This window comes from Vipera ursinii (assembly GCF_947247035.1).
Source record: "Vipera ursinii genome assembly, chromosome: 1".
In the NCBI taxonomy this organism is placed as follows: domain Eukaryota; kingdom Metazoa; phylum Chordata; class Lepidosauria; order Squamata; family Viperidae; genus Vipera; species Vipera ursinii.
In genome coordinates, this window is record NC_139512.1 from 188299693 (window position 1) to 188371781 (window position 72089).

The 72089-nt window shown below is 40.3% G+C and overlaps 1 protein-coding gene across 1 annotated transcript; it reads right to left on the reverse strand.

The window, feature by feature from the left end:
• Positions 1-25306: 25306 nt before the first annotated feature.
• Positions 25307-49612, reverse strand: COPS8 (COP9 signalosome subunit 8). The gene is made up of 8 exons (XM_083362614.1): positions 49419-49612; positions 47498-47568; positions 46287-46335; positions 43537-43669; positions 42044-42151; positions 41069-41131; positions 28273-28314; positions 25307-27440 (listed from the first exon to the last, which is right to left on the reverse strand). The coding sequence occupies exons 1-8, from the start codon at positions 49500-49502 to the stop codon at positions 27361-27363; spliced, it is 630 nt and encodes a 209-aa protein (XP_083218740.1). The 5' UTR covers positions 49503-49612; the 3' UTR covers positions 25307-27360.
• Between the last annotated feature and the right edge of the window lie 22477 nt (positions 49613-72089).

Consider the following 72089-nt stretch of genomic DNA (forward strand, 5'->3'; position numbering starts at 1 on the left):
GATGGAATTTTACAAAACAAAAGAGTATGATTTAATCCAAGTGGGGAAAAAATTACAAAAAATACTAGATTTGGAAAAGACAACTTATATATCAACACTACAAAACAAACTTGAGGTCAAGAAAAAAGACTGGATAAAACGTACTACAGAGATATCAGGGAAAACACTGGAACTGGAGAGACAAAAAGTGACAAGAGAAGCAGAGAGGAAAAAAAAGGGAAAAGATTCCCAATAAAAATGAGTGGGCAAATGCCCCTAAGAAAGATACTGATTTCCTTTTTATATCTACACCAATATTTATGAACATTTGGAAAAACCTTTTGATTCAGCAAAATGCATTGATTAAGAAAGATACTGGACAAAGCAAAAAGACTAAGGTGGAAATCAAGAAAATGGATGATGGGACTTTAAAAAGAAACATTTGTTTGAATATGGTTAAAGAAATAGAAAAATTTTGGAATATACAAGAGGAATGAATTCTCTAAATAATATAGTATGCTTTTTCTCTTTTGTGTTCTTTTTCTTGATATGAGAAATATAAGAAAGTTGAAAAAAATTCCTTAAATAAAGGAAATGTTTTAGATACTTAAATGTGACTGAATTTAAGAAAATTATAATGGATAAAGAATGTTTTGAATAAGAGTTAAAGGACTAGATGACTAGATGTATTCAATGGAATGTTTAAAGATTAAAGATTAAGTATATTCTTAATTATGGTTAAAAAGAATAAGAAATTGAGGAAATAAATATATATTAGCCTAGGAGGGATATATATTTTAAGTAGTATGTTAATTTTTAAGTTTCTTTATTCTTGTTCTCCTTTTTTCCCCATTGTTTTATCTATTCCTTCAGAAATGTAAAAGTGTGAGATGGCTTATATGTAAAAAAATAGAGTTAAATTTGTAAATGTAAATGTAATTAATTTTTGAGAAAATCTTCACCAGTAAGAATATCTAGAATTTGGTGGGAGAAATAAACTAAAATAAGGATTGTAACAGGATCTATGATAAGGCAACCAGAATGACTGAATAGAAAAGAAGTATTATACTGATATGATTATTATTTTTAGGAATATTGGGAAATATATATATATATTGTTTTGATAAATAATGATTGAATATATATATATATATATATATATATATATATATATATATATATATATATATATATATATATGTAGATCTAGAGTCTCGGGTTTCTTCCCGCGTTCCTTTCATCTTCAGAAAGTTGTGGCGACGTTTCGACGAAATCCCATCTGTCATCATCAGGCCGGAGTTTTCCTCCTGCTGCTTCCAGGAGCAATGCGAGGTCTGGCTGTTCCTTTCCTTCCAACTGCCGGTGGGGCTGTGTTCTGACTGGGTGGAGGCGTGGCTGCTTTCTGATTGGGTGGGGGTGTCCTCTGACTGGGAGGGGGCATGGTTGTCTTCTGATTGAGTGGAGGCGTGGCTGTCTTCTGATTGGGTGGATGCATGGTTGTCTTCTGATTGGTTGGAGGCGTGGCTGTCTTCTGATTGGGTGGGGTGTGTTCTGAATGGGTGGGGTTTTTTGTTGTATTGTAATATCCTGAGTGTTGTGATTTGGTGTCCTGAGGAGTGGGCTGTGTAGTGGCCTCCAGAGCTTTGGTTTGGCTCCGAGTTCGAGGACCTGCTATGTATCTCTGGTATGGGTCAGTCAGGTTCGTGTGTGCGTTCTTCTGCTTGGGTGATGGCACTTTTGCTTGACTTGTTCTGTCTTCTGTGTGGGAGAGTTTTTGTTCTGGGTGTGGATGAGTCTTGCTGGGGCTGGTGGCATTTGGGGTTGTTTGTTGGTTTTTTAAATCCTTGTTTGCTGAAATTCGTTTCTCTATCAATGCTGGTTTCCAATGCTGGCGGGAGGTGTCGTCTCGCTTGTTCATACTGTCTGGGTGTTTTTCTATTTCAATGGCTTCTCTGATTATTCTGCTATTGAGATGTTCTATTTTGTTTTTGTACCTTCAAAATTGATGTTGTGTCCCGTAGTGTTTATGTGTTGTACTAGTGAAGATGTGTGATCTTTCTTCTGTACTGAGTTCTTATGTTCTTCTACACGTACCTCTATTCTTCTGTTAGTCTGTCCGATGTATGTTGCTGGACAGGAGGCGCATGGGATTTGGTATATGCCCTGGTTTTCCAGTTCTATTTTGTCTTTGGGATTTCTCAGGATGGTTGATATCTTTCTGTCAGTGTTAAATGCGGTTTTGATGTTATGTTTGCGTAGTACTTTACTGATTTTGTCGGTTGTTCCTTTTATGTAGGGCAAGATGGCTCGTCCGTTGTTCTGTTCTTCTTCTTGGATGTTTTTCTGTTTCGGAGTCCCCTGCTGAATCATATTGGTGATTTTGTTTTTTTGGAACTTGTTTGCTGTCAATATGTCTGTCAGGGTGTGTAGTTCTGTTTGTATATGTGTTTCATCTGCAAGGCGTCTGGTTCTTGTTATTAGTGTTTTGGCTACTGAATTTATTTGTGCTGGGTGATGATGTGATTGCGCATTGAGGTAACGGTTGGTGTGTGTTTTCTTTCGGTAGACTGTGTGTCCTAGGGTGCCGTTCTGTTTTTTGTATATAAGTACATCCAGGAAAGGTAACTGGTTGTTTGTTTCAATCTCCATGGTGAATTTTATTTTGGGATGTAGGCTTTTCAGGTGTGTAAGGAAGTTTTCTAGCTCCTTTCTTCCGTGGGGCCAGATCACGAAGGTGTCATCCACATATCTGAGCCACAGTTTTGGTTTGTTTGTAGTCTTTTCCAGAGCGTTAGTTTCAAATTCTTCCATGAAAAGGTTGGCGATAACTGGTGATAGAGGGGATCCCATTGGTGCGCCTTCTATTTGTTTGTATCTCTGGCCTCTGTGTATGAAGTATGTGTTTGATAAGCAGTGTTCTGCTAGTTCTATAATATGGTTTGGTGGTTGGTATTTGCTTCTTATTGTTGATAGACCTTCTTGGACTGGCACCTGGGTGAATAGTGATACCACATCGAAGCTGACTAGCAAGTCTTTTTGGTCTATCTGTAGATTTTTCACTAATTCTATAAAGTGGTATGAGTTTTGGACATATGAAGCTGCCATTTCTGCTTGAGGTTGTAATTGTTTTGCTAGGTATTTAGCTAAGTTTTGTAGTGGTGAGCCTATAGAACTTACTATGGGTCTTAGTGGGATTCCATCTTTGTGTATTTTGGGGAGGCCATATAGTTTTGGGCATCTGGATGACTTCTCCCTAGGAATGATTGTTTGTTGGATTTCTTGGCTTATAGAAGTTGATTTTATCTTTTTCTTGGTGGTCTTTTCTAGATAGGTTGTGGGATCTGTATATATAGGTTTGTATGTAGTTTCTTTGAGTAAGTTGGACAGTTTCTCTTCATAGTCTGATGTGTCCATTACCACTGTAGCATTGCCTTTATCTGCTGGTAGTATGATTATGCTGTTGTCTTTTCTTAGGTTTTGCATTGCTACTTGTTCTTCTTTTGTTAGGTTGCTTTTGGGTGGTTTGCTTGTGCATAGGATGTGGGTGACTTCATGTCTGACTTGGTCTGCTTCATCTGCATTGAGTTTAGTTAAGCTGGTTTCAACTCCACATATGATGGTTTCTGTGGGAATTTTCTTTGGTGCAACAGCGAAGTTGAAACCTTTTGCTAGGACGTTTGTTTCTGCTGTTTCTGCTGTTGTTTCTGCTACGAAAACATATATATATATATATATATATATATATATATATATATATATATATATATATATATATATATATATATATATATATATATATATATATATATATATTCAATCATTATTTATCAAAACAATAAGAATTGTATTAACTCAATGTTTGCAAAAGAGGATATTTTGGGGAAAGAGGAATCAACTAAAATTATTATGTGGAATATGGATTATACAAATTAATTGTTAATGATTGTTTTACAAACGTAACCCAGACAACGCACTGTTCACCAATTATCAAGTGATTTATCTTTTAAAAAAAGAAAAGAAAGAAAGCTGGATCCCCTAAAATGAATTACTGCATGATGTATCCTCTCTACAATATAACCAGTGGTGGGATTCAGCCAGTTCGCATCACTTTGGCAGAACTGGTAGCTAATTTTTTGTTGCCCAGGCCCAGAATGGATTTCCGGAAGTGTCATCCACAGAGAACCAGTTGTTCACATATTTGAATCCCACCACTGAATATAACTGTATGCATATAGCAATATTATGCCAGATGAATAAGAAAACCTCCATCTCTCACTAAATAAAATAATTAAGCCGTAAATAATGCACACAAAGCCAAATTCAGTACTTCCAATAATTAATGCAACTTGAGGGTGAAGGTTTGTTCTCCGAGCTTGTGGGTTGGTTTCCAAACATTTCATTACTAGGCTAGGTAACATCTTCAGCAGCATTTAATAATGCAAATTAACAGAAAATATTTATACAGTACATAAGGGTTGTCATGTAGTGGGTCTGACGTAAGGAAGAGACGCCAGCCAGAGTACAGTTTCAGCTCTTTATTGGGGGGTGTCGTGTACTGGTGAACAAGGGCTACCTGGCCTCCTTATATACCGGCCAGGTAGGTGGCTAGCCAATGGGGTTGGCCCTAGGATTCCCGCCAAAGCTAAGTTTTCCCACCAAACCGCCCAGGCCAATGCCCCCTAGTGGCAGCTGTTATGCAGGTGACCTGCACCTGGATACATAACACCCCTCCCCCTTAGAGAAGAGCCTCCTCACAACTATGCAACATAACACAACTATCTACAATGTGTAACTATATACATATACAGCGAGGTTGATGGACCCATAGTCCGCTAGGTATGCTGGTGTCCTGTGGGGCCTGGTGGATCATCTGAGTGGGGCTTCGCCTTGGGCCTGGTCATCTGGCTCACGGTGCTCCTGAGCTGGGTTGGGTCTGGCTGCCGGATCCCCGCCACCGACAATGCCCTGATGCTGCCGCAGGTCTGGCTGAAGGAGGCCATCCTCCACTTGTTCAGGGTCCATGCGGTTTCCAGTTGGTCTGGTCTCTTCTGGGGTGTGGTTATCAGGTTGAGCGAGGGTGGTGCACTCAGGGGCCCTTCCTCTGAGCTGGTCGATGTGTCGCCTGATGTGCCGATCCCCCTCCACCCCCACGATGTAGGAGAGAGGCCCAGTTTTCTCAACCACTGTCCCCGGAATCCATGGGTGTCCTGCCCCGTAGTTCCTTACTCAAACCAGGTCCCCCACGTTGAGCAGCCTAGGTGCCGAGGGCTTCTTGGTCTCTGCTGCCACTCGGTCGGGGTGCAGCCGGTCAAGCTTGGTGATGAGGCGCCACCCCCATCGTAGTTCTGCTGGGCTCTTCCCTGTGGCCATGCAAGGTGTGGTGTGCTGGGCAAGCAAAAATTTTGCCAGTTGGTGATGCCAGTCCCCGCTGATGATGCGCCAGAGTGCGTCCTTGGTCGTCCTTACCATCCGTTCAGCTTGCCCATTAGTCGACGGGTGGAAGGGTGTGGAGGTGGCATGTCTAATCCAGTTCACCTTCAAAAACGCCTGGAAATCATTAGGCCTGAGGCCTGTTATCAAACACAATTACGTTGGGGAGGCCATGTGTGGCAAAGAGGGCTCTGAGCACCTGGATTGTCCTTGCTGAGGTCATGTTGGGGACAGGGACTACCTCCAACCACTTAGAGTGGCTGTCTACTACTACTAGGAACAGTTGACTCTTTTCATCTCTGGCCTGGATCTCTGGCATGTGTAACAACCCTTGACCCGTTCCTCAATGTCCTTGTCCAGCCCTGGCCACCAGAGGTAACTCCTGGCCAGTGCTTTCATCCTAACCACCCCTGGATGTCCCTCGTGTAGGGACTCCAACACTCTGCCCTGGAACGCTGTGGGAATGATGACCCTGCTTCCCCACAGGAGGCAACCCCGGTGTGTGGAGAGTTCGTGCCGCCTGGTGAAGTACGCCTGGAATTTGGGTCCTGGGGACTTATCCTGCCAGCCTGTGCAAACCCACGAATGTACCCTACTTAGGATGTTGTCAGAGGCTGTTTTGGCTGCAATGTCCCTGGCATGTATTGGGCATTCTGGTTGTTCCTGCAGAGCTAGGACCTGTATTGCTGGAGCCGGGTCTGGTTCTGCGGTGTCTATGGGTAGCCTACTTAGGCCGTCTGCGTGGCCCATCTCCTTTCCTGGCTTGTGCACCAGCTTGCAATTGTAAGCTGCAAGGAAGATGGACCACCAGAGCATTCTGGGTGAGATAGTATTTGGGGGGTCTCCTTGTCCATTGTGAACAGGCCGAGCAGTGGTTTGTGGTCTGTGTAAATTGTGAACTCCCTGCCGTATAGATAATCATGGAACTTTTTTACCCCTGGCACTATTGCCAGGGCTTCTTTATCAATTTGGGCGTAGTTCCTCTCTGCTCCAGACAGCATTCTTGAGTAGTAAGCGATTGGGATTTGGGCCCCATTAGGCTCAAGGTGACTTAGTACGGCGCCCACACCATAAGGGGATGCATCGCACGCAAGGCATATGGGCTTTGATTCTATAAAGTGTGTCACTGTGGACTTGTCAGACAGTAGTGCCTTTAAGGCTCTGAAGCTTTGGTAGTGGACAGGAGTCCAGGCCCATGCTGCCTTCTTGTCCAATAGCCTGTGTAGTGCTTCTGCGATTGCTGCCTCATGGGGAAGGAAGGTGTGGTAGAAATTGAGCAGGCCCAGGAATGTCTGCAGCTCTGCCTTGTTTCTTGGTGTGGGTGCCACTTTGATAGCCCTTACCTTTGCCTCTGTGGGGTGGATTCCCTTGGCATCTATCCTGAACCCCAGGAATTCTGTGGAAGGAACTCCAATGCTGCACTTTTCCCTCTTCAGCTTGAGGCCAGCAACACGCAGCCTGGCTAGAACCTCCCTTAGCCTATCTGCCAGTTCCTCAGCTGATGCTCCTGCAATCAGGACATCATCAAAATAAGGGCAAACTCCTGGAATGCCCTTGAGGGTTTTTTCCATGATTTCCTGGAAAATGCCAGGAGCTACGCTGATTCCAAACTGCAGCCTGTTAACCCTGAAGGCTCCCCTGTGTGTTACTATAGTCTGAGTGTCAGCTGTTGCCCTGGTAACTGTCAGCTGCTGGTACGCCTGCGTGAGATCCAGCTTTGCAATGATGGTGCCGCCTTGGAGGGAAGCGAGAACATGGCTGACTGTGGGGACCGGGTAAGCGTGCGGGTTAAGGGCATGGTTCATTGAGCACTTGTAGTCGGTGCAGATCCTCACCTCACCATTGGATTTAAGTGGGGTGACTATTGGGGTCTCCCACTCCCCCCATAAAAGGGATGCGGTGGCTCAGTAGGTTAGGACGCTGAGCTTGTCGATCAGATGGTCGGCTGTTTGGCGGGTCAAATCCCGAGCGCCGCGTAACAGAGTGAGCGCCTGTTACTTGTCCCAGCTTCTGCCAACCTAGCAGTTCGAAAGCACGTAAAAATGCAAGTAGAAAAATAGGGACCACTATGGTGGGAAGGTAACAGCGTTCCGTGCACCTTTGGCGTCTAGTCATGCTGGCCACATGACCATGGAGACGTCCTCGGACAAGCGCTGGCTCTTCGGCTTTGAAACGGAGATGAGCACCGGCCCCTAGAGTCGGAAACGACTAGCACGCACGTGCGGGGGAACCTTTACCTTTACCTTACTCCCCCCATCTACGGGCTCTAAGATTCCCTGGCCTACCAGCTTGTCCAGCTCACTCTCGATTTTGTGATTGAGCGCAAACGGGACTCGCTGCGGCCTGACTCTAATGGGGGATGCTCGGGTTCAACTTAAATGAAATGGGGGCCCCTGTGTACTTGCCCAGCTTCCCATCGAAGACATCTGCAAACTCCTTGCAGACGGCCTCGATGGATTCTCCCTGGATCTGGTGGATCCCTGTGACTGCGATTCCCTGGGCCTCAAACCAGTCTAGGCTGACTAGACTGGCCCTCCGGCCCTCTACAACTACTACCTCCAGGTGCTCCTCACGACTCTTAAACCCCACGGGAAGGGTGGCCTTACCTTGACTGGCATGTTTTGGAAGTCGGTCAGGGCTAAATTTGAGGGCCGTAATTGAATCCGCTGCTTGCTCCGGCTGTTAATGTATTTAAGGGTCTCGTCAGAAATGACGGAGACCGCCGAGCTAGAGTCAAGCTCCATGTTGCAGGGGATGCCCTGCAAGCGGATTGTCAATTTAATTTTTGGTTTGAGCAGCCGGCGGCTACCAGTGTGGTGGATGCCTAGCCGGCTCTCAAAATATCCAATTCGTAATTGGGTCGGGGCCCCAGTACCTCTCAACAGCAATTCTTCTGGGCGCAACTTGTGGATCTCTTCTCGGGGGTGGCGGCTACGACAGACTGCGGCTATGTGGCCTGTCTTCTTGCAGGCCCAACACGTGGCCAACCGGAACTTGCAGAGGGTGCGCACGTGGTTTCCGCTGCAACCTGCAAACTTCTGTGAGCTGTTGGTCAGCTTGGGCTTGTCCAGGCGTCTGTCTCGTTGGTCAGGGGTCACCTTCTGCCGGAGGAGGTCGATGCTTTGTTCGTCCTACTCGTCCTTGACCATGGTGACCTGCTGGTGAATGCTGCCCATCTGGCTGCCAGTTCTGGCTTCCTGGACGGCCTGGACAGCCCCGCAGGTCGCTTTGTGGGCCAGGATGGTGTCCTAGGCTTCTTGGAGTGAGACCTCAGCCTTCACGAATAGGCGCTCCTGCAGCCTCGTGTCCCGTAGGCCGCAAACCAGCCTGTCGCGTAGCTGTTCCTCCAGATTCGAGAATTTGCAGGGAACGGCAGCTTCCCGCAGGGCGGCGATGTAGTCAGCCCCAGACCTGTTGGTTCGCTGGTTCCTCTTCTCAAACTGCGACCTCCAGGCCAGCGCAGACATGCGGGGCCAGAAGTTTGCATTCAGCTTGGCGACGAGGTCCCGGTAGGAGATGGCTTCGATGGGCTCCGGAGAGAATAGGTTCGCGGCAACCTCGAGTAGTGCAGGGCCACCGATACAGAGCAGGGCCGCCACCTTTGAGCTGTCCTCTGAGATCTGATTAAATCTCATGTACAGTTCGGCGTGCAACAGCTATCGGGCCCATCTTTCCGGGTGATGGGTGTCGAATTCACGGGGTTGTCCTGTTCTTGCCATCGATCCCTGCTGGCCACTGTGGTCTTGAATTGCGGTTGCGGTGGCCAGAGCCGGTCGCAGGTCACTTGTGGTGGCCGGGTCGCGGTGCTGGCGGTCGCGTTGAGGGGGGAGGAAGGATGCCTCTTTCCTCCAGCATGTGGTGCATCCCCCTAGTGACTTCAGCTCTTCTGTCAGCAGAATCCCACCTTCATCGCCACTGTCATGTAGTGGGTCCAACATAAGGAAGAGACGCCAGCCGGAGTACGGTTTTAGCTCTTTATTGGGGGGGTTGCGTACTGACGAACAAGGGCTACCTGGCCTCCTTATATACCGGCTAGGTAGGTGGCTAGCCCATGGGGTTGGCCCTAGGTTTCCCGCCGAAGCTAGGTTTTCCCGCCAAACCATCCAGGCCAACGCCCCCTAGTGGCCACTGTTATGCAGGTGACCTGCACCTGGATACATAACAGGGGTGATTGCTTGATATTGATAGATTGAATTCACTTTTGTTTTCCCTATTTATGTTTGTATTTTGAAGTATTCTGCATTCTTGCATGAAACAAAAGATTTATAGAAGTATTAAAAATACTTCATGCACTCCACCCATCCCCAAAATAATTTTTAGCATTGTACTGATGCTGACTAAGTTCCTCCTCCAAGATCTGTGAGAACAAGCAGTTTTACTTTTTAAGAAAAAATCCATACATTTGATGATCAAGCTGCACATTTAGCAGTTTGTCTTCACAAACTCTGCAGAGACTCTTTACACCACTGATTGCTTCTCAGCTCAAAACTCACAACCAAGTATTTTAAGTTACAGGAAACCAGGTTTTTAGAAAAGGCTTCCTAACAACAAAAACCAATTTTGCTGATTACAGGTGGGATCCCTTTTACATGATATGTTCAAGAAAAAGCTAGATAGTTTTAATTTGCATCCCTTCACTGAGGAAGTGGAGGGATTCAGCAGTACCTGGGGAGAGGGCATGAAAATAAGCAACATTTTAATTACAGCATTGTGCTTGAAGTCTTACCCCTTTGTGCGTGTCTGCAATGTCCACAGATGTACAAAAGTGGTGGGGCTTGTATAGTAATGCTATGACTGCCTGATTCAACCCTCGCCTGCAAATACCATCAACTGGACTGAACAGCCTGAGTGCCCCTTCACACTCTAGGATTCAACATTTTTCCACTTGTGGGAAGAAAGCGGGTAGAAGAAAGAGGCATCTCATACTTTTAGTTAATAGGTGAAAAAGCAGCTTGATGAACATGTCACCTACACACAGACAAACTGTAACTTAGTTCCTGTAACTTAAATATTTACTCTACAGGTAGTCCTTTACTTTTGACCATTTAATTAACAACCATTCACATTTACAACAGCTACAGAACAGGAGCTTTACAGTCTCTAAAGGACTCCCCTACCATTGTAAATGGTCACACAAGCACTATCCTGGTGATTGCATGACCACATGTCATGTGCTTGTCAACCATCATCTGTACGACTGATGTATCCTAGTCACATGTCTATTTGCCAGTTTTCAGCAAAAAGCAGCCATGTGTTCACTTAATGACCAAAAATTGTAAGAAAAACACACTTCTGGCAATGAGGGCAAGTTACAATTGCAATGATTTACCTCTGGATTTCTGGTCCCATTTGTTCAGGACTATTGTCATGCTTCCGATAGATGAAACCCATCAAAAGAACTTCAAGGCAAAATTCTTCCTCAAAGAACATTTTATTCAGGAATCAAAGCATTGACACTACATAGTTGAACCCAAAAACTAAATTCCTTTCCCCTGGATACAAAGTAACAAACTGCAATTCCCACCCCCAATAAGCTGCCATAAATCACATTCTTCAAATAACCTAAAACATGGGCTTTCTCCCCAGCTCCTCAGCCCACCAAAACGTTATCAGCTCGTCCTTGGGTTCCCACAAAGCAACGTTATTATTATGGCTATGTGAGCTCAAGCTTTCATCCCAACCCCCACCCCTTCTGTACCTGATTTCTAAATACCAGAAAAAGCATGTTAAAAGCAAAGAGAAAATGGCTGCAATTTTCAATCAGTTGTCAGAGCGGGAACATCCAATGTTTACAGCATTGACATCCAGTCCTCCTTACAAAAAGGATAAATCCTGCAATTCAAACAAAATCATAGGGGTTGCCCCTTGGTTTATTAGGGTGCTTTTCATAGAATTTACTAATGAGCCTGTCAGCTTTCATATCAGCAGAAGCACTGGGATCAGCGCCGACCTCCAACTGGAGCCTGGCGCTGATCCTGGCGCTTCCGCTGAGCCCTGACAGCCCTGCAGCTCCAGCCATCTCTCGCTCAGGCTTGTGCGGTGCTGCCACCAGTTCAACTTATTCCCCTCCCCCACTACTACTTTTTTAGGAAGGTTGTGTACCACTTGCCAGGTGCCAATGTCCCACAGGTGGTACCCTTACCACTGGTTGAAAAGCCCTGCTCTAGAGTTGCTATCATATCAGTAAATTCTGGTTAAGACCAGTTTTCCACGTAGCAGAGACCTTCCTAGATACAATTCACAAGCTTCAGCTAAACTCATGAGATTAAAATATCTATACAATGTATATTCTTCACAGGCTAGCACTGTCTTCTGTAGTTTCTATAAAAACAATAGACCCTTTTCCCCACAACTTCATGCATCCTCACTAACTTGCACAGCGCCTCTGGCACAGCCTTCCCATCCTGTGCGGCATCACTTGTGCATGCCTGTGCATCATTGTATAGTTCAATAGTCACTTTAACTGCTAGAATCAAACCAGAAACAGGTGATTATTTTGTATTTGTATTATTTTAACTGTCTATTTCTTGCTTTCCCCATTAAAACAACTGTGTTGGTAGCTGTTTTGTTTGGTGTTCTTATGGAGATGAGAGTGGAAATAAAAGTTAATTAAGACACTGTTGATATTATAAGGATAAATTGAAGATTATGCTAAGTCTGTGATTATTAAAGGCTGATATAATTCTTCAACATAAAATAACTTCCTTGGAATCTTCAGCCAAGTTATGATTACAGTTCCAGAAGAAGCAGAGAAAAAACAGGCAGTTCTCCTTATGAAAGCTTCAATATATGAAATATTGGTTTTGCTAGAAAATTATCAGCTAAATATTAAGAAAAGCTATCTGCTTCTCCTTTTTGTGTAGGCAATTAGTTTCAGACATTTATTGTGGCATTCCTGAGAAATGCAAATAGGAATGAAATTTTAAATAAGTCTTTTAAAGAAGTTCCAATTCATAAAATGATTGAATGAGAAGAGAAGTCTTCTATTAAATTTTCCCCAGATTATGCTAAAGAATCACAGCAGCATAGAAATAAGTTTTATCTAGCTAAAATATTGTTCATTTTTAATCAGGTTTCTGTATGTCTTTGGTCTGACATTGTCAAATTGCACTCATTTCATTTCATAATAAGATGTTAAGATGTCTACTTAGGTTCAAGTTGAATGTCTTTTGGAAGAGCATTGCCACTAAGTTTGTTCTGTCTGCTATCCCTAGTTTCTAATGAAACATGTGTGTGTGTGTGTGTGTGTGTGTGTAAAAATATAGATATAGATAGATATGATAGAGATAGAGATATATCATGAATTGCAGTTTTCTTCTCTTTCTCATGATTGTTTTTTAAAAAAAATCCCAAAAGTTTCATTTTAGTTCCATAGTCTTCTCTTACCCCACATTCCACACTAGCTCATGCAACAGTACTATAACAAAGATGAGCATCATGATTAGTTGATTAATCTATTATATATATTCTGCATTATGTCTGAATCTCAGTCATGGTATCAGATTGTATTTTTATCAACTTATTTGGTCTACTTTTCTCAATTTTGGAACAGCATGGAATTTCAGTATTGTCACTTGTATGATCCAAAGGACAACAAAAGAATGCCTTTTATTATTATTTGATATTATCAATATTAATAATGTTGAATGGCAATTTCCTTTGTAAGCTGAAATGTTCCTAATATGAATGTAATTTAGTGAGTATTTAATAGGATTTGGCAAGCTTCAGAAATGATTACTGTTAGGCATATGGTGTTAGCCTACAATGTTGGGTTGAAAATATATTAACCATAATGCTATGTCTTTAAGAAGTTAATTGGCCAATGGGTGTGTAAGTGTTCTCATGGCCATAAGAGGGAGCTAGTAACGTAGCTTCTCTCTCTCTCTGAATTCACTGATCTCTACTATTACTGTTTTTGCTCTGCTGTTGGTTTACTACTGTTGTAAACCTGAACTGTGTATTGACCTCTGGACTGGTAAGAAGACTTTGTATTTTGGATTACTCCTTGGACTGTTGCTATTGTTTATGACTTGGACTGTTTATTTTTGACTGTGCATTTTTGTTTTTACACAACCTTAAAGTAAAATACTTTTTGCTTTTACAACTCAGTGTACTCCTGTGTGTGACTCTTACTGCTCTCAGTACCCTTCCTTGTCTGTGCAACTCTTTGGTAGCACAAGGAGACCTCTGCACAACAAATTCTTCAACACTGGTTATGGGCCCAGGCCTGTACTGAGAGTTAGTACACACAGTATTCCTAGCTGAGTTTGTGTTAGCTATTTGGTGTAAAATGGCACAAGAACTGTTGTCAGGCATCTCCTGGATAACCCGGTTGGATGGGACAAACTATGTTTCCTGGTCCATGAAATGCTGCTTGCTTTTGCGCAAGGAAGGACTATGGACTGTTGTAAATAACCCACCAGATACTACTGCTTGGGATGCAAATAACGAAGAGGATGCAAAGAAGATAGACGACTTTAAACAAAACAATGAGAAAGCTCTTTGCATTATTGGGCTAACACTGAATGACCAGCAGCTTGTCCATATTCGTGGTGAGGAGTCTGCTGCTAGGTGTTGGGGCATTTTGCGAAGACTTTATCTTCGAGACAGTGTGGGTGCACATATACACCTTACATGTAAGCTGTTTAGGGCTCGTCTGCAGAAGAATGGAGATATGCTGACCCATTTAAACTACATGAAGGCAACTTTTCAAGAGTTTCATGAAAAGGAGCTGATTTTTTCAGAGTTGCATCAGGTCTACATTATTCTGTCATCTTTGGATGAGAGTTATGATGACTATGTTTCTTCTTTGGAAGTCCTGACCAGAGAGGAACTGACTTTGACTAACATTACTGGGAGACTGCTGGAAGAGTCCAGAAGAAGGCGTGACAGAGACTAGCTGAGAGAGACACAGCCACAAGAGGAGCAGCCATTCACCACTGCTTACAATGTCAAGAAATGTTATTCTTGTGGGGCTAAAGGGCATATAGGCAAATTCTGTAGAAAGGGTAAAAAACAGAATGTAAATAGCAGTGGGAAGGCTAAGAAGAGCATTGGTTTGGCTATTTCTGGTGAACCAACATCCAGAGATAATGAATTGTGGGTTGTTGATAGTGGGGCTTCCCAATGCATTACTAAAGAGAAAAAGAGGTTTATTAATATGCAAAACAGCAACCAATATGTTTCACTAGCCAACGGTTGGAGGATGAAGGCCTCTGGTGAAGGTAATTCCTATTGTCCATGCATTGATGAACAGTTACCTATGTTATATATACCTAAACTAAGATTCAACCTGTTATCTGTAAGGGAATTGGTTAAAGTTGGGTTTGTGGTAACATTCAGAGGGGAGCAATGCACTATTGAGAGGAATGGAACCTGTGTAACTGCTAATTTGAAAGATGGTTTATTTGTTCTCACAAGTAAACAGGTTAGTACAGTTAAAGCTAACTCGATATGTGAGAACAAGAAGCCACATGATGAATGTATACATTTATTGCATAGGCGGTTAGGGCATGTAAGCTTTAACTCACTACGTAAAACAGTTGAGTTAGTAGAAGGGATTAAACTGAAGCCATGTAGTAAGTATTTGAATTGCAATGCCTGTAATCAGGAAAAGAGTAAGGCAACTCCTGCAAACAGGTTAAACAGTTTCAAAACAACTGTTCCTTTGGAAGTTGTGTTTGCTGATTTAATTGGACCCATGAAACCAAGTTTAGGAGGGTCATGTCATGTTTTAAGTATACTGGACCATTACTCTCGATATGGATTTTGTTATCTGCTTAAGTCAAAGGCAGACACTTTCCAACAATTTGCAAACTGGCTGAAGTTCGTGGAGAGAAAAACAAAGAGAAAGGTTCAGTGCATAATTACTGATAATGGCACTGAATTTACAAACAAGCATTTTGTTGATATGCTAGAATCAGCTGGCATTGAGCATAAACGTTCAGCCCCTTATAGGCCTCAACATAATGCATTTGTTGAGAGACGTGGGCAAACGTTACAAGCCATGATGAGAACCATGTTAAAAGATTCTGGCTTAACAGATAGACTGTGGGGGGAGGCAGCAAAATGTGCAAACCATGTTCTGAATTTAGTTGTTAATACTTCTACTGGTAAAATACCATATACAATATGGCATGGTAGAAGACCAAACCTTGATTACCTGCACACGTTTGGCACCCCAGCTTGGGTCCACATTCCTGCACAACTCAGGAGTAAAGGCCAACATAGGGCTAGGCAATTATACTTCGTAGGTTACGAAGCTAATCACAGATCCTATCGTTTCTGGGAACAAGGTACAACTAATGTATATAACAGTGCAAGTGCAAAATTCCTTGAGCACGTTGGTTGGGATAGGTTAGAGCAAGAAACCGTTAATACTGATCCTCTAGTGTTTGAGGACTCCTCTGATAACGTAACTAGTAATGATAATACATCTCCTGTAAATATAAAAGATGAAGAGGAGATAGGGGAGATAATAGATGAATCGGAGGAAGGAAAGGAGTCAGAAACTCAAAGCCCTGTAATTCCTTGGTGTTCAACGTGCATCAGACGTCCACCTGATCGCTATGAAGCTAGTATAGTATGTCAAGTTAGTTCAGTACCTTCCAACTATGATGAGATCAGGATGTATCCTGAAAAAGAACAGGCATCATGGAAAGCTGCAATGAACAGGGAGTTGAAGTCTTTGCAGGATCTTAAGGTGTATGAGAAAGCAAAACTGCCACCTGGTGAGCAAGCTATAGGTTGCAAATGGATATATAAAATAAAGAAGGGTGTAGATGGGACTGTAACCCATAAGGCACGTTTGGTTGCACAAGGTTTTGCCCAAACTACTGAGGATTATGACGAGGTGTTTGCACCCAGTCTGAGGGCAACTACTTTAAGAGCAGCTTTAGTATGGGCGGCTAAAAATCAATATATGGTTAACCATGTAGATGTTGAAACTGCATATTTACATGCTCCATTGCAACATACTATTTATTTAAGAATACCACCAGGATTGACCAATGATAGAGACCATAATTTTTGGTAATTAAAGAAAAGCCTCTATGGATTGAAACAATCAGGCTATGAGTGGAATAAATGTTTAGTTAATGAGTTAAGTGCATTAGGTTTTGTAGCCAGTAATGCTGATCCTTGTTTGTTTAGAAGAGATCACAACGGAGCATTATCTTTTCTTTTATTATTCACAGATGATATTGCAATCATAACAAAAACTGAGTTAGAAGCACAAACTATCATTTCAAGATTGCAAAATAAATTCACAATTAGGAATCTTGGGAAAATAAGCCACTATTTGGGGTTAGATATTGTGAAAAAATGTGCATAAGATTGTAAGGGTTATATATTATTCTACCCAAAGGGGAGAATGTTAGGCATATGGTGTTAGCCTTCAATGTTGGGTTGAAAATATATTAACCATAATACTATGTCTTTAAGAAAATTGGCCAATGGGTGTGTAAGTGTTCTCATGGCCATAAGAGGGAACTAGTAATGTAGCTTCTCTCTCTCTCTGAATTCACTGATCTCTACTATTACTGTTTTTGCTCTGCTGTTGGTTTACTACTGTTGTAAACCTGAACTGTGTATTGACCTCTGGACTGGTAAGAAGACTTTGTATTTTGGATTACTCCTTGGACTGTTGCTATTGTTTATGACTTGGACTGTTTATTTTTGACTGTGCATTTTTGTTTTTACACCACCTTAAAGTAAAATACTTTTTGCTTTTACAACTCAGTGTGCTCCTGTGTGTGACTCTTACTGCTCTCAGTACCCTTCCTTGTCTGTGCAACTCTTTGGTAGCACAAGGAGACCTCTGTACAACAAATTCCTTAACAATTACAAAAGTGCCTCAACTGAGTATGAGCATAGTCAATATTTCATATATTGAAGCTTCAGTATATTAAGCCCTTTCCTCTTCATTTATTTAACAAAACTTTCAGTACGGCTCTCAAGAGATCCTTGAATATAGATGTAATAATATATATTTAAAATAAATTTAATATTTAATGAAAGATAAAACTCCATTTAATAAAACAGATGGAACATGAAACAATTATTGTTGTTGTTTTCAGAATTTAATTAAATCATTGTCTTTTGTCTAGAATTTTGCTACTGCATTTATTTAAGGTGAAATTATATATCTCTTTCTTTTAAGAGGAAGCAACAACTGAGGTTAATTCCCTATTGCTTTTATCAATACTTTTTGGCTACTTTATATTTTGATTATATTTAAATTTATTTTTATCTTTCATTTACTTTCTAATTGCTTTGTTTGCCTGTTTTTTGCCCAAATTCTGATTCTTTTTCTTTTCATTTAGACTTTCTCTCCGCCCTTCCCCTTTTTATGAAGGAAGCCTTAGATTCTGTTTGTTAATTACATCCTCATTTTCTATGATTTTGTGGCATCTTTCATGATCCAGAAGTTGCTGAATTCTTAGTTATGGTTATTATAACTTTTAAAATTCCCAAGTATTCTAGTAACCCTTTTGCCTTTCCATCACCTCTTAATTCCCAAATTAAGGGGAAATTTACTTTTTTAAAAGTCAATGAAGAAACTTGTTCCCTGCATGTCCTAATTGTTGGTCTCCAGGAAACATCAGGTTGGAAACATGATTTTGCAATCTTCTTATAAAAAGAGTTGATAAATGAGTTGATGACCTCCCAGTGACTGGGATGTAGAAATATATATGAAGTTTACAACTTTGGTGCATCAGGCCCAGGTAAAAATAAAATGATTAGCAATTGTCCAGCCCAGAGTAATTCCTGATATTCATTTTGAAATTAATTATAAAATTAATTCATGAACAAAATTAGTTTTTTTTTTAAAAAAATCATGATTAGATGATCTTAATGTAGAAAGACTACTATGGAAATAGGAGGTTTCCGATGTCCAAGTTCCAGAGTGCAGAGATATTTAATGGAAAGTACCAGTATTTACAATTGCCTTGGAAATGGACTGGCAAGTTGTACCTTTCAATCAAATCCAGGCAACATTTTAAAATAGTTCATGAAGAAAATTTTGAGAAAACTGAATAACATATTTTATAGAGATAGATTTTTTTATTTTTTTATTTTAATCCCATTTATATCCCGCCCTTCTCCGAAGACTCAGGGCGGCTTACAATTTAAGCACAAACCAATGTGCTTAGCAATAGCCTTCATTCTATGTATATGCCTACTTATTAGGGCTTCCCCCCCAAGCGGCATTATTACAAAGTCAGCTTATTGCCCCCAACAATCTGGGTCCTCATAGATGTTATCATATCATATATGGAGTTGCTAGATAATCTTCTAAGAATATATGAAAAATACCATATTCCATATCAGCCCCAACATTTTCTAGTCTGAAGAAATGAATCACAGCAGGAGTCAGCAAAGGAGGGAGGGAAGGCGAGAGGGAGGGAATTTGGTTGGAAAGGCAACTTGGTTGGAAATGCCTCAGTTTGAAGGAGGGCTGTTGGGGCTGGCAAAGCCCAGGATTGCTGCAAGTGGTTACAGCTGATCAGGGTTCTGCAGGGCTAAGGGGGCTGGGCAAAGTCCAGGATTGTTGTGAGCAGATACAGATGACGGGTGCTTCTGCAGGGCTATGGGGGCTGAGCAAAGCCCAGGATCGGTGCGCACTGCTGCAGGGTTGACAGAAGCCTCAGGATCAGTGTTTCTAGTGCACAAACGGGAGGGAGAGAGGAGAGGCTATAAAAGGAGGTTTTGGCAGGAGAGAAAAAAAAGATAACGGGGGAAAGACAAGGGGACCGCAAAAGAGAGAAGTGCAACCTTGAGAGGAATCAGCTGGAGGTACACAGAAGAGAAAAGGAGGGGGGAGAGGAGAGGCTATAAAAGAAGGGAAAAGAGGATATAAAAGGGGATGAAAGGAATAAAAGGGGGGAAAGAGGATATAAAAGGGGGGAGGGAAGAGAGGACATAAAAGGAGAAAAGAGAGGGATGAGAGAAGAGGGATGAGAGATGATATAAAAGGAAGCGTGGATTTGGTTTCTCTATTGACTTTGCTTTCAGAAGGTTGTAAAAGGGGATCACATGATCCTAGGACACTGTGACCATCATAAATATGAATCAGTTGCCAAGCATCCAAATGTAGATTGACCCTGGGGATGCTGCAACGGTCATAAGTGTGAAAAATGGTTATAAGTCACTTTTTTCAGTGCCGTTGTAACTTTGAACAGTCACTAAGTGAACTGTTGTAAGTAGAGGACTACCTGTATTTTCCTTTTTTTTTTGGTCAAGTTTTTGACACCTTACTAGGCGACTGGTGGTACTCGAATATTGCCATGTCCTAAAAGTGGCACAATCTTTGAAAAGGTTGAAAAGCCCTGCTTTAGACTATCCATACCCAATTCCTGCTACCCTTCTTATGTTTTTATTTCCAGGCCCTTATTCATCTTAGTTGCTCTTCTTTGCATTTTTTCCCAAAGTCTTGACTATCAAGCTTGAAGCTCGCTTTGCTGGTGCAACAATTATTTCTTCTTAAGAAGGATTTTCTCGAGTCCCAAGCTCCTGCAGCCTGTCCAGTAGCCTGCAGAAGACTGTGAAGACTTGGGGTAAGATAGCCAGAACGGGTCTGGTGAAAGATGGTGAAGCTACAGGTCAAGTGGACTTCGGAGCTGAAGCAATGGTGACCCACCCAAGGGAGTCACTGGCAACATGAGATGGAGTCATGGTGGTGAGAAGTCAATGCCAGACAGGAAAGGAGCTATGGAGGTTCATGATGCCAAAGGCATGCGAAGCTGAGTTCCCACTAATCTCCCCTTTTTCTGACACCGTCAACATTATTTCTCATCCTTTAAGGGCTGAAGTTTCTTTCATCCACACCTAAACCAGCAGATTAGAATACACCATTATAGTAATTTCAATTTCTTCTAGTTGGACCATAAAAATTTAACTTCCACACGCAACTTTTCTTAATTTTTTCCAGCATTTTTTTTCCTGGTTTCCTAAAATTATTCCCAATTTTACTTTTTTAAAATTATTTCTACCATCTCTTCTTTCAATAACAGGCCAATCCCAATCAATCTCTTTTTTATATTAGCCACATTTAGAAAGGGTGGCATTCTACCATTCTTGTTCTTTCAGTCCTCGTCTTTCAAGACCCTTCTTTATTGTAGCAGTATTCCGGACTCATTTAATTTTTTCACTATCTTTTCAAATTATGGAACTCACAACTGAGTACCATACAGGAAATGCAGCCGAGTTTTCTAGTAAATTCCATCCTGTTCATTTCAGCCCACTGCTCAAGCTTGCATAAAAAAAATTTCATGTTCTTTTTCAGTCACACTTACCAGGTTTGGATCAAGTTCAAACTTATTGACTATCAGGAGACACTTCATCAGCATGCTGATGCCCATGGCATTTCTTAGATCTAGTAAGCAATCAGTAACTTTATCAGTGGAGGACTCAGTTAGTTTGGCATGATTTGTTTATGACAAGCTGACACTGGCTCCTGTTAATTGCAGCCTGACTATATTTGAGGACCTTGCCCATAAAAAGAGCAAGCTAGCAGGTATGTAATTGCTGTGGTCTTCTTCCTTCCCTTTTTCTGTAGATGAACATGGCATCTGATCTCCCCCAGTACCATGGGACATCCCCAGTTTTCAAGGATTACTACAATAATCTCTGCTAATTACTTCAGTTCTGCAATAATCTCTGCTAATTACTTCAGTACTGTGGAATATAATCCAATTGGTCAGAGAAACTTGAATTTAATACAGTTAGTTGAATTTTCTCTTATCACCTCTTCTTCCCTAAACAGCAGCTTCCTCATTCTTCTATGCTATAAGAATACTATGCCCAGCTAAGACTTGATTCTCCTTCTGAGGATAGATACAAAATCATTCGGTTGCTGGAATTGGGTATGTGTAGTTTAACGAAGAGAAGAGTGAGGGGTGACATGATAGCAGTGGTTGTTACAGTGACTCAGCCTGATTATTCAGTTGTAGAATTGATGGAGATAATAACGCAATATGGGAAAGTTTCTGGATTTAAGGTCAACATACAAAAAACTAAAATGTTGTCTAAAAATATGACAGTATCACAAAAGGCTGTTTTAGAAGAGCTAACTGGATTTGAAATAGTTAAAAGGGTTAAATATTTGGGGATATATTTGTCACCCTCAAATGTGAAGTTATATAAAAATAATTATGAAAAGTTATGGGGAAAAGTACAAAAAGAATTATATAGTTGGAAAAAATTACAATTATCCTTATTGGGAAGAATTGCAGCAGTGAAAATGAATGTTTTGCCAAAATTTTTATTTTTATTTCAAATGATACCTATGCTTAAAAAGGATTTAAATTTGGAGGAATGGCAAAAAGGAATTAATAAATTTGTCTGGGCAGGGAAAAAGCCATGAGTTAAATTTAAGATAATGCAAGATATGCGTGAAAGAGGTGGTCTTAAAATGCCTAATTTCAAATTATATTATGAAGCTGCTGCTTTGTCAGCAATAAGTGACTGGTTTAATTTAACACAAGCGAGATTATTAAATCTTGAGGGCCATGATTTGTTATTTGGATGGCATGCATATTTATTGTATGATAAGAAGGTGGATAATGTGTTTAAGATACATATTTTAAGGTTTGCTCTGTTGCGAGTTTGGAAAAGGTACAGACACAAGTTAAATTATAAGATACCTATTTGGGCAATACCTAAACACGCAATAGAAAATATAAATGTGGGATTCATGATGTGACTACATATAAGGAAATTTTAAGTTTGGAAAGGAATGTATGACAATTAAAGTCATATAACATTTTAAAAGAAGAAAAGATAGTACAAACTTGGTTTCAGTATGGGCAATTACAGACTAGGTGGAAAGAGGACCAGAAAACTGGTTTTTTGATGACTGATGAAAACTTGGTAAAGCAAATCAGAGATCAAGGTCAAGCACACATAAAAAGGATATATCTTGCATTGATAGAAATTGATTCAGAGATGGAACTTGTTAAAGATTGTATGATAAAGTGGGCTCAGAATTTTCAAGAAGTTATTACAATGGATACTTGGGAAAAGATTTGGGTGAGAAATGTAAAATTTACACAGGCCCAAAATTTAAGAGAGAACTTTTTCAAAATGTTTTATAGGTGGCATTTAGATCCTAAAAAATTAGCAAGTATGTATCCGAACTGCCAGTCCAAATGTTGGAGGTGTGGTTGTGAGGATGCAACGTATTTTCATATATGGTGGACTTGTAAAAAGGTTAAAGCTTTCTGGATTAAAATTTGGTGGAATATGCAAAAGATGTTCAAGAAAAGGATAAAGTTTTCTCCGCAATTGTTTTTATTGGGTATTATCACAGATACCACCGTTGTAGATATTAAATTGATGTTGAATTTAATTACGGCAGCGAGACTTTTAGTAACGCAATATTGGAAGAAGGAAGAACTGCCGACTATAGAAGAATGGACTTTAAAAGTTTCTAACTTGGCGGAGATGGCAAAGATTTCAGTGTATTTGAAAGATCAATCGCAACAGAGATATACTATGGAGTGGAAGAGATGGATAGATTATATTCAGAATAAATATGGGACTAAAAAGTTTCACTTAGCATTTGAATAAGTAGCGGATTTATATGATGTATAATTAGCTTGTAGTTATTTTATTAAGAGTTAAAGTGCAATAGAATTTAATATCTTGTTGTTTGCATATTTTAGATTATGTTTGTTTGTATTTTTATACCCTGTATTTAGCTCTGGGAAGTCGGGGAGGGGGAGGGGAGGGGAGAGTTGGGGAGGTTTGGGGAGGGGGAGGGGTTTTGTATTCAAAAATGTACTGTAAAACTTTTCAATAAAAAAAAGCAGTGTTCCAATATCTTAGGGGCTGCCACAAAGAAGAGGGAGTCAAGCTATTCTCCAAAGCACCTGAAAGCAGGACAAGAAGCAACAGATGGAAACTAGTCAAGGAGAGAAGCAACCTAGAACTAAGGAGAAACTTCCTGACAGTTAGAACAATTAACCAGTGGAACAACCTGCCTCCAGAAGTGGTGAATGCTCCAATACTGGAGGTTTTTAAGAAGAGACTGGACAGCCACTTGTCTGAAATGGTATAGGGTTTCCTTCCTGAGCAGGGGGTTGGACTAGATGACCTCCAAGGTCCCTTCCAACTTCTTCTTATTATTATCTATGGTCACTTCACCACCTTTTACCAGACTTAAACTTTGTCTTTCTTTTTATTTCTAATATATTCAAAGAACCCCTTTTTGTTGTCTTTGGTATCTCACAAGCCTCAGTTAATTCTGAACTTTCGTTTCTCCCCACTGAAACCTGCTGCATTTTAATTGTGTTTTATGTAAGATTGTAATTCCTATAGTACAGTATATGTTTGGAATTTGCATCAGAGTTTAAAGTAGTTTTCTTAAGCATCCATGATACAATGCCACAAGATTCTGCATTTATGTAGTAAGCATGAGCTTACTCAGTGATGCCCTCGACGTGATGTCCCGTTGCCTGGAAGCAGTCCGGGTCTGGATGGGGAGGAACAGGCTTCGGCACGAACAGACTGAGTGGCTGTTCGTGCCGGCATCCCGGGAAATTCAGATTACTCCATCTCTTGTCATGGGGGTGAGCTATTAACCCCCATAGATAGGGCGCGCAACTTGGGGGTCCTCCTAGACTCACAGCTCTTTAGAAGAGCATATTGGAGCTGTGACTAGGTTCAAGGTCTTGGTTATGATCTTTAAGTCCCTACATGGCATGGGTCCGGGGTACCTCGGGGACCACCTGCTGCCGGCTTCAACTCCCCTCCGCCCTGTGCGTTCCCACAGAGAGGGCCTCCTCAGGGTGCCTCCGGTCAGGGAATGCCGACTGGCGGCCCCCAGGGGGAGAGCCTTCTCTGTGGGTGCCCCGGCTTTGTGGAACCAACTGCCGGTGGAGCTCCGGACGGCATCGGACCTCCGAACTTTCCGTCGTGGTCTGAAGACCCATTTGTTTGAATTGGCCGGTCTGGCCTGATGGGGGAGCTGGGTTTTAAATTGTCATTTTAGATTGCATTATTGTTTTTTTTAATTGGGCACTGATTTAATCTTTGTTTTAACTTTTGTATAGTATTGTATTTTTATTTATATGCCCTGTGAACCGCCCTGAGTCCCCAGGGAGAAGGGCGGTATATAAATTAAATAAAACGTAAACGTAAACGTCCTTTGCCCAGGTTCGCCTGGTGTGCCAATTGCGGCCCTATCTGGACCGGGATGCCTTGCGTACAGTCACTCATGCGCTCGTGACCTCTCGTCTGGACTACTGTAATGCTCTCTACATGGGGCTGCCCTTGAAGACCACTCGGAGGCTCCAACTGGTGCAGAATGCAGCCACGTGAGTTGTGTTGGAAGTCTCCCGATACTCCCATGTTACACCTTTGCTCCGCGAGCTGCATTGGCTGCCGGTTGTCCTCCGGGTGAGATTCAAGGTGTTGGTAATGACTTACAAATCCCTATATGGCATGGGTCCGGATTACCTACGGCAACACCTGCGGCTGGCGTCAACTTCCCTCCGTCCAGTGCGCTCCCACAGAGAGGGCCTCTTCAGGGTGCCTCCGATCAAAGAATGTCGATTGGTGGTCCTTAGGGGGAGGGCGTTCTCTGTGGGTGCGCCAGACCTGTGGAACCGCTTGCCGGTCGAGCTCCGGATGGCCCCCGACCTTCGCTCCTTCCGGCGGGATCTAAAAACTTATTTATTTGAGCAATCCGGCCTGGTTTGATGGGTTAAGGGTTGGGTTTTTAACATGGTTTTAATTACTGTTTATATCGGGCATAATATTTAATTGTTTTTTTAACTTTTGTACTTCGTTTTTAATATTTATTGCCCTGTACACCGCCCTGAGTCCTTTGGAAGAAGGGCGGTATAAAAATTTAATAAATATAAATATAAATAAATATAAATATTCAAATGAAGACATTTCATAACACAATATTGTATCCATATACATAACACTTTCCATTTCCATATACAGGTAGTCCTTGACTTACATTTCATTTAATGAGTTTTCAAAATTAAAACAACACTGAAAAAAGTGGTCATGTGGACAAAATTCTTGGCAGCTGACTCATATTTATGAAGGTTGCAGTGTCCTGGGGCCATGTGATAATCTTTTGCAACCTTCTAATAAAATCAATGGGGAAGACAGTTTCACTTAACAACTGTGTTATTAACTTAACAACTGAAGTAATTCATTTAACAACTGTGTTAACAAAGGTAATAAAATTGGGCAAAACTCATTTAGCAACTGTGTTGCTTATCAACAGAAAGTTTGGGCTCAGTTGTGATTGTAAGTTGAGGACTATCTGTAGAAATCACTACATACAGCTTTTTTTGTATCACTTTTATCCAATCAATATATGAATATCCTCCTTGTACTGTACAATATAAAATAAACATGATCATCCCCTTCCACACCTAACCAATAATAGTTTTTATAACCATTTCCTCCCTGAAGTTATTATGTAAAAATAACAGTATATTTGAGTTAAATTCAAGTTCTTACTATTTATAGTTTTGCCTACTGTTTTTTTTGTTCCTATTGTGCTTCATGTGATTAGCACAAATCCCTACATTCTATTTAACTTAAATCACTTAAATATCTTTTTATTCTCAGGGAACAAATGTTGTCTTATCTTCTGTAACTTACTTTTTCATCACTTCATACTTACATTTTAGTTAGACAAATTTATATTTAACATGGTTATGATCTGACCATTAAAATATCACCTTTAATGTACATAAATTTCACACATGCAAACTCGCACACAAAAACTCAGAGTTAATCTGAGTGCTAAAGTAATGTAAAACCTAAATACATCTCTTGAAGAAAAATTAACCTTAAAATAGGCCAGAATGATGTAAATATATTTTAATAATACCAAAATTAAGCTTCCCTTCTACTCTGAGGTTTTCAAATAAATAGCAAAATCAATGGTTACACTCCTTTAGATACTTTTAAAGTAACTGTGCAGAAACTAGGACCCTTTTGCACTGAAACACATCCAAAACAGTTAAGAACATACAGTAATAATGCACTATGAGAGAAGTGCCACTACAAAGGATAGATATCATTAATTTCTGAACAGAATCATTAAATGATGATGTCTACTGACAGAACAAGGGAGAAAGAAAAACCCACAACTCTAGAAGCATACTATACAAAAATTGAATGACAAAGCAAAATGTGCCATTTCTTCCCACATAAGCAAAATTACAACAGAGAAAAGTTCTAATGAAGTTCAAGAATCATTTCATCTACTGGCTTCAGCAATCAGATGTTGTTTCTTGTGAGCACAAGCAACATCCAGAAGGCAATCTAAACCTTCTGGTTTAAATGCAAGCAAGCTATCTGAGAAATCAGCTGATGCTTTTTAAAGTCTCAAACCAGAATGCTAACAGGACTGTTATACAAGAACTATTAGCCATGCATATATTCTACCAAATACATATTTTGGTATCTCCCAAATTTAATGTGTGCTTATATTCAAGAACAGATCTTTTAAAGTATATCAAAATAATAGCCTTCAAAATCTGCCTTTAGATATTCCAATGTGTAACAAGCCAAAGCAGAAACACATTGTAAATGCACAGCAATATATAATCAAAGAAACTGCAATGTTTTCTGATAGACCTAGTTTTAAGAGCATTACTTGACTGCATTTTGGTCTTCCTTGTCCTTTTCAATGTTTGGTTTTCAGCTAAGCCATGGTAGTGGCTAACTCTTCCTCCAATTTATGACAGTTTACAAATGGGGAGGAGCTACTTCTTCCACAATAAGTTATTTAAGTCTACATACTCAGCTAATTAATTATGAGAATTAATTTGAAAGACTTGCTCCAATAAAATCAATATGGTAAAATGTAAAATTATGTTCCATTGTAGTGCATACACAGCAACACTGAACAAAGTAAACAAAATGCAAATGAATCTCAAAGTAGATAGCATGTCATGAATGAGTAATCAGTTTTCAATTTTCAAGGAAAGCTACATAGTCAGTTAATCGGGCCAACTGTTGTTCATTAGGAATTGGTGGAACTGGAGCAGATTCTACAAAGAAAGCAGAAAACATGATGAGAACTACATTATTATTTCCATCCTACAAAAATAAGCTGTACTTCTGGAGGCTGCAGGTGTATCCTTTGCCTCCTTCTGTTGTTTCTGAATGATCCTGGATAGATCAAAATTTTGTTCATGGGCCACAGTAAATGGGTAATTCACAAATCCTTCAAAGCCCTCATCCACATCATTAGAAAGTCTACATATACTAAGAATTTAGATCTTAGATATTTTATAATTTTTAATGCAACATCCTGAACAGCATCAAGATACTAAGATGCCAATAAAGGAATGTGAGTGTTGCTATTGAAAAGAAAAAGCACCCACTGGCTATGTGTTCAGTAGCACAAAGGAAATAATTATTTCAGCTTCAGAAGCTTCCACTTCTGCATAAAGGAAAAACTGAGTAGGCTTCAAATTCCTACATATAAGCATGTGCCATGTTAGTTTATTTAAACAGACAATAATACAATGCTAGAACATTTTTAGATGGCAAGGATATAAAATATTAATACATTTATTTATAAAACATATACAGCCATTTATCCTATGGACAAGATAATTCTAGGTGGTTCACAGCAGGCAATAAACAATATTCACAAACCCATTTTTTTTTTAAAAAAAATCATACCCCACAGTGCCACAACATCTCATCAACTCCATGAATTGCTGGACTGATTTCATTCTTAGCCCTGTGCTTGTGGGAAAAGCCAGGTCTTGATGACTATAAGTCTAAGATGATATAGGCCCTCTGGATTTTCAAACGGGGAGACTGTTCCAAAGGACTGGGGCATCTACAGAGACAAACCTGATATATACATACCTGATAGTGGCTGAAATCTATTAAATGTAGACTCCCGAGGACCTGAAATATATAACAGCAAAACCTATCTATCAAACAGACACATTGTTAGAGGTTTTAGAAATTTAAAATACAGAACTCCCCCTCCATCCCAAGGCTCCTTTAGTTTGAAAGAAAACATAAAAAGTAACACAAACTGACGCAGAATAAAAAAAAACAGATAAAGACAAAAGAAATAGCAAATATAAGCATGATTACAAAATTATCTCTTATCCTATGATTACAAAAAAGTTCACTTTTTTCTATTATCCAGTATTTTTCTAAACATCAAAAAAAGTCATAAGTGCAGTTTTTTGTTTCATACAAGTCTATAAGGAATTTCCAATCAGTCAAACTGTCTGTCAATCCCACAAGTTTTCAATTATACATTAGTCTTTAAAATCTAAACTCAGTTATTAATTTGTATTCCATTTTTATTGTTTGTTTGCATGTCCATCATTCATAATAGAAAGTCTCTTCATTTTGTTCACAATTATAGCAAAGATTCTAAGTACTCCTATTCATTCTACACAATTTTATCTGGTCACAAAAAGCAATGATGCATCATTTTATCAAAATGATCTTCAGGATTAGAACATAATGTACATTTCAATCCTTTCAACCATGTATTTTCCCACTGATTCATTTGTATATTGTATCCAAATTTTTTAGCTCATTTTACCATGCTTTTTTTCTCTTATTCTTCTGTCTCTGAAATGAAAGAACTAAAATAAACAAAATAGACAGTGGGCAATGTTGTCTTGTTTCTATTTCTCGAGATGGTTTGGTTAAAACTCCATAAACAATTATTTGTGCTATCTGTGAAGTATAAATCAATTTCATCCATTTTCATAAAATTCTCTCCAAAATTCGTATCTTCCAGAACTTAAACAACAAAATCCAGTTTAGGATTTTCAGCGACATCGCTGCAAGATGGGCTCTGGGGAATGATTCTCCTCTCCCCAAGTCCGATTTCTAACAGCTGGGGAGTCCAACAGGACTGAAAGTCACCCCGTAGAGGTGACTGGCCAAAGGGTGAAACTTTGCAGATTGCTGGCCTGCTAGATCCAAAGGAGCCCTCAGGACCAGCAGGAAGAAAGGCTGATGGCACCCATGCGGTCTGCCTTATCAGCTGATCATCGGAGACAAAGAACTGCAAAGCGAAAGCAAACAGCTGATCTGGGTGAGACTACTTCCCCTATCTCTCTGTAAGTGGAAATGCCAGTTTTGTGAAATAGCATTTTAACATCTCAACAGCTTCACAGAACAAAGCCCTTAGCTCCAGGGATGGAGGGATCTCCTTTTTTACCCCTCCCTCCTGAACTATAAGCAGCAGTTTAAGCTTCTGGCAAACTAAAATTGACTTACCAAACCAAGCGAAGCTGTCTGAGGCATAAAAGAAGGATAATTTGGGAAGCTTTTGGTTCTATAGATCCTCTTCATCAAGTTTTTGTTGGAAAGTCATCAGAACTTTTACTTTTTAACTTTCTTAAAATATGGTGGGAACAGACATCTAATGGTGAAACTGAGAATTATATGCAGTTTCCCAATTGGAGGAAAATTTGGTTGTATGCCCACACACTGCTTCTTAGTGTCCTTAGAATTTTGAGTCTTGAAGTTTCCGGTTGGGAAAGACTCTTTTTGGTTTGCCCTGTCTCACAGGATGGATTATAATTATAATTAAAAACTGTGTTTGGAGTCATCAGACTGCCCTGGATTACAAATACAAGTTGATCTGGAATTGTTATAAACTGTCTCTGAAGGAGTAAATACCAAGAAACCCCTTTGAACAGAACTCTGTGGATTATAAATTTTGGCATGTTTTTCCTCTTTTTCTTTTTTTGCTCCTTTATTTTGTTCTGCTCCTCCTCCTTGCCCTGCTGATTTTTTTACCATTTACTATTTTTATGGTTTACCTCTCCTAATTATTAGGAGCTTATTGGATTATAAAATTTGACTTACTTGGTGGATTACAACATATGATTTAAAGATAAAGATGACCCCCTCTCTAAAGTTAGAAAAAAAGGATCTTCTGCTCCCTCTTCGGCTTCTGCAAGTCCAGTCTATCAGAGATCAATTGCTACAATGCTTCAACAAGAGAAGACGGACACCTTCCAGAAAGATATGCAAACAACTCTGCAAGCAATTCAAGAGGCAATTGCTACTCATATGGCAGTCACATCGAAAAACTATGAGGAGTTGAAAAGGACATCTGATAAAATGAACCAAAAAATTAACAATATAGATTCTCAAATTGAAAATTTTAAACAGATGATCATAGACAACCAACAAAGAATTCAAAAAATAGACGATAACTCAACTGAGGTTGACCAAAAATTAGAAGTTTTAAAAGATGAAAACCAGAAATTGATGCAAATAAATGGAGAATTAGAAGATTTGATAGCCATCATACAAATGGAAAAGTCTCATACTTTTTAAGATTTGAAAATATAGTAGAAGATAACGAAGAGATTTACGCTTGATAACCGAACTAATGCAGACGCATTAGGAACTGGGAAATTGCAAATGTAAGGAGAACTAGACCAACTCTATCAAGTCAACTCAAACTATGGTAGAAAAAATAAAGTAACCAGGGAAGTGCATGTTAGATTTCTTAAAAGATCTACAAGAGATGAGATTTTGAGAAAAGTAAGAGATAAACCGTTGAAATACAAACAAAAAGGAATTGTAGTCCTCAAACAAATTCCTAGGAGAATAAGAGAGTCTCGAAGAGAATATCAGTTCCTAACTAGGAAATTAACTGAAAAAGGAGTGAATTTCAGATGGCTGATTCCAGAAAGGATCTTAATTTATTGGGATATGAAAAGATATAGACTGGACACAACACTTAAAGCAATGGAATTCTTCGATAACTACAGAGCATTTCTGGAAAGAGATGATCCTGAACCAAAGAAACAAGAAGAAATGGCAGTAGAAGGAGTGGCCAAACAAAGAGAGGAGGAAGAAATTAAAAATATACATGCAGAAGGAGCAAGACCAAGAGACCAGAGACAGATAAGATCGACTAGAAGATTAAGACCTAGATATAACTGAAAGAGATGGAAGAGAGTGGGATTTTGTCAATGAACATTAATGGACTAAAATACTAAATACATGGACTGAAGCTAATATTATTTTAATACCTAAAGAAGACTCTGATTTGATACCAATAAAAAATTATAGACCAATCTTTGCTTCAATAATGGCAGAAAGACTAAAGAAATTTTTGATTGAATTTATACATACAGATCAAAATGGTTTCTTACCTAAAAGACAGATAAAAATAATCTAAGAATGATTCTTAAATGTGTTAGAGCATTATGAAATTCATTCTGGGGAACAGATGGCTTTAATATTCCTTGATGCACAAAAAGCGTTTGACAACGTAAACTGGCAATTTATGTTCCAGCAGCTTGCAGAAATAGACTTTGGGAAAAACTTTATAAATGCAATCCAAATAATTTATTGTAAGCAGACTGCCAAAATAATTGTAAATGGAGGCTATACTGAAAACTTCAATATTAAAAAGGGCACAAGACAGGGGTGTCCATTATCTCCATTATTATTTATATGAACACTGGAAGTATTGAACAGAAACATTATTTATTTTATTTTATTTAGATTTATATACCGCCCTTTCCCGAAGGACTCAGGGCGGTATACAGAAATTAAAGGACTGGAAATAAAAGATCAAAAATACAAATTACAAGCATTTGCAAATGATTTGGTTTTCATACTGGAAGACCCATTGGAAACAAGCACTAAACTTCTGGAGAAAATAGAAAAATTTGGAGAAGTGGCAGGCCTGACAATAAACAGAGAAAAGACTAAAGTGCTGACAAAGAACTTAACAGAAAAACAAAAAAATCAACTAACAAAAAATAGCAAGATGAGTAACAGTAAAAGAAGATAACTATGTAAGACTGCTAAAACAAATAAAATTGGATTTGGAAAAATGGAAAAACTGTCAATGTTGGGGAGAATAGCAACAGTGAAAATGAATATCTTACCAAAAATACTCTTTTTATTTCAAATGATTCCTGTAAGGCTGGGAAAAGCCTTCTTTGATGAACTGAATATAATATTGAAATTTATCTGGCAAGGGAAAAAATCAAGAATTAAAGTGAAAATGTTACAAGAAGCTAGACAGTGGAGGATTTGGACTCTCGGACTGGAGGTTATACTACCAAGCAACTATTTTAATAACATGGCTTAAAGAATGGATAATGCTTAGAGATAAAAGACTATTGTACCTAGAGAGGCATGATCTACAAATTGGTTGGCATGCTTTTCTGTGGTACAGAAAGAATAAAATACATACGGTAGGTACTTTCAAAACCATTTTATAAGGAATGCACTTCTTTCAGAATGGGAAAAAATAAAAGAAAAAAATTATATTAAAATACCTGAATGTTTTTCAACAATGGAAGCTTTTGCTTACCCAAATTTAATTAACTACGATAAAGTTGTGACTTACAAAGATATTTTGGATAATGAAGGAAAATTGAAAGACAGACAAGACTTACAAGAACAAAGTATGGTGGCCATATTTTCAAATTCAAACGAGATATTAAAATGATGCAAAAATAATGAAATTTTATAAAGGACAGAATTTGATCAGATACTGTTAAAAACAGAGGAAAAGTTGATCAAGAAACTATAGATTTCTGTTAAATTTAAAGATGGAGGAAGAACAAGTAAAAGAAACAATGATAATATGGGCAAAGAATTTTGGATATAATATAGAATTAGAAGTGGCAAAAATTATGAGAAAGAAATATTAAATTAACTAAAGCAGTGCCACATAAATAAAACTTATACAAAATGTTTTACAACACCAGTGAGACTAGCGAAAATGTTTAAAAATATTTCAAACAATTGTTGGAAATGCAAACAAAGGCCAGGCACTTATTACCACATCTGGTGGACATACCCTAAAGCAAAAAGGTTTTGGGCTAAAATATATCTATGGTTGGAGAAGATGACTAAAAAACTAATAGACTTCAAACCAGAATTGTTTCTGTTAGGAATAATAGGAGCCAAGTAGGAGAAAGATTGTAGATATCTAATGCTACATGTATTAACAGCAGCAAGAATTGTATTTGCCCAATATTGGAAAAATGAAAACTTACCAACTGAAGAAGTACTAATTAAGAAAATTCTAGAGTGCGCAGAAATTGATAGATTGACTTTAGAGATTAAAGAGAAAGAAGACTCAGTGTACCGTATTTTCCGGCGTATAAGACGACTTTTGAACCCCTGAAAATCTTCTCAAAAGTTGGGGGGTCGTCTTATACGCCGGGTCGTCTTATACGCCGGAAAAAAAACCCTTCGGATCAGTTGGATGTTTTGTGCAAGTTTGTCATAAAAGCGTGGAATGATATTAATGCAGAAACAATAATCAAGTCTTTCAAGAAGTGTGGCATATCAAATTCATTAGATGGTATAGAGGATGACTGCTTGTGGCAACATGAAGAGGAAGCCGAAGCTGAGACCACACCATCTGATACGGAATTAGATCCATACGATGACTGCCTTACAAGTGTATCACAAGATGTCATTGATGTACTAATGAAATCAGATGATGAAGAGGAGGATTTTGAAGGCTTTTAAAGGGAAACTGTCACGCCAGCAAATCCTGTAAAAATAGCTTGGAGTTACGATGGGCGTTGCTGACTCGCCAGGGACTTGCCCGGCACTTGCTCTCTCTATATTGTTTGTTATCTTCCTCCTATCATCATCAGTTCCAGTTTGGTTGACAGCTTAGAAAAGAAACAGCATGGCAGCTCCCATGGGTTTATTGTCTTTATCCTTCCTTTCAGCTTTAGAGTGAATTAGGAAAAGTTTAATCCACTTGCACTGTTTTATGTTTACATGTTTGATGACAAACAGCCTTATGTTTATAAGTGACAGTTTTCCTACTAAGCACCTGCATGTCATAAGCATTTGATAAAATTACCATATTAAAATCAAATCTGATGTTTTTTAATTTTTATTTGGTGTGCGTTGGAAGAGGGGTAGTCTTATACGGTGAGTATAGCCCAAACCCTATAATTTAACAGGAAAAGTAGGGGGTCGTCTTATACGCCGGGTCGTCTTATACGCCGGAAAATACGGTACTTTAGAACATGGGATAACTTTTACCAATGGCTAGAAAAACGAGTCAGAGAGAAAGGAATGTGATGTGGAATTTTGAATATATATTAGTAAGAAGGCGACTGAGTGATTAATTAACATTTATTTATTTATTTATTTATTTATTTGTTTTTATATACCGCCCTTCTCCCGAGGGACTTGGGGCGGTGTACAGAGTAAGGTAGGAATACAATTAAACAGTAGTAAAAACAAATGAAACCCCAAGAGCTATCAGGCCAGGCCGGACTGCTGGAACAAGTAAGTTTTTAAGTCGCGCCGGAAGGTGCGGAGGTCGGGGGCCATCCAGATTTCAGTAGGCAAGCAGTTCCAGAGGGTTGGCGCACCCACTGAGAATGCCCTCCCCCTGGGGGCCACCAGCCGGCATTCTTTGAGCGGTGGCACCCTGAGGAGGCCCTCTCTGTGGGAGCGCACAGGACGGAGGGGTGTTGACGTTGGCAGAAGGTGCTCCCGTAGGTAATCCGGACCCATGCCATGTAGGGCTTTGTATGTCATCATTAGCACCTTGAATTTCACTCGGAAGGCAACCGGAAGCCAGTGCAGCTCACGGAGGAGAGGTGTGATATGGGAATAACGGGAGGCCCCCAAAAGTGTTCGTGCAGCTGTATTCTGCACCAGTTGAAGCTTCCGAGTGGCTCTCAAGGGCAGCCCCATGTAGAGAGCGTTACAGTAGTCAAGGCGAGAGGTCACAAGTGCATGGGTGACTGTACGTAAGGCATCCAGGTCCAGATAAGGTCGTAGTTGGCGCACCAGTCGAACCCAAGTGAAGGCCCCCCTGGTCACAGCCCCTATGTGCTCTTCCAAGGATAGCTGTGAGTCTAGGAGGACACCCAGGTTGCGGGCCCTATCAACCGGGGGTAATAACTCACCCCTGATGTTAAGGGATGGGATGCTCTGAGTATGTACAGCCATTCAGTCTTGTCTGGGTTGAGTTGAAGCCTGTTCCTCCCCATCCATTCCCGAACTGCTTCCAGGCAACGGGACATCACGTCGAGGGCATCACTGATGTTGTTTGGGGTTGAGATGAAAAGCTGGGTGTCATCAGCATACTGATGGTACCCTACTCCAAAACCACGAATGATCTCACCTAGCGGTTTCATGTAGATGTTGAACAGGAGAGGCGAGAGGACCGACCCCTGAGGGACTCCACAAACGAGAGGCCTCGGAGTCGACCTCTGTCCTCCTGTCAACACCGACTGCGAGCGTCGCAGGAGAAAGGAGAACCACCGCAGAACTGTGCCTCCCACTCCTAATCCCCTGAGGCGCCGCAGCAAGATACCATGGTCGATGGTATCGAAAGCCACCGAAAGGTCTAATAAGACTAGGACAGAGGAATGGCCCCTGTCCCGGGCCCTCCAGAGATCATTCATCAGAGCGACCAATGCCGTCTCCGTGCTGTAGCCCGGCCTGAAGCCCGATTGGCACAGGTCCAGATAATCCGTTTCCTCCAGGATCTGAGGAAGCTGATGCGCCACCACACTCTCAACAACCTTCGCAAGGAAGCAAAGGTTGGAGACTGGACGAAAGTTGTTCAATGAAGCTGGGTCCAAGGTGGGCTTCTTGAGGAGAGGTCTCACCACCGCCTCCTTCAAGGAGGCGGGGAAGTGGCCCTCACTCAGAGAAGCAGAGATGACCGCCTGGAACCAGCCTCGTGTCCCCTCTCGAGCTGCATAAGCCAGCCAGGAAGGGCACGGGTCCAGTAAGCATGTGGAGGAGCTCAACCTCCTCATAATCCTGTCCACTTCCTTTGGAGTCACAGGATCAAATTCCTCCCAGATGACGTCGACAAGACTGCCCATGTCCTGTTCCTCAGACTCTGCCCAGTGTGATTTTGTCCGAGTGATTTTGTCCAACAGATATTGACTGAATTCCTCGGCTTGACCCTGTAAGGGTTCCTCCCTCACCTCTTGGTTCAGAAGGGAGCGAGTCACTCTGAACAGGGCAGCCGGGCGATTATCTGCGGACGCGATGAGGGTGGAGAAGTAATTGGATCTCGCCACCCTTATCGCTGCGAGATAAGACCTGGTGTGGATTCTTAGTAGCAACCGGTTGGATTCGGATCGACTGGATCTCCAACGGCTCTCTAGGCCCCGTCTCCGACGTTTCATCTCCCGGAGCTCCGTGGTGTACCATGGGGCTCGTTGGGATCTGTGACGGGTCAGGGGCCGCAGGGGTACAACTCGGTCAAGTGCCTCTGTGGCTGCCGTTTCCCAGGCTTCCACTAAGGCATCCGCCGAGCTGTGAGCAGGGAGTGCAGGTGGGTTCCCAAGCGCTGCCTGGAACCTATCAGGGTCCATTAGGCGCCTGGGGCGGTACCATCTGGTTGGCTCCGCGCACCCACGGCGGGGGGTGGCAAAGCGGAAGTCTAACCGCAGGAGGTGATGATCGGTCCATGACAGGGGCATAACGGTTGGGGAGCCCCCACCAATATCATCACGCCACCGTCCAGATAAGAACACCAAGTCGGGGGTGTGGCCTCCCTCATGAGTCAGTCCTGAAATTATTTGCGACAGGTCCATGGCCGTCATGGAAGCCATGAACTCCCGAGCTAGCTCGGACGACCCTCCTAGGGACGGTAGGTTGAAGTCGCCCAAAACCATGAGTTTGGGGAATTCAACCACCAAACCCGAGAGGACATCGAGTAGCTTAGGCAGGGCTGCTGCTGCACGATTAGGTGGAAGGTACGCCAGCAGCAGGCCCAGCTGCGCCCCAGGACCGTATCTCAGAAAGAGAGATTCACACCCGACTATCTGAGGGACGGTGGTCTCCCGCGGGCTAAGGGTCTCCCTGATGATTACTGCCACTCCTCCGCCCCTACCATGGGCTCGAGGCTAGTGCAGTACCCGGAAACCAGGCGGGCAGAGGTCAACCAGAGGGACACCACCCTCTGGGCCCAGCCAGGTTTCCGTGATGCAAGCCAGGTCCGCATGCTCACTCTCCACTAGGTCTCGAACAAGAGGAGCCTTATTAGCAACGGACCTGGCATTTAGGTAGACCAGCCTGAGCTCAGGAGGCTGCACATCTTCGCTCCCGGCTCCTTGGGGAAAGTACAGAGGGTCGGAGCGTCTCACCGCTTGTAGAAAGCGGGTTATGATAATTAACTGTATCTATTACTGTTAGTTAAATACATGTACCCAGACAATATGCTGTTTGCTAAATATTGAAAATGTTACCTGGGGAAACCCTATTCCCAATCCCAACCCTAACCCAAGCCCCAATCCTAATACTAACCCTATTTTATCCCTAACCCTATAAAAACTAATAAAATTTATTTAAAAAAACAAAAGAAAATCCAGTTTAAATTGTTAAAAGCCTTTTCTGCATCTAAAAAGATCAATGCAGCTTGTTTTCCATTAGGTAAAGGTAAAGGTTCCCCCACACATGCGTGCTAGTCGTTTCCGACTCTAGGGGCCGGTGCTCATCTCCGTTTCAAAGCCGAAGAGCCAGCGCTTGTCCAAGGACGTCTCCATGGTCATGTGGCCGGCATGACTAGACTCCAACGGCGCACGGAATGCTGTTACCTTCCCACCGTAGTGGTCCCTATTTTTCTACTTGCATTTTTACGTGCTTACATGTATATTTATATTGTGCCAAATATTCCAGAGTATCCAACACAGTTCTAACACTGTCCATAGCTGTCTTTTAAGTAAAAACCTAGAATAGAACATAGAATCATAGGCTGAAAGGGAACTCTTGAGGTCTCTTATCCAACCCCCTGCTGAAGTCAAAAGACCCTATTCCCTCCTGGGCAACTGGTTATCCAGTCTATTCTTTAAAAACCCCAATGATGGAAGACCCACAGCTCCGGGAGGCAAACTATTCCATTGATTCATTTGATCTCCATGAATTAATTCAGAATTATTTTCAGCTTTTCAATTAAAATTGTAAACAATTATTATTATCTAATAATGATATCGGTCTGTGGTTTCTTGCAAATCTTGTGTCTCTTTGAATATTAATATTATGGCAAGAGTCTTCCCAAGTATGTGGCATCTTTCCTCCTTGTAAAATAGAGTTCATTATATTTTGAAGAGGTTGTACATATTCAATCCTCAAAACACTCTAATACAGACTCAATAACCCAACTAGTGAGGTACCTTTCCTAGTTGACTTTTTTAATAGCTTCTGAAACTTCTCATTATAAGCCCATTCATAATTCATTCTTCTGTAATGCTCAGTCATTTTGCTTTCTGAAATATATGTTTTCTCCACTGAAATATGTTCTCTACACAAATTAGAATATTGACAAAATATTTTTTGCATAGCCACATTAACCACTAATACAATATCTCCCTCTTATAATTTTAATATCATTTTCTTTCTCTTTATAGTTTATCAGCCAATCACTTTCCTGGTTTATTCTCAAATTCAAAATTTATTTCTTTCATATACCTCCATTTTATTTCCATTTCTTTCACTGTTAACAGGGATACTTGTTGCTATAGGATCTTAATTTGTTCAGAAATATTTCTATGTGCTGTGGATTTCTTTAAATCTCTTCTTTTTATCTCATCCAAAAAGGGGCGACATGATAGCAGTATCCCAGTGTTTGAGGGGCTACCACAAAGAACAAGGGGTTAAATTATTCTCCAAAGCACCAGAGGGCAGGACAAGAAACAATGGTTGGAAACTGATCAAACAGAGAAGCAACCTGGAATTAAGGAAAAACTTTCTGACAGCGAGGACAATTAACCAGTGCAACAGCTTCCCTTTGGAAATTGTGGGTACTCCATCACTGGAGATTTTTAAGAAGAGACTAGACAGTCACTTGGCTAAAAATGGTATAGGTTCTCCTGCTCGAGCAGGGGGTTTGACTAGGAAACCTCCAAGGTCCCTTCCAGCTGTATTCTGTTCTATTTTGTATTTTCTTTGAAAAAGATCTAATATCTCTACCTTGTAAATTTTAGTAGCCAAATATCTTGAAATCTAAATCATGTCTATTCTTGAGAAGGATTTGTGTCTTTCTGAAAAATAAGTGTACTTGCTGGAATTGCCATTCTTCTGTCTTCATATATCAACCAACCCTAAATTGTCCATCAAACCAGAGAAAACTCTTGGTAATTTGCCTTGAGTAATTTTACTATTTTTCTCAGCAATGCTACCCAATCAGGGGGAGACTACTCCACTCCAATCCTCCAACAAACACTAACTTTCATAAGAAAAGTCTGTTAAGTCTCTCATTAATCTGTTTGTGAAAAGTCACTTAACTCCTCCCCAAAAGCCGTTAAGCAAACTCTACGAGCATGGGATAAAAAAAAGTGAGTCTTGGATTGTTAACAAGTACAGGAAGCAAAAATAGAAATAATAAAGTAGAAATAATAAACTTATAAATTATGAAAATTTGCAGGTTGGACCTTATTGTATGTTCCAGTCTATCCTGGTAGCAGTACTTTTAAATTTATTTATAAACTCTCTGGATGTACAACGAAGTAGTGAAGGTAATAAAATAAAAAATACTAGGATTTTACTAGTCTAAAAAAATGTTTTGCTGGAAGCAAATGTAATTCAAAGTAAGAAAATGCAGAACGATGGTCATAACAAACAGCCGTCATTTTAGACAGTTTGAAGAAAAATTTTCAGCAAAGAAGTAAACCACATTACAGACATCATCATCATGATGTTGGAAGGGACCTTGGAGGTCATCTAGTCTAACCCCCTACTCAGGAAGGAAACCCTATATCATTTCAGACAAATGGCTGTCCAGTCTCTTCTTAAAAACTTTCACTGTGGAGTATTCATAGCTTCTGGAGGCAGGTTGTTCCACTGATTAATTGTTCTAACTGTCAGGAAGTTTCTCTCTTTGGTTAGTTTCCATCCATTGCTTCTTGTCCTGCCTTCGGGCGCTTTGGAGAATAGCTTGACTCCCTCTTCTTTGTGGCAGCCCCTGAGATATTGGAACGCTGCTATCATGTCACTCCTCACCCTTCTCTTCATTAAACTAGACATACCCAATTCCAGCAACTGTTCCTTGTAAGTTTTAGCCTCCAGTCCCCTGATCATCTTTGTTGCTCTTCTCTGTACTCTTTCTAGACGTCTCAATATCTTTTTTACATCATGGTGACCAAAACTGGATGCAGTATTCCAAGTGTGGTCTTACCAAGGCATTATAAAGTGGTATTAACACTTCATGTGATCTTGATTCTATCCCTCTATTAATTATATAAAATATAAATTTAAACTAGCAAAAATAACTTAATTTGACAACTTAAATGGTATTCAAAATTGTAACCACATTTAACTGTAATTATATTTCACTCAATAAAGGTGCATCAGTTAAGGACACTGAAAAATATGTTTAACTGAGTCTCTATTCTCTATCAGACAGAGAAAGGAAGCTGAGGCATTTCCTGTTTATTTCCATTCAAGTTACACATTCTAAAATATCCATTTAATTAAAACACATTGCACCCATTCAAATAGGTCACTAGTTCATTTATTTGACACTTTAGGAGCATCTCCCACTATTTTAAACATTTGAAAGAAATGTTGGCATGTAAATATTAATTACATTTTTTAATTGCGTGCAGCCAAGGCAGGTAAGCAATGTAAGTTATCCTGAAGTGCCACCTCCCTTCCCTTTCCCTCCCACTTCCACAAATCCTCATGGAACTAGAGCTCCACCTACCTGGCTTTTTAGGCATAACCATTCGAGTTGACGAATCTGCTTGCCATCCCTCATCAAGAACTCCTAAAACCATAATATAGTTCTTTAGCTATAATTAGTGTCATATACGCTTGAATATGAAAAATATTGGATGGGATTAATTTCTTGATTTGTTTTTATTTCTTGTTTTTTATTCCTTGCTATATTTCCATTTCCTATAAAGTGAACTACCGTATTAAAGTTAGTTTTATTTTTATTCAGCCTGTTATCCTTTAACAGTAATATCGGTATACTAAGCACAAATTTTAGAAAACTCACTTTTGCTTTTAAAATTATCTCATACTGGGCAATTTTGTAGTCTTTATCAAAGGAATGAAACAATCCAGTAAAATATTTCTACATCACCACATATCCTGTAAGTTGATAATCTTCCAAAAAAATCAACAAAACAAAAATGTAAGCAATTCTAAAAATATGCATAATTTAGAAAAGCTATTATTCATTTTTGTTTACAAAATACAGTTGTAACAACTGAGAGTTTTGTAATACAATTCTAATAAAATCCTTGTTTGGCAACTGCCTCAAATATTGTTCACTTTTGCAACAGTGATAAAAAAGTAACTCTGACCAATCTTCCAATGACCTTCACAAATCTGTAAAGCAAAGGAAAGCTGGAGATCGCAAGCACAGTTTCACTTAGTGACTGCTTTGCTTAACGACCTTAGCTTAGCTGATCTCAACTGTGGTTGCTAAACAAGATTGTATTGATTTAAAATTTAACACTTAACTTCAAAGATACTTAACAGATGATGCATAATATTAAGGAAAAGGCATGACTATTATTAGACAAGGGATTTTTCAATCTAGGCTGCAAGATAATCTAAAGAGGTCATAAACTGTGGAGGAAAGCTACGATAACATAGAAATCAGCTTCCCCCACTATCAAATCATATAGAGCAGTGAGAGAATTGGATGTTTCTCAAATATTTTTAGTACCTTTTACTGCTTCTTCTACAGGAAGTCCAACAAAGGCTGCAAAATCATCTGCGCTTATGGAAGGATATGCCCGAGAGACTAGTCCAAACGCACGCCGCCTTGTTGCATCTATTAAGAGAGGTAATTAATGCAAAGCTAGCCTATCAAGGGTAGGAAAACACTTTGTGTTCTTAAGTAAGTTTCTCTTGAGAATAATCGGAAATGTCCACATTTATATGGGAGATGATTGGTTAGATCATGTAAACAAGCAATGACCCTTTATATAGAAACAGTATCCAATCAAAATATATGAAAAATGTATTTACTTCAACACTTGTTTTTAATGAACTATAATCAAAACGTAAAAAATTAAATACTGAATTCCAATTTATAGAGCATGTCAATCTTAACCAAACCCCACATTATTTCTTATGTCATATATTATCTCAAATTAAGTAGCAGTGGCAGCTTAATTTTGATTGATCGAAAATATCAATCTATCAATATTTCAGCGATCAAAGCTGAAAAAATGATGATATTTCTCCTGGGAACTGGAACCAGGGTTTTGAAATGGAAGAGCCTGTCAAGATATATTTATCAATGAAGATGAAAATCTGTTAAGCATGGCTCCAAATCTCAATAGAATAATGATATCATGGTATTCATGGCAGACAACAGTTTCTATTGGCTTGCTGGAAACATAAAGTATAGCTCAAATGTAAATTCTCTAACAAATGTTCAATCTAATGCTACATACATTTCCTTTGCCAAAGTACAAGTTGAAGTTTCTGCACAAAACTGAACTTATATCGTTAAAATGAGTGGAAACTCTCTGTTAAAGAGTTTGGCAGAATAGAAGGCATGTAAAAAAAAGTAATTCAGAAACAATAATTGTTCTTGAAGCATCTTTGGGTGTACTTTTTCCAAATTTCAATCCTTAATCTGACTATAACCATCTTCCTATTGATACTCTTCCCAAGAAATCTTCCCACCCCCAAACTACCAATATAACAACTTTGGAGGAAAACCTATTATTACTGCTACTATTTTAAATTAAATTTATATGCTGCCCATCTCGCCAAAGGCTACTCTATTACAGTATACATCAGGGGTAGGCAACCTTGGCTCTTTTATGACTCGTGGACTTCAACTCCCAGAATTCCTGAGCCAGCCGGTCATAAAAGAGCCAAGGTTGCCTACCCCTGGTATACATCCACCCAGAAGCATATACTGAAACCATAACCTAGCTATTAACAATTATCCCTTCTTAAACTGTGCATGCAACTCTTCTTTCTTCACTCCACTCCACTCCACCCCACCCCACCCCTTTCCTATCCTTTCTATAACACATTTCCTACATCAACCAGCCTCTTTTCAGTGGGCTGGCTTGGTTAATTCCTGAAGGCAAGGCTCTTAAAATGTAATAGGAAAGGAAGCATGGGGCCACCCAAACCATTGTTTCTATTTCCTTTCATGGTTAATAATATGCACAATTTTAACTAGGATATTTATACCTTTAAGTGCTTCCATAATTGGCTGAATGGATTCAGACCACTGATGTGCATCAATTGTTGTATATATTCCAGGGAAATCTCTTTGCCAGATTCGTTGCCCTACTGCCCAAATTGCACCAAGTTCAAGATTTGTCTACAGAGAAAGAATTGAGAATAAAGATGTAGATGCTTGACAAAACAAAACAAATATGCCTTTAGTTATACAGAATATTTTGGCACCTTCTCTCTAGGCCTGCTGCTATATCTAGGATTTAAATTCAGTTTTAATTTGAGGAAGATGTTTAAGGCATATTAGAGAAAAGATAACCAACCTGATATATTTCAGTGTTCTGAACTACAATTCCCATCAGTATAGGCATGCCCAACTGTTATAAATATTATATTATATTATTCTGCACACACCTAATATACTCCTTGGCATCTTATGATAATAATATCATAAAGTTGAGAAACCAATATTTAATAGCAAACATAGAAGTTCAGGATTCGCAAGTGAGGCAATCATACTATCGTAAGATTAAGTTCTACTAATCACAATTGGCACAGCCTATTGAATAGAGATATCAACAAATCTTGTTTTTTAAATTAAGAATAACCTCTGTTATGTCATTCATAACATTCATTGTCATATTCTGCAGCTATTCCCTCTGTCCTCATCAAGGTAGTTGGCAGGATATCCTAAGATTATATTGCAGCTGGCTAAATCTAAAAAAATAATGGGTAACTAAAAATAACAAATAACTAAGTAAAGAAAAATTAAAGAGTAAAATATATTAAAAACTAACTTGAGCTGCTAAAGAGGGCTAAACCTGCTGCTGCTTTGCTGCCAGTTTTTTTTTTAAAGCAGAGCTAATTTTTCTCATTAGCTGATGTTTGGGCAGGCCCCCTACAGAGAATTTATTTTGCAGTCTAGTGAAATATCAAGGCAAAATACAGAGTGTTGTGCTACTGCAATCATTATTCATGAATATGATCCATGACAAAAGTAGATCCTGACATACATGCTAGTGTATGAAGGGCTTTATTTTAACTGTTTCCCCTTTCTTTTACAGTACTTTGATCTGATTTTAATGTCATTTTGATCTAAGATTATAATGCAAAAAACCCAATCTGCATATTCTGCAATATTTTGATTGCTGTTGTCCACTAAATCACTTTTAAACCTCATTATTATTATTATTAATGTTAAACATACAGGCTCCCTGACTGGACAATAAGTCTTGACAGTTACAATAAAAATGTTAAAAACATGAAGACATGAAGAATAAGAAAGGCAAGAATGACAAAAAAAACCCCGGATGGGTATAAAAAGGAACAAACGTACACCATCTGGGCAAAGAGCTAGGTTTTCAAAGCCCTTCCAAACATCAGCCAAGTCAGAACTGTACAGATCTCAGGAGGAATCTCATTTCAGAGGGACATTTCTGGGATCCTGATACATGGTATTGTGTAATTGAAGAAACCCAAAGGATTAAATTGACCAGTGGATACTGTGGGATCCTATGGTCCCTCAAGTAATCGGGCTCCATGCTGTGTCGGGCTTTATACATAATGACCAAAACCTTGAGTTGTATCTGGAAGCAAACTAAGAACAAGTCAGTTTGCAAAACAGAGGTGTTACATGTTAAAGTATGCCCATCACTGCCTGTGCTACTATATTCTAGACCAGCTGAAGCTTCTGGGTGGACTTCAAGGACAGTTCCACAAAGAATGTGGCACAGTAGGCAAGCCATGAGATGACCAGAGCATGAGTCACTGTCCAAAGTCCTCTCATCTAGGAAACAGCACAATTGATGCGCCTGTGCAAAGGCCTTCTTGGCCATAGCTGATACTCACAGTCCAGGAAGACCTAGATTGCACAAAACCCTGGAGTCAGTAAATGTAACTCCATCAAAGGTCAGAGATGGAATATTCCCAGATCTTAGCATGCCAAACATCCACAGCCATTTGGTCTTGGTAGTACTGACTTAGACAGTTGCTCCCCATTCAAACCCATATAGCCTCCTGGCACTTGGTCCTATCTATAGTCAAAATATATAGTTAAGTATCATCAGTATGCTGAACCCTAAACCAGCAGATGACCTCACCCAATGGTTTCATGTAGAAGTTGAAAAGGAAGAGAGAGAATAGAATCCTGCAGTGCCCCATAAAGCAGGATTTGGGAGCAATAACTTTCCACCAACAATGATTAGAACCAGCCCTGAAGAAAAAAAAGGCAATCACTGTAAAACTGTGCTCCGCCTCTGACCCACAGAATTGGCTTAAAATGGTACCTCGGTTGACAGTATCAAAAGACAGAGATTAAGGAACACAAAGATGGATGCACCACCTCCACCCCAATTCTATCAAGTGCAACCAAAACTGTCTTAGCAGTGGCCTGAAAACAGACTGGAATATGTCTAGAACACTGTTTCTCAACCTTAGCAACTGTAAAATTTCAACTTCCAGAACTGAACATAACTGGGGAAATTCTGGGATTTGGAAGTCCACACATCTTAAATTTGCCAAGACTGAGAAACACTAGTCAAGATAATGCTCTTTTTCCATGGTTCTTATCAGTTGGAGACCCACCACCTTCTCAACAACCTTCCCTCCATTTTTAGAAAGTACAGCTCAATATTCAAAACTATTAACACAGCTGAACTACAATTGTTAAAAACATATTATAAACATTTGAATAAAAATGGAAAAACAATAGTGTTCCCAGATATTAAGTGTTTTTTCTTTTGATAGCATTGAAAAATACTTACAGACTTAATACCAGTAGGAATTCTCTTCCAGAGATAACGGGCATTATTCCTAATTAAAAAAAGCCAGTGATATGGACATTTTAAAAAATAAAATCTATTTAATAATGCTTATTTACTAGAATTTCCAGTTACATCATTCTGAAAGCACATCAATATATACTGCACATACATTTTTAAGGCAAAAGAATACAGATTTCATACTGTTTGTTTTTATCTATCATGTAGAACAGAGGTTCCCAAAGGGGGTGCAAAAACTTGGGGTTTCAAAATTATAGTGTATATGCATAATTCACTGCCATTATTTCGAACTTTTGTAAAGGGTGCGAGTATATATCAGAAGTGTTCTAGGGGTGCAGGGTATAGAAAAGGTTGGCAGCCACTGATATAGAACATAAGAGTGGGAAGGGATTTTGGAAGTCTTCTAATCCAACCCTCTGCCAAGTGCTAGAATCTTCAGACCATCCCAGAAAAAACATTGTTCAATCTTGAAAATCTCCAGCGATAGAGCACCCAGTACTTCAACAAGCAGGATGTTCCACAACCATAATTTATAACTTCTGTTATTCTATTAACCCTAGGGTTTAAGCTACATATTTCCATTTTACAACACAAAAGTTTAAGTATTTATCTTGTGCCTTACATTCTTATTGCTTTGATGTTCATGTTAAAAATTCTTGTATTCTGTCTTATATGTGGCATTGTAACACTGTCATTCAAGAACTCCAAAATAGAAAAAAGAAAAAAAAGCTTCCCAAATAGTTGCTGAGAATAACTGATTTGAGTTAAGCAAGTAATTATTTACTTGTAAATTTGTGGAAACATGTTCAAATAAAGGGAAAGATACTCCCTTTAGAGAAATACATTCCAATCTATGAAGTAATTTGCTTATTTGAATTGTGATGCTTCTGACACAAATAAATAAAACAAGTAATTTGCTTTTCAATGATACCTAAAACAGTATGAGCAAATTCAACATCCTACTTGTGCTAACTAGCAAAGATTTGGTTTATTAAAAATCAATAAAAGTACAGCATACTTTACATATAGCTACATCACGTTCTTGCTTTTACAATGTGTTGATTTGGAATGCTAAGTAACCTTTTTACCAATTAACATAAATTCCTCTAATTCTAAAAACATTACCTGAATTGTGTCAATATGCCTATATATGTCTAATAGGTCCAGACCTATTATTAAAACATATTACTTACATATCATTATGCAGAAGATACAAAGCCAGGAGTTGAGCATAAACAGGTGAGGTGGTTATTCCTCCAGGGGCCTTAAGCAAATCAACATAAGATTATATTGTGTCCTATACAAAGCAGTATATAGCTGAGGACAAAGAACACTGGTAAAAACCAATTCTTTTCCCCTGAAAAGAAGTTTTAGGCAGTCAGCTGCTTTCCAAAAGTGCACGATACAGCCCATCCTCATCTCTGTGCAGTAAGAAAACACATTTCAATATCTTCAAAACTCTGGTCAAAATACATCACTAAACAAGTCTTTATTTCATTCAGATATGACATTCCTTCATCTTACTCTCAAACTCAGTTTGAAGGACAACCAATTTGCTTTAGGACCTACTCATGCCTTTTACAAGCATTTATAATTGTCTAATTATTTTGATTAACAAAGGTTGATAAAAAAATTAAAAGAACATTAATGTGTTGAAATATAGACTTCAATCTGGCAAAGGAGAATAAGGCATGTACATTTATGAGAAAGTGGTTATTCACTACACTTGCCTCAGCTAATGAAAGGCAAAGGTTTTAAGTAGCTAATAAAATAGTCTTAAAATTACTGAGGCATTAATAGATTACAATTTTTACCAGTGGACAATTACAACACAAATAGTATTGTTTGGAATCCCTATTCCATATAACATTCCAACAGATTTAAGCTGACTTATTTTGACCAGGCCTAGTATTGAAATCAAAATTTGTAGTATTTTGGTTGTAGTAACTGTGTAGTTTCTATTTGTAGTATTTGTAATAACTATGAATTTGTCCTTCTCTTTAATGCAGTTCATACAGGTAGACCACATTTTACGATGGCAATTGGGACCAGGATTACCAGTCATAATATATGATATCATGTATCACATCACTTAGTGAAAGAAATTCTGGTTGCTGTTGTAACCCCAGAACTGTGTGGGTTATTAAGCAGGAAGAGGCACCTTACAAGCAGGAAGAGGCAGATGCGAGGGACCAGGGGTGGGTCCTGGGAAATGTGAGCCATCCAGCCAGAGCTACACTTGGAAGTGCAGGTGCCCTGGATGGGCAGGGGAGTGGTATGGATGGCACTTGCTATGAAAGTGAGCTGCCATGGAGAATGGGGGTCCCTGGGATCTCAAACTCTGTAGTGGGGCTTCTTGGGAGAAAAAGTGGCAGAAGTGATTTGCAGGACTGACTTGTAAATTTCCCTGGAGGCGTCCCCAATGACTTTACTTAGGGGAAGCTGGCAAAGAAATTTGCAAATGGTGATACAAACACAGGGATGCTGTGACAGCCACAACTTTTCAGACCAAGTGCCTTGTTTTAATTTTAAACAAATGGTTATAACTTGAGGACTACCTGTACAAACACATTATAAAGTCAACTGTGTTTAATGAAAGAAGAAACAGGCTGATTTCTGAACATTTAACTGAGGGCAAGTCTAATTTCTGTAACTAATTTTAATGTAAATATTATTTAAGATGTATGCCACCTGATTCTCAACAACTCTTGGCAGCTCACAACAACCAAGAAACTGGAATAAAATCAATAGAACACAAAAATAAAATGCAAAGGATTGTGTGCAATGTTTCTGAAAAATCTATTGCTACTCTCCAAATTTAGCAGAAAATTTCCAAGGCTCGCTAAGTGTGAAATGACAATTACAAAACTGAACTTTTCTCTTTCCCTTTGCTATATTGTTCGGAGAAGAATTGCAGCCAAGACATCAACTAACCAACCAGGTTAGTTGGGCTTCCCAGACCTGCCTCCTCTGCAGCCACTTTCGTTGAAGTGGTTGAGACTGGCGGGAAGAGCACGTGCCTGGTAGCTCGCGCGCAGGCCCAGAGTTCCTGCTCCTCCACCTTCACCCCGCGTTTACATGGACGCCGCCCCCGGCCCCTCCCCCCTTCTTTACCTCCAGTTCTTGAGTCTCACACTGCTCCAGTAACTTTCGGTAACTGAAGGCGCCGCTCGTCGCCGTCATCACCGCCACTGGCATCTTGGCGCCTCGCGCCCGCTTCGAAACAACTCTTGGGAGACACTGGCCTAACAAGCGGGGAAATGGAAACTTCCTGGAGGCGGGCAAGCATTCACCTCTTCTATTTCCACTTCCGGCCTCGAAAATAAACATCAGGCGCGTCTTCGCCGGATTCTGCCCTCGGTGGGCATGTCGAACCTGCGTTTGTGAAAACGAATAGATATACGCAGATATGGAAGTTAGAGTGATACATTGACTGAACTTCCGGTTTCAATGCATTCTTCCCCACTCCCTTTGATAAGGAAAATGAGAAAGCGTCTTGAAGCATTCCATCAAAATTCCGCGGACAAATATCAATGACGGTGATCATGCATTTGTTTCTCTTGCAAAATAGTAGCATCCAAAGCTATTCCTAAATATATAAGCGAAAAAGTCAGGGGGGTTTTATTTTGTTTTTCAAAACAGAAATAGAATAGAATAGAATAGAGCCTGGAGGGACCTAGGAGGTATTCTAGTCCAGCCCCCCCCCCCAAGCAGGAGAACCTATACCTTCTCAGACAAATGACTGTCCAGTGTCTTCTTAAATATCTTCAGTGATGGAGCGCACATGATTTCTGAAGGCAACCTGTTCCACTGCTTAATTGTCCTCACTGTTAGGAAGTTTTTCCTTAATTCCAGGTTGCTTCTCTCTTTGTTCATTGTTTCTTGTCTTGCCCTCTGGTGCTTTGGAGAATAACTTGACCCCCTCTTCTTTATGGCAGCTCCTCAAATACTGGAATGCTGCTATCACGTCACCCCTATTTCTTCTTTTCTTTAGACTGGCCAAACCCAAGTCCTGCAGCCGGTCTTCATATCTTTTAGTCTCCATACCTTTGATCATCTTCGTTGCTCTTCTCTGATTTTTTCCAAGGTCTCAACATCTTTTTTGCAGTATGGTGACCAAACTTGGTTGCAGTATTCCAGCTGTGGTCTTACTAGGGTTTTATAAATACTAATTTATAAAAAGTACTAATACTTTACGTGATCTTGATTCTATGCCTCTGTTTATACAACCCAGGATTGTATTAGCTTTTTTGGCTGCTGCTGCACACTGTTGGCTCATAGTCAAGTGATAGTCCACTAGGACTTTTGGGGGCAGGTCTCGCCTAATCTGTACTTAAAACTTTGATTTTTCTTGCCTAAATGTAAAACTTTGCTTTTATCTCCACATTAAAACTCATTTTGTTGGATAGGGCCCATTGTTCAAGTTTGTTTAGATATTTTTGGATCCTGAGCTTGTCTTCTGGGGTGTTAGCTATTCCTGCCAGTGTTCCATGGGGAACACTGTAATTTGGACCATTATGGACTTATTGTCCAAGCAGGCACATTTCATGGCATGCCCGAAGATTCCCTCACCTCAGTCCCTGGCAAAGATGTTCATCCAACATATCTACCAACTGCATGGAGTCCCAAAGTGCATCATCTCAGACTGTGGGGTGCAGTTCACATAAAATTTTGTTGGGAATTCGTTATGCTGATTGGCTCCTCGTGCAGCCTTAGCTCCGCCTACCATCCCAGTACCAATGGAGCCTATGAACGAGCCTATTCAATATTAGAGCAGTACCTGAGGTGTTATGTCAATTACCAACAGACCAGTTCTGCCTTTTGAAGAAGTGTCATATAATAACTCTGTGCATAATAGCACAGGATTTATCCCTTTCATGTTAGTTAGTGGGGTGGAATTTGTGCTGATGCCAGAGATCCCTCAGGGATGACAGTCCTCGATGTCATTGGCAGAGAGGATGGAAACTTTAAAGGAAATGTGGTGGTGGTGGTAGTATGCAGAGCATTACAGAAAGCTAGGGAAACACAAAAGAAGCAAGTAGACAAAAAAGGGGGGATTCAAGGTGGGAGATAAAGTGTATCTGTCTACAAAAATTTCTCAACCTGAGGCAGCCTTGTAAAAAGCTGGGTTCCAAGTATATAGGACCTTTCCAAATTCTCTGGATCGTAAATCCAGTTACTGTAGAATTGCAGCTGCCAAAAAGCCTTAGCAAGTCCACCTAGTATTTCTCTGCAGCCTGCTGAAACCTTTCTGCAGTTCGGGATTAAGATCTGCTGTGGAAGTGCTTCTTCCTCCTATTCTTGTCAAAGGAGAGGAACACTATGAAATTAAGGAAATTCTTAACTCCTGGTACCATATGGGGAAGCTGCAATATTTAGAATTATGGAGAGCTAGCTGATGCCGAATGGGTGGCAGCAACAGATGTGAAGGCAGCTAGGTTAGTGCACAGATTTCATGCTGAGCATCCAGGTCGGCCCAAGTGAGAGTGGTCTTGGAAGTGGACAGTAATGTCTAATGTTGTATGCGCTGTTGTGTTTTATTTTCCAGTGCTATCATTCTCCTGGAGGGTTGGCATGTCAAACTTGACTCCATAGTTGCTGCACCTGCTTTTGCTCGCAGTTTGCCAAACAGTGATGGGAGCAGGGTGGTGAGCTCCTAAGGTGGGGGGGGGGGAGGCCATGGAATGCTGCCAGCAAGACAATATTCACCAAGGTCAAATTATGAAGAATGTTTGAGTGGCACAGACAGTTTTTCCCAAAACAAAAGAACTGAACTCAATTGGTGGCCTGGAGGAGAAAAGGGGTTTTTATCTATGTGGGTTTTCTTGGGAAAATCCCAGAACTGACTTTGCTTCTGCTGTGCCTAGAAGGATCTTTCAATAAAGCTACACTCTTGGTCATCCTAAAGAACCAGGAGTTTCTTTTGTTGAATGTGCCAAATGGGACACTTGATATTTAGCCATTTTTAAACATCATATTGAAAATATATGCAAAGATGTGCATGGCTCGCAGTTCATTGCAGGACAAGAGGTAATGGATGGAAGCTTATCAAAGAGAGATCCAACCTAGAATTAAGAAGAAATTTCCTGACAGTGAGAATAATCAACCAGTGGAATGGCTTGCCTCTAAAAGTTGTGGGTGCTCCATCACTGGATGTGTTTAAGAAGAGTTTGGACAGTCATTTGTCCAGAATGGTATACATCTCCTTCTTAAGCAGGAGGTTGGACTAGAAGACCTCCAAGATCCCTTCCAACTCTGTAATTCTGTACTTTCTATTCTCTACCCTATAGCCATTGCTACAATAAATGAACACATAAGCTGAATGCTTGTACATAAACAGACTATGGAAAGAGGCTTTCTGGCACTGCTTCATATTTGCGCTGCAATGTAAAAAACAGGGTCTACCATGGGTTTCCCACATATGAAATAGAAATGTGAAAATACATCCCATCTCAAGATAGAAAAATAATGATGAATTTAAAGTTGACCCAAATAGTGAGATGGATAGTATATAAATTTAATTAAATAAATTAATAAATTGATAATGTCATTATCTAAAGAGTATATCTGAGAAAGTTGTACGCCAAAAATGTGTATTACGCTGGTTGAAATTTTAAATATATATTTTATGGAGAGTTGTACACAGAATGCTGCACTAGGAAAGAACAGAAATGTAGATTTTTCTAATGTGTTTTACAGTATTTTAGGAAATTGCATTAAAATAAGATAAAAAAATGGATGCAGCAGAATAAAATGTGAAATCCCTTACTTCTGGATTTATACTGTATCAAGTACATTTGTATGAAGTTGTTCAAATTTCACCCATATAATTATATGAAAAATATAATACTCTGAGTTTAAGATGTGTTTCACATTGTTATTCACATTAAAATGTTTATTTACTTTAACAACTTCAAAATTTGGTTTTTATGTTTTCAAATGGTTTTAATTCACATTGAAATCTATAGCTACAATTGTATTATTTAACAATCTAGTCAATAAAAACCAAAAGAAAAAAGTAAACTGGCTTTTGCCTGCTAAACTGAATGTTGATGTTTGAGTTAAATGTTTATACAACAAAAACTTGAATATTGTAGATTTTCCAATTCTTCACATAAACAGGCTTAGTCAATAGATAGAAATTATTGTGGACATCTATGCAGAACTCTTGTAAAGATAATTAAGATATTATAGCAAAACTGGCAAGAGTACCAGTATTTATGCCAAATTATACAAAAATATTTTTATGTATCTTGGAATGTGGCCTTAAATGGTGAACTCTCAAATTGCTCCCAGGTGTCAGAAGAGGGCAACAGGAGCTACAGTTCTATGGACTCTGTGAACTGCTTTTTCTCGTCAGACAGAAGCCTTCTATGAAAAATCCAGTTACATTCACTTTGGCTGGAACACCAAGAAAAATTATAAACAGCTAAGTCCATGTCTGCCCCTCCTGTTTGTTCAACTTACACTGACTTTATCTGACAAATTATGCCTAGTTTGAACTGGCAGCCCCTTGTCATAAGATTATTGGGAGCTATTATCCTCTTTTTTATCTAGTATTGCCCAAGTATAGACATATAACAGAGGTCTTGGATTAAATGGATTTGCAAGGAGACAAATGAACTGCAGTACCAGAAGAGAAGATATATAAAGGATGAAAAGGTCAAGTATCTGTTTTTGCATTTGCACAATATAAAATTCATGCTCTTTAAGAAGGATTTAGGTATTGACATATGACATGACATATACATAGAATGAAGGCTACTGCTAAGCTTGTAAACCGCCCTGAGTCTTCGGAGAAGGAATTAAAATAAATAAAATAAAAATGACATTAGAATAGAATAATTAGAATAGAATAGAATAGAATAGAATAGAATAGAATAGAATAGAATAGAATAGAATAGAATAGAATAGAATAGAATAGAATCTGAAGGGACCATGGAGGTCTTCTAGTCCAGGGCTTTTCAACTGGTGGTACGTGTACCACCAGTAGTTCTTTAGCACCTGGCTGGTGGTATGCAAGCCCTAGCTAATAGTAGTGGGGGAGGGAACCAGTTAAAGCGGAGCTGTACAGACCTGGAGGAGATCAGCTGGAGCTGCAGAGCTTGGCAGAATCCCCAGGATCTGCGCATGTGCCGACATGGTAATTGGAGCTTCCAGAGCACCCAGAACAGGAGGAGGAGGGTGGAGAGAAAAGAAGGTATAAAAGGGGCAGACCAAGAAGAGAAGAGGCAGTGAGGAGAGACAGAGTGAGCAGCCTGTTTTTGGAGGAACAGCTAGTGAGCAGCCTGTTTTTGGAAGAAGGGTGCGTGAGCAAGTGGTGTGTTTTTGGGGGAAGGGTGAGCAAGCAGTGTGTTTAGCAAGCACGTGTTTTCAGGTGAAGGTTGAGTTAGCAAGTGGCGTGTTTAGCAAGCTTGTGTTTTTAGGCGAAGGTTGAGTTAGTGAGTGGCGTGTTTAGCAAGCACAATGTCAGCGTTGTGACAATGGAAGAAATTGTAGCCATTTTACTTTGTATTTCATTGTAACTTTCCACTCTATAGTTGGGAATTTTCCCATAGACAGACGAAGGGGGGGAGGGAGAAAAATGAGTATGCTTAAGTCATACAATTGCAGCTGCAGTTATACTCAAGGTCAATGTGAGTTAAGAATTTTGGCGGCAAGATGATAGGGGAGAAAAGCCCACACTTATTTGTAATTGGAGAATGTGATGCATGACAGCTTGGTTTGGGGTGGCAATTGCAACTTGTAACTTTGTATCAGGAGAGGGAACTTTCAGTTTTGGGTTCAACTATGCAAGTGCTGATATTTTGTTTCCTAATAAAATGTTCTTTAAGGAAGATTTTCTTGCCTTGAAGTTCTTTTAACTGGTTTCATCTATCAGAACCATGACACACGTGTTTTCAGGCGAAGTTTGACTTAGCGAGCGAGTGAGCTGGGCAGGAGCCCAGGAGTGCAGCTACAGCTGATCTGCGCTTCTGCTGAGGTGCCCAGAAACACAGATCAGCTGGAGCCCTGCGCTGATCCTGGAGCTTCTATTAAGTTAGCAAACAGCATGTTTTCCGGTGAAGCACAAGCAAGTGAGCTGGGCAGGATTGGCGCTTCTGGTGCACACAGAAGAGAAAAGTTGTGGGGGAGAGGAGAGGCTATAAAAGGAGGTTTTGGCAGGGAAGAGACAGAAAAAAAGAATGGAGGAAAGAGAAGGGGACTGCAAAAGAGGATTAGGATTGGGATTAGGGTTTTTTTAAAATACCATTCTCAATATTTAGCAAACAGCATAATATCTGGATTCATGTATTTAAAAAAACAATGAGTAGTAGTTAATTATCATAAACAATATGTTAATTAATCACTCGATGGTTTTCTTCTTGCTAATATATATTCAAAGTTGCATATCACATTCCTTTCTCTCTAACTCGTTTTTCTAGCCATTGATAAAAATTATCCTATGTTCTAAAATACACTGAGTCTTCTTTCTCTTTTATCTTTAAAGTCAATCTATCCATTTCTGCACACTGTAAAATTTTCTTAATTGTTCTTCAGTTGGTAAATTTTCATTTTTCCAATGTTGGACACATACAATTCTTGCTGTAGTTAGTAGAATTAAATATATACAGTCTTTCTCATAATTTGCTCCTATTATTCCTAACAGAAATAATTCTGGCTTTAAGTCTATTTGTTTTTTAGTCATTTTGTCTATCCCTAAATATATTTTTAACCAAAATCTTTTTGCTTTAGGGCACACATGTCAAACACAAGGCCTGGGGGCCAGATCCGGCCTGCGAAGTGGTTTCATGCGGCCCGTGAAGCCATCCTGGAAACAGTGAGGGAACGGCCCCCACTGCCTTGGCCCTGGCCCAGAGACCCTCCTCCTGCCAGAGACCCTCAGATCTGTCCCACTCCTGCCCAGGCCCCCATATGCACCCTTGATGCGAACGATGTAGAGCTGGCCATGCCCACCCAGTAGGCCATATGCACTTTAGCCATGCCCACCCAGTAGGCCACGCCCACCCAGGCCATACCCACCCGGCCCCCTGAGGGTAACCGCAATGCTGATGTGGCCCTCAATGAAATTGAGTTTGACACCCCTGCTTTAGGGCATGTCCACCAGATATGGTAATAAGTATCTGGTCATTGTTTGCATTTCAAACACTTGTATGAAGTATTTTTAAACATTTTTGCTAATCTCACTGGTGTCATATGCCATCTGTAAAACATTTTATATAAGTTTTCTTTATATGCCACTGTTTTTGTTAATTTAGCATTTCTTGCCCATAACTTTTGCCAGTTTTCTAATTCTATATTATATCCAAAGTTCTTTGCCCATGTTATCATTGTTTCTTTTACTTGTTCTTCCTCCATCTTTAAGCTTAACAGATATTTATAGAGTTTCTTAATCAACTTTTCATCTGTTTTTAAAAGTATCTGGTCAAATTCTGTCTGTTCTTTATAAAATCTCACTGTTTTAACATCTTTTTCATATCTTGTTTGGATTTGCAAATATGGCCACTATGATAGATCAATATCTTGTTCTTGTAAATCTTCTCTTTCTCTCAGTTTTCCTTCATTGTCCAAGATATCTTTATAGGTCACAACTTTGTTGTAATTAATTAAATTTGGGTAAGCAAAAGCTTCCATTGTTGAAAGCCATCCAGGTATCTTGATATAAATTTTCGCTTTTATTTTTCCCCATTCTAAAAGATATTGATATTAAACTGATTGGTCTGTAGTTTCTTGGGTCCGTTTTTTTCCTTTCTTGAAGATGGAAACCACATCAGCCCTTTTCCAATCCTCAGGTACTTCTCTGGTGCTCCACGATTTATGGAAGATGTGGTGCAACGGTTCTGAGATAACATCTGCCAGCTCCTTCAGAACTCTGGGATGTAATCTGTTGGGTCCCAGTGATTTATACTCATCAAGGTCAGATAGGAGTTCTCTTACCATTTTCTTGCTTATTTAGTTTTTTGTTTCTAGTATGTATTTTGCAGTGGTTTTGTTTTTGTTTTTTGGTATGTTGGGCTATAGTTCCTTTTTGTGTGAAGACTGACGCAAAGTATGAGTTAAGCAGCTCTGCTTTCTGCCTGTTGCCTGTAATTTCCTTGCCATCTTCTCTCTTTAGTGGACCTACAGTTTCCTTGATTTTTTTCTTGTTATTAATATGTTGGAAGAAACTTTTTTTTATTTTCCTTGATTTCTGTTGCGAGTCTTTGTTTATTCTGAGCCTTTGGTTTCCTGACTTCTTTTTTTTGAAAATTTTATTAAATATACATTTAAAAACAAAAGTGGACATGATTCAACTTCCCTAGCTACAACACTACTATTAGTATTATCTTATGTTACATAAAAAAATAACAAAAACCTAAAATACAATCTATAACAGGACAAAGTATAAAAAAAGTACATATCGGTCGTTTTTTTTAGTAAACTGTCATTCAGTCCTCAGCATTATATTTACGTATCTTTCAGTTATGTCCATTATATAGATGCTAATAAAAAGTCCTTACATTATCAACCAATCAAACAATGTTCATCTCAGCAATCCTCCTTAACTCTAACCAACTGTACAAATTTTGCCAAATTTCATAATACTCCATTTCATTCTTATTTTTGATCTCTAGGGTTAACCTGTCCATTTCAGCGCAGGATAAAATTTTATCTTATTATTTCTTCTTCAGTGGTTGTTTCCTTTCTTTTCCATTTTTGGGCATATGCCAGTCTTGCTGCGGTTAAGATATCTACTAATAAGTAGAGAGATGGTTTACTAAATTATCGTTAATAATCCCTAATAAAAAATTTCTGGTTTTAAATCAATTTTTTGTCGTAATATTTCTTCCAACCAATTTTTAATCTGCTGCCAAAACGTTTTTGCTTCTGAACATTCCCACCACATATGATAATAAGTCCCTGGAAGCCTTCTGCATTTCCAGCAGATTGGTGAGATTTTTTTATCTATTTTTGCTAATCTTGTAGGGGGAAGATGCCATCTATAAAACATCTTGTACAAATTCTCTTTATAGGAGGTGGCTAGCGTTAACCTTCTATTTCTATCCCATAGTAGTTGCCAATTATCTAAGTCAATATTATAACCAAAATTTTTACTCCAGGTTAACATTGTTTCTTTTACCTGTTCTTCTAATAAATCCTGTTCTAATAAATATTGGTATATCTTTTTTATCAATCGATCTTCTGTTCCTAGAAGAATTTTATCTAATTGTGTATGCTCTAATTTTATCCCTGGTTCTTTTTTATCTTTTCTGTATCGTGACTGTATTTGTAAGTATGCCCACCATTCCAACTCTACACCATCTTCTGATAATCTTTTTCTTGTTTTCATTTTCATCTAAAAGATCTTTATATGTAATTACACTTCCTAGATTTATAAATTTGGTGTGCATAAAAATCTCTAATAAAGGTACAGGTAAAGGTTCCCCCGCACATGCGTACTAGTCGTTTCCAACTCTAGGGGCCGGTGCTCATCTCCGTTTCAAAGCCGAAGAGCCAGCGCTTGTCCGAGGACGTCTCCATGGTCATGTGGCCGGCATGACTAGACGCCAAAGGCGCACGGAACACTGTTACCTTCCCACCGTAGTGGTCCCTATTTTTCTACTTGCATTTTACGTGCTTATGAACTGCTAGGTTCGCAGAACCTAGCAGAACCTTTATATGTAATCATACTTCCTAGATTTATAAATTTGGGGTACATAAAAATCTCTAATATAGATAGCCAATTGGGAATTTCTATATAATTAATTTTTTTAATTTTTATCCACACATCTAATAATGCCTGTCTAATATGATGATTCTGAAAATACTGATGAGCCCTATATTTTCCATCCCACATTATAGCATGCCACCCAATTTGCATGACATGACCTTCTAAGGCTAGTAGTCTTCTATTCCTTAAATGTATCCAATCCTTTATCCATACTGCTATTGCTGCTTGATAATATTTTTCCCAATCTGGGAGGCCGAGCCCTCCTCTTTCCTTTGCATCCTGTAATAATTTTAACTTGATTCTCGGTTTTTTACCTTGCCAGATAAATTTAGATGTAACTCTATTTAAATTTTCAAAAAATTCCTTACCTAATTTAATTGGTACGTATTGGAATAAAAAGAGTAATTTGGGCAGTATATTCATCTTGATCGTCGCTATTCTTCCCATAAAAGAGACCTGCAAGTTTTTTCATCTATCTAGGTCTACTATAATTTGGTCCATTAACTTATCATAATTTTCTCTTTTAAGTGTAGTACATCTTGCTGATAGTTGGATCCCCAAATACTTTACTCTTTTAGATATCTGGATGTCAATTTTTTCTACTAACAGTCTCTTGGAAGTTGGACATATTTTTAATGAGCATTTTAGTTTTTTCTTTGTTAATTTGTAATCCCGCAACATCTCCATAATTTTCCAGCACCTGTAATAATCTTGTTCCAGATTCTAAAGGGTCTTCCAGGATGAAAACTAGATCATCTGCATAACCCTGTAATTTAAATGTCTCTTTCCTAATTTCTAATCCTTTAATCATCTTATCTTTTCGGATTATTCTTGTGAGTACTTCTAAAGAAAGAATGAATAATAAAGGAGATAATGGACAGTCTTGTCTTGTACCTTTTTGTATTTGAATGCTATTTGTTAATTCTCCATTTATGATTACTTTTGCCTCTTGCTTGGAATAGATTGCTTTAAACATATTTATAAATTTTTCTCCGAATTCCATCTGAGTTGAGTCAACATAAAATTCCATTTGACATTATCAAAGGCTTTCTGAGCATCGACAAAAATTAATGCCATTTGTTTTTTGCTATGAAATTCATAGTATTCTAAGATGTCTAGTATGATCCTGACGTTATGTCTAATTTGTCTTTTAGGCAAGAAGCCGTTTTGGTCAGTATGAATAAATTCCTACAGTATTAATGCCTTTTAATACTCTGCCTGCAAGCTACCCTCCCCCATCTACTTCACTTTTTCTTTTCCTCTGTTCACTATGCCTTTGTCTGTTTCTCTTGGGAGAGTCCACCCAGAAAGGGGGGAGGAGATCTTGCTCTCATGTCTTTCATCCCTACACAGATGACCCCCCCAACCTTTGGAAGCAGAGCACACTGAGCCAGATGTTGCCTCCACTCATTTGAACCATGGAATTGGGTTTTGAATCCAGGCATCCACTAAAAAGCCACCATGCGACCTGAGTTGGAACAGATCTTCCCAAGTCCTACCATTCCCCCAGATGCCTGTGAAAGCTGCAAAGGAAGAAAGGAGTCATGGAGCCATTGGTCCCTGCATGAAGCCTCAGAAGAAAATTAGAAAGACTATGGGGGGAGGGTGGAAACTCATTGTAAAGTTTTCTTTCTTGCCCCATTTGTATTGTAATAAGCCAGTTGAATGGATTTATGGAGAGATGGCATTGGGGAATAGTTGGCACAGCATGTCCTGAACACCTTGGATTTCTATCTGGTGGGAGGAAAATTTATCCAGGATGGTTGTATTGCCTTTTTGTATTAGTAGCTGCACACACACACACACCATTCATAATCACACTGTCTATCTCTTTCACCTACCTTCGGTAAAGTTCCAGCCTGATTCTTGCCCTGTGTCATTAAAACTTTGTAGGAACAATTTGCAGCAAATTCCAAGGGGGAGGGAACCAGGCCCCCTCAGGTGATTTGCAATTCATATGCCCTGACTAGGGAAGTAGCAGAAAAGAGATCTCCAAACCTAAGCCCTGAATATCTTGCACTGGTGGACTGAGATTGGGAGTCCTAGGGCTCACTATGTGCAATTTAAGAAAATTTAATAGCCTGGCTTGCATACTGGCTAACCTCAATTGGACATCACTAACCTGGATGAACTGAACTAAGAGCTAAGGCAGGAAACAACCCTTGAAAATGGGCAGCCAGTGGTTATGTACTGATAAAGACCATGGCTGTGAAGAATTTTGCAAGGAATGTGCAAACCTGACTGGAAGCTCAAAGTGATAACCAACATTTGAAAATGACACTATAAATTTCCACCTAACAAAATTTTGCCCTGACTTTTAGAACTTTATTGGTTGGAAGCTCTCCTTTTGGGCTCCACTGCAGGGATCATTTTCTGCTGCCTCCATTAGTGCCTTTCCCCTTTTTTGGCTTAACAGTTTAAAGCTTGTTTACCAAGTCTCTCTGACCAGATCAGTTTTCATCTTGTGCCAGCAAGTGTGTCATTCAAACACTTATGGCACAAAGGGGGGATTTGTGGGAAGTCAGCCCCCCCAGAGAAGGAAATATTAAAAGGGCAGAAAAATATATTTCCTCAAAGGATCTTAAAGAGGCAGAAAAGCATGCCCAGTTTTCTTAATAGCCCAAGTCTCCCTCCTCCAAGCAGAAACCAGCTCTACAGAAATGCAGATGTAAATACTGTATTCAGGAAGGAACAGGTCCTCAAGCAATTGTATTTTTTCATGCAATGAGGGATTTTCTTAAATCTAAACCAGACAACTAACATCCTAAAGTGAGGAAAAAAGGAATGCTGCTTTGTAATTGAGATCTAAACATATTAGAATATATTTCTTTTAGAAAAAGAATAAGCAGCTTTAGACAAATTAGCCTACGGGATACTGAAATCTCCCTGGTAATTTTCCAAGAAAAAGGGTGGTTTGCTCCTGGTAGGAACCCTAATTTCTTTTTACCTCTCCCCATTCTCTATTGGGGCGAAAGCCCTAATAAGCAGGCATATACATAGAATGAAGGGTACTGCTAAGCTTGTAAGCCGCCCTGAGTCTTCGAAGAAGGGCGGGATATAAATGGAATTAAAATAAAATAAAAATAAATAAATATTTCATGCCCAGCTTTCATGACTAGATTCTCTTGTTATACGTTGTATGCGGTACATTCATTCTGTTACAGAAGTAACACTCCTAATTGCTCTGTTGCTTCAGAAAAGAAGGAAGGAATAACAACAGAAAGACCCTTCCTTTCTCTTCCTCCAGACAGAGATGCCTTAAAGAAAGCTGATGCCTTAAAGAAAGCCACAGGCTTCCAGTTTTGCACAGTAGCGAGCAGCCAAGGGATCGCGGGGCTCCGTACCCTACAGCTAATTTGAGAGATAAAAAATGATAAATAAAATTAAGAAAGAAATAAAGGAAAAGATTCTCAATGAATACGAAGAGAAGAAACCTTCCTATAAAAAACATTATATCCCAGATGTGCTTGCAGCTGCCAACAGCTCACACATCCCATTACAAGTGAGACTGTAGATGTGATTGTAGCATGAAGAAACAGTATTACCACGAATCCTCTGGCTGCCCCATAAATCAATGTAAAGTGCAATGTGTGTGTATGTATGTATATATATGTGTATATATATGTGTGTGTGTATATATATATATATATATATATATATATATATATATATATATATATATATATATATATATGGCACAATCCTAAAATTAGTCAATTCCAGAGTTCCAGAGAAATGATGCAGTGAAATGTTATCATTTTTAGAAATGCAGTGATATAATTCATAGATTCATAGGGCTGGTAGGGAACTTGGAGGTCTTCTAATCCAACCCCTAGACCAAGACAGGAGACCTATATCATTCCAAACAAATGGCTGTCTAATCTTTTCTAGAAAACCTCCAGTGATGGAGCACCCACAATTCCAGAAGCCAAGTTGTTCCATTGATTAATTGTTCTCACTGTCAGGAAATTTCTCCTTAATTCCAGGATGGATCTCTCTGACAAGCTTCCACCCATTGCTTCTTGTCCTGCCCCCAGGTGCCTTGGAGAATAAATTAATCCCTCTTCCTCATGATAGTCCTTCAAGTATTGAAAGATGGTATTATGTCACCTCTTAGGTAGGCTAAACAAACCTAGTTTTCTTAGCCATTCATTGTATGGTTTAGCCTCTAGATGTCTTATCCTTGTTGGTCTTCACTGCACTCTTTCTAAGCCTCAGTATATCTTTTGTATTGTACTAATTAAAAGTGGATGCAATATTTCAGGTATGTCCTTACTGATGTAGTATAAAGAGGTATTATCACAGCTGGTGTTCTTGATGCTATCCCTCTCTTGATGCATCTTAGAACTGCTTAGGTTTTTTGGCAGCTATAGCACACTGCTGAAGTGATGGTCCACCAGGTCACCTACTGTACACAGGTACTACTGTTGAGCCAGGCACAGTTTTGGCATACCTATGTATTTAGTTTTTCCTGTCTAAATGCACTTCTTTTTTCACTACTCAGCTGCATTATGTTGGCTAGTGGCTAGTGGTCAAGTCTGTCAAGATCCTTCTGAATCTTGAGTCTATCTTCCAGATTGTTAGGAATTCTTCTTGGTGTCATCTGCAAATTTGATGAATGCTCTTTCAAGCCCCTCATCTAGGTTATTTATGAAGATGTTGAAGAGTACTGGGCCTAAGTCAGGTACCATACTACATGTTTCCCTTCATATAAATATAGCTCCATCAAAGACTTGGTCAGCCAACTGAAAATCCATCTGGCGGTGGTACTATCTATCCCAGACATGTCAATCACAAGGCCCGCGGGCCACAAATGGCCCGCCACATGATTGAATCCGGCCCGCACAACTCTCCCAGAAATTACAAAGGTCCGGCCCCCACCACCTTGGCGCCGGCCCGGCTGAGCACTTGATCAGTAGGAGGCAAGTGCACTGGGCTGGTGGAACCCAGCACTATTTGCAACTTATTAGTCTCCTGCGGCTCAAAAAAAAAGTGGAGGAGGAGGAGGTAGGAGGGAGTGAGGTGGGACGCGGGGGGGGAGGACGAACAACACCCAGCCGGTGAGGGGGAGAGATGCCCAGGCCAGCTCCAACCTCCGCAAGTGAAAGCAAGGGAGATTGCAATTGGCTCCTGCAATCTCCCTGCGGCCCGGCTTTCTCTTGCAGAAGTAGGCTGAAGTGGAGCAAGGAATGCGAATCGGCCGATCTCGCGCTCCTAGGGTCTCCTCTGCTCGGGTTCAGCTTCACTTGCTACAAGAGAAAGCAGGCTGAAACAAAGCAAGGGAGATTCCCTCGCTCCGTTTCAGCCTGCTTTGTCTTGTAGCAAAAGAAACTGAAACCGAGAAGAGGAGATCGCATTCCTTGCTCCGTTCCAGTCTGCCTTCTGCAAGAGAAAGCCGGGCCGCAGGGCTGCCTCCGTAGGTACTGCTCTAACGCGGAGAGGGAGGGAAGGAAGGAAGGAAGGAAAGAAGGAAGGGACAATGGGAGAGGGAGGGAGGGAGAGAAAAATAGAGAGAGAGGGAGGGAGAGAGAAGGAGAAAGAAAGAGGGAGGGAAACAGGAAGAGGGAGAAATAGAGGGAAAGAGAAAAATAGAGAGGGAGAGAAAGAGGGAGAGAGAGAAGGAGAAAGGGAGGGAAATAGAGGGAGAGAGAAAGAGGGAGAGAAAGAAAGGGAGAGAGACAAGGAGAAAGAAAGAGGGAGGGAAACAGAGGAAGAGGGAGAAATAAAGGGAAAGAGAAAAATAGAGAGGGAGAGAAAGAGGGAGAGAGAGAAGCAGAAAGAAAGGGAGGGAAATAGAGGGAGAGAGGGAAAGAGGGAGAGGGAAAGAGGGAGAGAAAGAAAGGGAGAGAGAGAAGGAGAAAGAAAGAGGGAGGGAAATAGAGGAAGAGGGAGAAATAGAGGGAAAGAGAAAAATAGAGAGGGAGAGAAAGAGGGAGAGAGAGAAGCAGAAAGAAAGGGAGCGAAATAGAGGGAGAGAGAGAAAGAGGGAGAGAAAGAAAGGGAGAGAGAGACAAGGAGAAAGAAAGGGAGGGAAATAGAGGAAGAGGGAGAAATAGAGGGAAAGAGAGGGAGAGAGAGAGGGAGAGAGAGAAGCAGAAAGAAAGGGAGGGAAATGGAGAGAAAGAGGGAGAGAAAGAAAGGGAGAGAGACAAGGAGAAAGAAAGAGGGAGGGAAATAGAGGAAGAGGGAAAAATAGAGGGAAAGAGGGAGAGAGAAGGAGAAAGGGAGGGAAATAGAGGGAGAGAGAAAGAGGGAGAGAAAGAAAGGGAGAGAGAGACAAGGAGAAAGAAAGGGAGGGAAATAGAGGAAGAGGGAGAAATAGAGGGAAAGAGAAAAATAGAGAGGGAGAAGGAGAAAAAGGGAGGGAAACAGGGAGAGAGAGAAAGAGGGAGAAATAGAGGGAAAGAGAAAAATAGGGAAAGAAGGAAAGGGAGAGAGAAAGAAGGAGAGGAGAAAGAAAGAGGGAGGGGGAGAGAGGGAGAGAAAGAGAAGGAGAGAGAGAAATTAAATTAGTAACATGATTGTTAGATGAATCTGGTTTCCCCACTAACTTTGCTTCTCAGAAGGTTGCAAAAGGCGATCACATGACCCTGGAACAATATGACCATCATAAATATGAATCGATTGCCAAGCATCCGAATGTAAATCACATGACCCTGGGGATGCTGCAACGGTCATAAGTGTGAAAAATGGTCATAAGTCACTTTTTCAGTGTCGTAACTTTGAACGGTCACTAAGTGAATCATTGTAAGTCGAGGACTACCCTGTACTTTATCTTTTTTTTCCTTTTTTAGGGGGGGTTAAGTTTTTGACACGTTGCTGGGTGACATTGCCTTGTCCTAAAAGTGGTACAATGGATGAAAAGGTTGAAAAGTCCTGTTTTAGTATACTGGTACTATTTGGTTCAGAATATTTTTTTTCTTGTTTTCCTGCTCTAAAAACTGGGTGCGTCTTATGGTCAGGTGCGTCTTATGGTACGAAAAATACGGTAGCTCGCACGCAAAACAAGCACGGCAGAGGAGCCCTTGTGTGAAAGAAGCCTGGCAGAGGAGCCGGAGCGGCTCCACTGCTGGGGGCGCGTCTTGGCTGGGGCCTTCCAGGATCCAAGCCGGGCGCCTCTGCTCGCCACTCCGGCTCCTCTGCCGGGCTTGTTTCGCATGCGAGCTACTTTGCCGGGCGCTGCTGAGGGCGAGCAGAGGCGCCCAGCCCAGATCCTGCAAGGCCCGGCCAAGAGGCGCCCCCAGCAGTGGAGCCGCTCCAGCTCCTCTGCCGGGCTTCTTTCACGCATGGGCTCCTGTGCTGGGTGCTTGAAGTGCAAGGATCACATCCAGGCAAGAATGTTCAGCTCACAGAAAATGAGATTCTGGGCTTATGCCTGAAGTCACGAGAGATCTTCCTGAGCCAGCCCATTTTGTTGGAACTAGAAGCCCCACTCAAGATTTGTGGTAAACAGCGGTATAACATAAAATTATGGAAGACCTTCACTGATTGCTTCAACTGCCTACCTATCACTGCCGAGGGCAGAATCCTTTAATTCCAGGCTGTGTTACGGGTAATTTTGCAGGTGCTGGGTTTCTGCTGCACAGGGTAAAGCTGTAAAATGGAAACTGAAGTGGGATCCCCTGCTGCCGGTGTGGTTTTGAAAAGCTGGCATGGGTACAGAAGTGTGATTATGTGTTGAATTGCTGTTCAAGTGTGTGTACTTCAGGGGCACTCCTAGCCTGGGGAAAGTAAGTCTCTGGTCCTTTTTAGGAAGGTTTCCTGAATTTGAAGCCCTCTACCACACCAAAAAGGACATAGAAATACAGGTAGTTCTCATTTACCGACCACAATTGGGACCAGCCACTTGGTTGTTAAGCAATGCAGTCACTCAGTGAAACTGCAACTGACTTAGGTTCTTACTTCAGCTGCCATTTGCCACACAAACCTGAAAAACTTCTAAATGCAAGGATTGGCTGCAAAGTTACTTTGTCACCACTGTTGTAACTGTACTGTTGCTAAACGAGGACTACCTATCTTACGGCTATGCAATGCTCATCGGGGTGCCTGCAAATGAGCCAATATCCGGCCCCACCCCACTAGGCTTTTTCGGGGGACTCTAGGCCGAAGGGGGAAGTTGGCCCTCTGGGAACCAGGTTGAGTGGCACTCTGCCTGCTTCAAGTGCACCTACCTACAAGGGTAACCCTGGTGTGATTGCTTGATTTGCTGGTATAGTAGAGCTGAGCGCTAAAAACTGTTTTTGCCACCCTGCCTGCCCCTCAGGGGCACTGCTGCCAACTTTCTTTCATTGAGTAAGCTGCGCTGAGTGAGCAGCATTGAGCTGGCCACGCCCACCCGGCCACGCCCACCTGGCCACGCCCACCCGGCCCCCTGAGGGCAACCGTAATGCTGATGTGGCCCTCAATGAAATTGAGTTTGACACCCCTGATCTATCCCATATTGTTCTATCTTTCCAAGAGGTAGACTATGGTCTACTTTATAAAATATCTTACTGAAGTCTAAGTATACTATATGTGCAGTATTTTCTTGATCCACTAATTTAGTCACTTTATTAAAAAAAGACAAGAAATTTTGTTTGGCATGACCTGCTTTTAAAAACCCATGCTGACTTGTTCATTTCTAGGTGATCACAAATCTGCAGCTTGATGATCTTTTCCAGGATTTTCCCAGGTATTGTTGTCAAGTTGATGTTTGTAATTTTCTGGATCCACACTTTCCCCCTTTTTGAAGATTAGAAGCACATCAACTCTTTTCCAGTGTAGTGCCAGTCCAGAGTGGTTCCTCACTATGCTTGCCTGGGTGGAGTGGTGATCAGTCTCTCTGAGCAGGCAGGTCACATGCAGGAAAGGTATTCAGGTGGCTAGTCAGTCCTCCTCCTCCTCCTCCTCTCTCTCTCTCTCTCTCTCTCTCTCTCTCTCTCTCTCTCTCTCTCTCTCTCTCTCTCTCCCTCCCTCCCTCCCTCCCTCCCTCCCTCCCTCCCCCTCAGGCTTGCCCCACACAAGCCTCTCTTTTTCTATTCCCTTCTCTCCCTCAGACTTGCCCCACAGAGGGCTCTTCTCTTCTATCTCCTTCTCTCTCTTTCCTTCAGGTCTCTTTCTCTACCTTTTCATCATCCTATGGCAATTCCCCAGTGCTCTAGGAGCTCTGAAAAATTTCATTCAGTCATTTTGATCATGTCTGACAGTTTCTTCAGTTCCCTGAGAGGTAAATCATCTGGTCCTGGTTCTTTGAACTCATCCAAAGTGGATAAATGTTCTCTTGCCAATTTCTTACCTATTTTGATCTGCATACCTGTTCTATCTCTCATACTGCTGCTTTTTATAGTTTGGGCTATTCTTTCCTTTTGCATAAGGACGGATGCAAAGAAGGAATTAAGCAGTTCTGCTTTGTTCCTGTTTCCTGTCACTTTCTTGCCATCATCTTGACTGGTCATTAGTCAACTGATCATTTCCTTGACTTTCTTCTTGTTTCTTACATCAAAATAAACTTTTTTTAAAAAAAAATTGGCATTTATTGCAAGCCTTAGTTCATTCTGAGCCTTAGCCTTTCTTACTCTGTCCCTACAGATTAAGGCTTTTTGCTCATATTCTGTTCTCACCTCTGTATGTATCTTATCTTGATGGCCACTGTGAGAAAGAGTGAGATAAAAATGACCCTAGGCTGGATACAGTACAAGATGATTTTTTTTAGTTTTAAATTTAGATTCTCTTAATTCCCTTAAAGAAAGTAAGTAGTAAGATAAATTGCCCATCTTAGTGAAGAAAGCGTAAAATCACCTGATGCTCAGTAGATGTCACTGTTGTTCTCTGTTGTATTATTCTCCAGCAGCCAAAGCAGCCAAGGAATTTCTGAAGCCTTTGCTTAAATTTTCCCTAGTAATGATTTCTTTTTTTAATCTGCTTACTTTGAGCACTTCAATAGAATTGTGCCTAAGAAGGACCCTTTCTTAGTATTTGATAATTCCTGTCTCTTCTGTTATAATAAAGCCATCTAAAAACAAATTTAGAAAGCTAAAAAGTTGATTGGTCTGTTGATTTGATTGCAAAGAAATTGTCAGAATGCCATTAATGGAAACAGTTCAACTATGTCTAGAAACACCACAACTTTTCCATATTTTTCTCTGTATAAAGTGTAGGGATAAGGGAATGCAGGAGAAAGAAGATCTTACATCTTGTACTCTGTTACCCCAGTAGAAATATTGCTTACGTTATATTTATTAGAAATTGCAGCAGGCTGGAGAAATTGCTATAATCTCTTGCCAAATATACAATCAAATGACTCACTTAAAGGGAATCTTTGTAAGCTTCATCTACTAAACTGTTATTATGGGATCTATTAACAAAAGTAAATTTGACAGATGAAGGTTATTGGTGAAGACATGGGGAATTTGAAGAACATTTTGCATTTGCCAAAATATAAAAAAAGATACAGCCCTCGTACAACTTACTTAGATAAGTTAGTTCCCACTGAATCTGTTGATCACACTGAAAAATAATGCAAGAAAGAAAATGTACCAGTAGGATTGAAGGAAAACAATATTTTGCTAAGATCTACTTACCAGCTGCAAGACAGTGCAGTAAAAAAAGCAGAGAAGTAATAAAAGTCACCTTATATATGCATGAGGTCTCATGTTGAGTGACAAGGTAGAAAAGTTGGATCAGATAATAGAGTAAATGACAAAATAACAGAACAACAAAGTTGGAAGTGACCTTAGAGGTCTTCTGGTCCACCCTGTGCTAAAGGAAGAGACCCTATACCATTCCAGAAAAATGGCTGTCCAATCTTTTCTTTAAAACCTCCATTGGTGGAGCACTCACAATTTCTGGAAGTAGGTTGACGTACTGATTAACTGCCGTCACTGTCAGGAAATTTATTCTTAGGCCTAGGCTGGATCTTTTCTTGATAAGTTTCCATCAATTATTTCTTGTCCTGCCCTCACTTGCTTTAGAGATGAGGTTGACCCCCTCTTCTCTGTTAAAGCCCCTGAAATGCTGGAAGACTATCATGTCACCTCTAGCCCTTCTCTTCTTTAGACTAGACATACTCTGTTCCTGCAACAGTTCATTGTGTGTTTTAGCCCCCAACCCCCTAATCATTTTAGTTGCTCTTGTCTGCACTCTAGAGCAGTGATGGTGAAACTTTTAGAGACCGAGTGCCCAAACTGCAACTCAAAACCCACTTATTTATTGCTGGGTGCCATGTGGGCGTGGCTGTGGTGGTCATGGCAGACTGGGTGGGTGTGGCCAAGATGGGCGTGGTCACCTCGATGCTACTCATGGGGAGTGATGTCTGTTGGGGGCCGGGCAAGATTGGGGGAGATCTAGGATGTCTCTGGCAGGAGGGACGGTGGGCAGGAGGCTTGTCCTGCAGGGTGAGGCAAGGCGAGGCAGAGTGGGGGTGCTATTGTCATGGGGCAAGGCGAGGCAGGGGCAGCTGTTGCCTGACACCATTGGCCCCCGCACACAGAGGCCAGCGAGCATATGGGGGCCGCTGGTGTCCTTCAGCAGCCACACCCTGCTGGCTCCTTGACGGGCACACTATGAGGCTCTGTAGCCCACTGCCAGCAGTTATGACAAGCCACCTCTGAGCTGGACAGCTGGCCAACAGCTGAGGAGGTGATGCAGTGGGTCATGCATGGGAAAAGGACAGCATGCGAGGCCGGGAGGGATGGGGCGGGGGGAGGGAAACCAGCCATGCCGGGATGCATCTGGCCACATGGGACCTCACACGACTGGTTGAAGAGGGATGGCTGCCATCTCCGGGGCATGGCACGTGTGCCCACAAAGAGGGCTCTGAGTGCCACCTCTGGCACGCATGCCATAGGTTCGCCACCTCTCCTCTAGAGCTTCAACATATTTTTTTGTATTGTGGAGACCAAAATTGGATGCAGTAGTCCAAGTGGTCCTACTAAAGCAGTATAAAGCAATACTATCACTTCACGTGGTCTTGACACAATTCCTTTGTTGATGCAGTCTAGCATTCCATTGGCTTTTTTGGTGGTTGCAGCATACTGCTGGGTCATACTTAACTGGTTGTCCACTAGGACTCCTAAATCCCTCTCACAGTTACTGCTGTAGAGCCAGGTACCAAGTATTCTATGCCCATGCATTTGGTTTTTCTTGCCTAAGTGTAAAACCTTACTTTTCTCACCAGAGAATTTATATTGTTGGATAAGGCTCAGTGTTCAAGTCTGTCAAAATCTTTCTGGATCTTGAGCCTATCTTCTAAAGCAGGAGTTCACCCCTCTCACCTATTTGTTTTCTGTGGGTAAAAAGGTAAAGGTTCCCCCGCACATGCGTGCTAGTCGTTTCCAACTATAGGGGCTGGTGCTCATCTCCATTTCAAAGCCAAAGAGCCAGCGCTTGTCCAAGGACGTCTCCGTGGTCATGTGGCCGGCATGACTAGACGCCAAAGGCGCACAGAACGCTGTTACCTTCCCACTGTAGTGTTCCCTATTTTTCTACTTGCATTTTTACATGCTTTTGAACTGCTAGGTTGGCAGAAGCTGGGACGAGTAACAGGCGCTCACTCTGCTATGTGGCACTTGGGATTCGACCAACCAAACTGCCTATCTTCTGATCGACAAGCTCAGCATTTTAACCCACTGAGCCACCACGTATAAATAAGGTTCTTGATAAACTTGTTGTTTTTAAAGAAAACAGTGATAGAAAATACTTGTAATTTTTTTCCTCAGCAAGTTCTCTCTGAGTTTTCTATTTGACACTAGTAGACTTGGCCCCATGTATTAAAATGGCTTAAAAAGTAATTTTTTATACTCGTTCAAATCTGATTTAAGACTTTGGATACCATCCAGTGTCTGCAGATGTTATTAGAACAAATAAACACAGAGAAGATTTATGATGCAAGGTCTGAAGTTAATCTGTGCACAATATGTAAAACTTTTGGTAATTCATGTTCTGTGGAATATAAGGAGTCTTTTAGCAGTTGATGTTTGCGATAGGTAGTGACATAAAACAGAAAATCCAATGTATCAATAAAAAAGGAATTCTGCACATACTTTGCACTATTACAAAGCTGCAGTAGCAGTAGAAACAATGTGGTTAGCAATTTT

Bases quoted from the DNA above. Each gene is read 5' to 3' on its own strand.
- COPS8 (XM_083362614.1), bottom strand. From the start codon at position 49,502: ATGCCAGTGGCGGTGATGACGGCGACGAGCGGCGCCTTCAGTTACCGA. The intron at 47,569-49,418 runs GTAAAGAAGGGG...GATTTGCTTAAG, and splicing joins GTGAGACTCAAGAACTGGAG to GCCCCTGGAGGAATAACCAC. The intron at 42,152-43,536 runs GTATAAATATCC...CTCTCTTAATAG, and splicing joins AATTATGGAAGCACTTAAAG to ATGCAACAAGGCGGCGTGCG.